This window comes from Lolium perenne, chromosome 3 (assembly GCF_019359855.2).
Source record: "Lolium perenne isolate Kyuss_39 chromosome 3, Kyuss_2.0, whole genome shotgun sequence".
Classification (NCBI taxonomy): domain Eukaryota; kingdom Viridiplantae; phylum Streptophyta; class Magnoliopsida; order Poales; family Poaceae; genus Lolium; species Lolium perenne.
The window spans coordinates 336,329,181-336,386,927 of record NC_067246.2 but is presented as its reverse complement, the minus strand read 5'-3'; the positions used below and the strand labels follow the sequence as shown (position 1 = coordinate 336,386,927).

The 57,747-nt window shown below is 45.4% G+C and overlaps 2 protein-coding genes across 4 annotated transcripts; one reads left to right on the top strand and one right to left on the bottom strand.

Annotated features, from left to right (window-relative positions):
- Window positions 1–29,142: 29,142 nt before the first annotated feature.
- LOC127345926 (uncharacterized) lies at window positions 29,143–32,829 on the top strand. 3 transcript variants are annotated; one of them, XM_051372463.2, is made up of 14 exons: window positions 29,143–29,306; window positions 29,395–29,435; window positions 29,509–29,648; window positions 29,766–29,845; window positions 29,943–30,014; window positions 30,101–30,129; window positions 30,724–30,774; window positions 30,954–31,004; window positions 31,150–31,209; window positions 31,281–31,363; window positions 31,721–31,868; window positions 31,957–32,007; window positions 32,175–32,279; window positions 32,376–32,829. In XM_051372463.2, exons 1-14 carry the CDS (start codon window positions 29,303–29,305, stop codon window positions 32,520–32,522), a joined length of 1,062 nt encoding a protein of 353 aa, XP_051228423.1. In that variant the 5' UTR covers window positions 29,143–29,302; the 3' UTR covers window positions 32,523–32,829. The 3 variants fall into 3 exon arrangements, with proteins under 3 accessions (XP_051228423.1, XP_051228426.1, XP_051228425.1); XM_051372466.2 differs by having other exon boundaries at window positions 29,145–29,306; window positions 29,517–29,648; XM_051372465.2 differs by having other exon boundaries at window positions 29,145–29,306; window positions 29,429–29,648.
- Window positions 32,830–33,342: 513 nt separating this feature from the next.
- LOC127338935 (pterocarpan synthase 1) lies at window positions 33,343–34,724 on the bottom strand. Its single transcript, XM_051364873.1, has 3 exons — window positions 34,320–34,724; window positions 34,008–34,188; window positions 33,343–33,683 (listed from the first exon to the last, which is right to left on the bottom strand). The coding sequence occupies exons 1-3, from the start codon at window positions 34,661–34,663 to the stop codon at window positions 33,645–33,647; spliced, it is 564 nt and encodes a 187-aa protein (XP_051220833.1). The 5' UTR covers window positions 34,664–34,724; the 3' UTR covers window positions 33,343–33,644.
- Between the last annotated feature and the right edge of the window lie 23,023 nt (window positions 34,725–57,747).

The following is a 57,747-nucleotide window of genomic DNA, read 5'->3' as shown; positions in this document are numbered from 1 at the left end:
TTATGGGAGAGACACCTCTAGTGAACTATGGACCCCGGTCCTATTCTTTACATCGCATACAATCTACTGCAATACTTGTTTTACTGTTTTCTGCAAACAATCATCTTCCACACAATACGGTTAATCCTTTGTTACAGCAAGCCGGTGAGATTGACAACCTCACTGTTTCGTTGGGGCAAAGTACTTTGGTTGTGTTGTGCAGGTTCCACGTTGGCGCCGGAATCTCTGGTGTTGTGCCGCACTACATCCCGCCGCCATCAACCTTCAACGTGCTTCTTGACTCCTACTGGTTCGATTAAACCTTGGTTTCTTACTGAGGGAAACTTGCCGCTGTGCGCATCACACCTTCCTCTTGGGGTTCCCAACGGACGTGTCAACTACACGCATCAAGCAAATTTCTGGCGCCGTTGCCGGGTAGATCAAGACACGCTGCAAGGGGAGTCTCCACTTCCCAATCTCTTTACTTTGTTTTTGTCTTGCTTAGTTTTATTTACTACTTTGTTTGCTGCATTATATCAAAACACAAAAAAATTAGTTGCTAGCTTTACTTTATTTACTGTCTAGCACTCTATATCAAAAACACAAAAAAATTAGTTACTTCAATTTACTTTACTTGATTCATCATGTTTCCTTTTAATTTTACCACGAAAGACATACCGGTAGGACGTGGGTCTATAGTTGGGAGAAATAATATAGAAGAATTTTTCAATCATGTTAGTACCGTTGAAGATTTTGAAGATAGACACTTGGAAGAACTTGCTCCTACTTATGAAATTGCTGCTGCTGCTTTAGTTCGCATGTTGGAAACTAAATTTGTTAATCTCAATCCTATAATCCAACACATGTTTCTTACACTCGGTGATATGGAAGAAGGGGAAAAGAAAGATTTTGTTTTAGAAACCCTTCTTAGAGAATTTGGTGGTATAGCAAGAGAGGCTAGAAAGGTCTTTGCTAAATATGATATGCTTAGTTCTTATACCAATTTTGTTAGTCTCCTTGAAAAGATGGATATGGATATAATAAAGTACACTAATAATATTAATGATGGTGGGGAGATCAAAGCACCAATACCATGTAAGCTCCTAGCGATGAATGATGCACTAGAAAATAATTATGCTTGGCTTGTTCCTGAAAATTTGTTTGATGAGAGTAGCAAGCCCAAGACTAATGAAAAGGGGGACGCTAAAACTTATGTATCTAATATACTATGCCTGGTTGAGAAAACTCCGCATCCCGCTGTAGATGCATCACCTCTTGATAATACTTGATATACACTTTCTGCGCCTAGCTGAAAGGCGTTAAAGAAAAGCGCTTATGGGAGACAACCCATGTTTTTACTACAGTACTTGGTTTTTATTTTGTGTCTTGGAAGTTTTTTACTACTGTAGCAACCTCTCCTTATCTTAGTTTAGTGTTTTATTGTGCCAAGTAAAGTCTTTGATAGTAAAGTTCATACTAGATTTGGATTACTGCGCAGTTTCAGATTTGTTTGCTGTCACGAATCTGGGCAAAATTCTCTGTAGGTAAATCAGAAAATTAAGCCAATTTACGTGCGTGATCCTCAGATATGTACGCAACTTTCATTCAATTTGGGCATTTTCATTTGAGCAAGTCTGGTGCCCCAATAAAATTCGTCAATACGAACTGTTCTGTTTTGACAGATTCTGCCTTTTATTTCGCATTGCCTCTTTTGCTATGTTGGATGAATTTCTTTGATCCATTAATGTCCAGTAGCTTTATGCAATGTCCAGAAGTGTTAAGAATGATTGTGTCACCTCTGAACATGTTAATTTTTATTGTCCACTAACCCTCTAATGAGTTGTTTCGAGTTTGGTGTGGAGGAAGTTTTCAAGGATCAAGAGAGGAGTATGATGCAATATGATCAAGGAGAGTGAAAGCTCTAAGCTTGGGGATGCCCCGGTGGTTCACTCCTGCATATTCTAAGAAGACTCAAGCGTCTAAGCTTGGGGATGCCCAAGGCATCCCCTTCTTCATCGACAACATTATCAGGTTCCTCCCATGAAACTATATTTTTATTCCATCACATCTTATGTGCTTTGCTTGGAGCGTCGGTTTGTTTTTGTTTTTTGTTTTGTTTGAATAAAATGGATCCTAGCATTCACTGTATGGGAGAGAGACACGCTCCGCTGTTGCATATGGACAAGTATGTCCTTAGGCTTTACTCATAGTATTCATGGCGAAGTTTCTTCTTCGTTAAATTGTTATATGGTTGGAATTGGAAAATGCTACATGTAGTAATTCTAAAATGTCTTGAATAATTTGATACTTGGCAATTGTTGTGCTCATGTTTAAGCTCTTGCATCATATACTTTGCACCCATTAATGAAGAAATACATAGAGCATGCTAAAATTTGGTTTGCATATTTGGTCTCTCTAAAGTCTAGATAATTTCTAGTATTGACTTTTGAACAACAAGGAAGACGGTGTAGATTCTTATAATGTTTACAATGTGTCTTTTATGTGAGTTTTGCTGCACCGGTTCATCCTTGTGTTTGTTTCAAATAAACCTTGCTAGCCTAAACCTTGTATCGAGAGGGATTACTTCTCATGCATCCAAAATCCTTGAGCCAACCACTATGCCATTTGTGTCCACCATACCTACCTACTACATGGTATTTCTCCGCCATTCCAAAGTAAATTGCTTGAGTGCTACCTTTAAATTCCATCATTCGCCTTTGCAATATATAGCTCATGGGACAAATAGCTTAAAAACTATTGTGGTATTGAATATGTACTTATGCACTTTATCTCTTATTAAGTTGCTTGTTGTGCGATAACCATGTTTCTGGGGACGCCATCAACTATTCTTTGTTGAATATCATGTGAGTTGCTATGCATGTCCGTCTTGTCTGAAGTAAGAGAGATCTACCACCTTAATGGTTGGAGCATACATATTGTTAGAGAAGAACATTGGGCCGCTAACTAAAGCCATGATTCATGGTGGAAGTTTCAGTTTTGGACATATATCCTCAATCTCATATGAGAATAATAATTGTTGCCACATGCTTATGCATTAAAGAGGAGTCCATTATCTGTTGTCCATGTTGTCCCGGTATGGATGTCTAAGTTGAGAATAATCAAAAGCGAGAAATCCAAAATGCGAGCTTTCTCCTTAGACCTTTGTACAAAGTGCATGGAGGTACCCCATTGTGACACTTGGTTAAAACATGTGTATTGCGATGATCCGGTAGTCCAAGCTAATTAGGACAAGGTGCGGGCACTATTAGTATATTATGCATGAGGCTTGCAACTTGTAAGATATAATTTACATAACTCATATGCTTTATTACTACCGTTGATAAAATTGTTTCATGTTTTCAAAATAAAAGCTCTAGCACAAATATAGCAATCGATGCTTTCCTTTTTGAAGGACCATTCTTTTTTACTTTTATGTTGAGTCAGTTCACCTATTTCTCTCCACCTCAAGAAGCAAACACTTGTGTGAACTGTGCATTGATTCCTACATACTTGCATATTGCACTTATTATATTACTCTATGTTGACAATTATCCACGAGATATACATGTTATAAGTTGAAAGCAACCGCTGAAACTTAATCTTCCTTTGTGTTGCTTCAATACCTTTACTTTGATTTATTGCTTTATGAGTTAACTCTTATGCAAGACTTATTGATGCTTGTCTTGAAGTACTATTCATGAAAATTCTTTGCTTTATGATTCACTTGTTTACTCATGTCATTTCCATTGTTTTGATCGCTGCATTCATTACATATGTTTACAAATAGTATGATCAAGGTTATGATGGCATGTCACTCCAGAAATTATCTTTGTTATCGTTTTACCTGCTCGGGACGAGCAGAACTAAGCTTGGGGATGCTGATACGTCTCCGACGTATCGATAATTTCTTGTGTTCCATGCCACATTATTGATGATATCTACATGTTTTATGCACACTTTATGTCATATTCGTGCATTTTCTGGAACTAACCTATTAACAAGATGCCGAAGAGCCGATTCTTTGTTTTCTGCTGTTTTTGGTTTCAGAAATCCCAGTAAAGAAATATTCTCGGAATTGGACGAAATCAACGCCCAGGGTCCTATTTTGCCACGAAGCTTCCAGAAGACCGAAGAGGAGACGAAGTGGGGCCACGAGGCGCCCAAACCCTAGGGCGGCGCGGCCTGGCCCTTGGCCGCGCCGACCTGTGGTGTGGGGCCCTCGTGTGGCCCCCTGACCTGCCCTTCCGCCTACAAATAGCCTTCGTCGCGAAACCCCCAGTACCGAGAGCCACGATACGGAAAACCTTACTGAGACGCCACCGCCGCCAATCCCATCTCGGGGGATTCTGAAGATCTCCTCCGGCACCCTGCCGGAGAGGGGATTCATCTCCCGGAGGACTCTTCACCACCATGGTCGCCTCCGGAGTGATGAGTGAGTAGTTCACCCCTGGACTATGGGTCCATAGCAGTAGCTAGATGGTTGTCTTCTCCTCATTGTGCTTAATTGTCGGGTCTTGTGAGCTGCCGAACATGATCAAGATCATCTATCTGTAATTCTATATGTTGCGTTTGTTGGGATCCGATGAATAGAGAATACTATGTTATGTTGATTATCAATTCATGTCTATGTGTTGTTTATGATCTTGCATGCTCTCCGTTATTAGTAGATGCTCTGGCCAAGTTGATGCTAGTAACTCCAAGAGGGAGTATTTATGCTCGATAGTGGGTTCATGTCTCCGTGAATCTGGAGGAGTGACAAGAACCTCTAAGGTTATGGATGTGCTGTTGCCACTAGGGATAAAACATTGGTGCTATGTTCGAGGATGTAGTCACTGATTACATTACGTGCAATACTTAATGCAATTGTCTGTTGTTAGCAACTTAATACTGGAGGGGGTTCGGATGATAACCTGAAGGTGGACTTTTTAGGCATAGATGTATGTTGGATAGCGGTCTATGTACTTTGTCGTAATGCCCAATTAAATCTCACAGTACTCATCATAATATGTATGTGCATTGTTATGCCCTCTCTATTTGTCAATTGCCTAACTGTAATTTGTTCACCCAACATGCTGTTTATCTTATGGGAGAGACACCTCTAGTGAACTGTGGACCCCGGTCCTATTCTTTACATCGCATACAATCTACTGCAATACTTGTTTTACTGTTTTCTGCAAACAATCATCTTCCACACAATACGGTTAATCCTTTGTTACAGCAAGCCGGTGAGATTGACAACCTCACTGTTTCGTTGGGGCAAAGTACTTTGGTTGTGTTGTGCAGGTTCCACGTTGGCGCCGGAATCTCTGGTGTTGCGCCGCACTACATCCCGCTGCCATCAACCTTCAACGTGCTTCTTGACTCCTACTGGTTCGATTAAACCTTGGTTTCTTACTGAGGGAAACTTGCCGCTGTGCGCATCACACCTTCCTCTTGGGGTTCCCAACGGACGTGTCAACTACACGCATCAGCAGCTTCTTCTCCGGCGCCGATGTTGCTGGCGCCGGTGTCTTGGTTCTCGGGAGGGGAGACAAGGTCCTCCTCCGCGCGGTGATCTGGCGGTGTAGGGGCCGCGCGCCCCGAACTTGTAGTGCCTCCCAGAGGGGAGGCAGAGATGGTGCCAGCACCAGATGGTGCCGGGCTTGAGTGAGGAGGAGGAGTTGAGGTCCTTGCGGATCTGGCAGAGCCCTCAGGCCTAGGGCCGAGCTTGAGCGCGGGGCTGAAAGAGAGAAAAAGAAAGGGTTGGAAAAAGGCAACCGGAAAAGAGCTTGGTAAAAACAAAACCAGCAGAGAAACAGGGCCTTACCCAGAAGAGGTCGGCATCTGCCTGCTCTTGTAGCGCCTCACACCTGCGACCTTCCCCGCAAAGGGTTCAGTCCGGAAGCGCTTGGATGCAGGGGCCTGGCTCGAACCGGCCTCAGAGGCCGGAGCCTTGTTCTTTTTGCCTTGGGCCATGAGTTTCTCCACAAACTCTTGGCCTGCCTCGGCCTGCAGGGGGGGAACGTGCTCGTGGACTTGTGGGTTGATGTTGGCTGAGGGAACATCTACAGAGGAACAATAACAGAAGAATATGAGAGATCAAAAAGAAGAGCTACCTCAAGCAAGGTCAGGTCGTCAGACGAACCGGATGGTTCCGGTGGAGATTTGCCAAGGCGCGAGGCTGGAGTCCGGCCCATCTTCAGGTCCTGCCAATGAATGACGGGGTCCGGGTCGAATTTGTCTAGAGCACGCTTCCGGCAACGGCCTCGCCGGTCTGAGTCGGGGAAGCGGTCTTTGGCCTGAAGAACAAAAGAGAAAAAAGGGTTAGTCACAGTATAAAAGTTACCTGTAAACCGACCCGAGTTGCGTAATTTCTTACTTCTTGGGTCGGAGGGTTAGTGGAACTGAGGGGCCGGAGGCCCCATTCCCAATCTTCCGGCATGGCAGTCTGGCAGATCTGCCTAGCCTTGAGGACAATGTCCTTCTTGCTGAGAGGAAGTCCGGTGATCTTGGTAGGATCACCGGGACCGTACATTTCGCTCATCTTATGCATGCGGCGCTTAAGAGGAAGCACCAGGCGCGAGATGACGGCGCGGATAATATCATCGGAGCAGATGTCGGTGTCCTTCATCAGCTGCTTCATGAAGCGTATAACCCGGTTGGTCTCTATATGAGAGTCCTTCGGATTGTAGCTCCAGTTGGCCCTCGTGGGCGGCGCCGGATTAAAAGGCGGCAGATCGATGAGATCTGCGGCGCCGTTGTTCTTCACGTAGAAGAAGGTCCCTTGCCATAGCCGGCATGACTCGAGACCGGAAAACTTGAAAAAAGGGCTCCCTTGGCGGGAGCCGATGATGCAAGACCCGCATTGTACGGGGGGTTTGGGTTTAGGGATCTCCTTGCCCTGAACGGAATTGATCCGAAGAGCAAAGAAACGGGCAAACGTCTCGCGAGTGGGACGAATGCCGATATAAGCCTCCATAAAGGTGGCATAGCAAGAGAGGTAGAAAACGGCGCTACCGGGAAGATGGTGAGGTTGGAGTTGGTAAAAATCGAGGAAACTCCGGAAGAAAGCAGAAGCCGGAAGGCCGAAGCCGCGATCGAAATGAGCGAGAAAGACAATGCGTTCACCGGGTTCAAGCACCGGTTCAATCTCGTCGCTAGGGAGCCGGCAGGATACTCCTTCCGGAATCCTCCTAGACCGGTAAAGCCAGTCGATTTCGTACTGGCTAACGTTGGAGCCCATCCAGGCCCCGCGTGTGATACCGGCGGGATCTATGCCGGAAGCTTGGCTAGAGCTACCGGCTTCTTGGTCGCTACCGGAATCAATGTCCATCTGGACAAGATCGGCGGTTAATCCGTCGGAGGATTGGCTATGCCGGCTATCAGATGAAGAGGCAGAAGAAGAGGCAGAGGAAGATTCCTCACTAGACATGAAATTTGACGCGGAGAAACAAGAATCCCACGATTTACCCCCGCGCGAAGATCTACGAGAGAGAGAAAAAGCAAAAGAAAAGAAGAATAAATACACTACCAACTCAAGATATAGAAAGCAAGCAAAAGAGGGGTAAACGCAGATTGAGCCTAACCTGAGGCGGCGAAGTCGCAGAGGAAGTGGCTCGCCGGTGGATTGGCGAGCTTGCTGTTGGCGAGGAGGTCCGTCGATGGTGAGGTGGAGAAGAGCTTGAGGAAACACCAATGCCGCGACCGCGAGAGGAGCACCACAGAGATTCTTCGCGCGGCGAAGTTCGGCGACGTCCGGCGAAGCAGTAGCAGAGACTCGCTGGGCGGCGGAGCTCGAGCGGCAAGCGAAGTGGCGGAGGCGCAGAGAGCAAAGGACACTGTGCGCGAAGAAGTGGGGAATGCGAGAAGAGGAAGAAGAAGGAGTGTTTTCACCTTATAAAGGAAGAGAGAGATGTGGGCCGAAAACCGCTGGGCCGCGGCGGTTTGGCCCGCGGGCCGCCGCGTGGCGCAGCGATACACGCGCAAAAACAGAAAGCCACAGGGAGGTACACACGGATCCAAAACGGTGGTTGGGATCCGCTGTGGGGCAGTTAATACGCGCGCGGAAGCCGAAGGGAAGTGACCCCTGACACTGACGCGTCAGTCGCAGTGCGCATGTCACTGACAGGCGCGGGGCCCGAGATATTCTCGACTTCGCCGAGGAGGTGTTTAATGACTAAGATGTCGGAGGATAAGATACCGGAAATGCCTTGCAAAGAGAGAAAACGTGAGTCCGGGCAAAGATGCCGGATCTAAGCTAAGCGCCGGATAGGTTAAACCGGTATCCAGAGACGTGAGAACCTGGCATGGTCTGTTGGATAGAATCCGCCAGACTATACCAGCTTCGGGGACTAATGTTGGGGGGATGACCCCCGGTATGCCAAAGGCATGCCAAACCGGATGGCTTATGCCATCAAGATACCGGTTTAATGTTCATACCGGAGCACAAAGATAAGAGTTTGGCTAAGTAAAGCTAAGCCGGTATCCCCAAGAGGGGTATACCGGAACCGGGTAAAGGAGACTCCAGGATACCGGAAAGAAAAGCATGTCGGCAGGACTGGTCAAAGATTCTCTCCAGAGCTAGAAGACAAAGATGAGCTAAGCAAAGAAGCTTTAAACGAAGGCCTGACGATAAAGAGGAGGATGACGATGAAAGAAGCCGGAGGACGTCAGCCTCCCTGTTTAAAGAAGACCCCGGTGTCATCTATGATTAAAGTAACTTTGTAAAGTAGTTTGTCTAGGCAAAGATGCCATTAGGGTTTCTTCCCCTGTAAGCCACCCTCTCCCCTATATAAGGAGAGGGGGCACACCCGTACTCGGGAGCGAGGGACAGAGAGAGAAATCCTGTGAACACAAACTTGTAACCTGTGGAGATCAATAAAGAAGATGATCTAGAGCGAGTTCTTCCTCGTGTGTTTCTTCTTCAACCTCTAGCCTTGGCTAAGTTCTTGAGGAAACCATCCGGAAGTTCATCCCATCTAATCACAAACCCTCCCCCGAATCCTCTAGCGTCCATACGGCCCCAACTTAAGCCATCCTATGGCATCTGTCTGTTCACCACGACGACAGTTGGCGCCCACCGTGGGGCATGAAGTGGCGCTTGCAGGAGTTCATATTCGGGCGGGCATCCTCGAGTTCGCCGGCGAGCGGACAGTGTCTGCGCTCGTTCAGCGCCTCTACTCCATGGACTTCATCAACGACAATGCGGGCTGCTTCGCCAACGGCGGCATCTTCCCCAAGAACGGCCGCATCATCGAGTTCGGCAGCCACCGCGTCTACTTCGGCACTGTCCCCGTGCGCCAGCGCCTCTCGCCGGTGCTGGTGGCGCCGGACCCGCCAAGGTGGCTCTGTGCTGGCCGCGCCGCCGGCAGCGTCGAGGTAATGATGACCGGCGTGTTTGGTGCAGGCAAGGAGGCTGCGGATGAAGGTGCTGGTCGTGCGGCTTCGACCCGTGCGGCCAAGCCACCGCTGGAGCGCGATGCTGGCGCTGCGGGAGCATCTTCCGCACCACCGGCAACACCACTCCAAGTGGCGATGAACGTGCTGGCAACGCCCATCGCGCAGAACATCGACCCGGCAGCGGCTCAGGCGGAGCTGGAGGCACAATGCCAAAAGCTGCTCGCGAACGGTGCCGACATCGTCCGGGCGCAGCGCGAGCTGAACCTAACCCTACGTGAGTACAACGCTGCCCATGGCTTTGCTTCTGTTAGCGCTCATGCTGCTAGGATACCGGAGAACCGGCTTAAAGCTCGCAATCTAGATCAGGATTTGCGCAAGGAAGTTCTTGCCGGCAAAAGTACCTCTGCATCTGTTAGCATTGTGGAGAAACCTAAGTATAGTAGCCCGGATAAAACTATAAAAGCTGCTAAAGCTGCAGTAGAGCTATGTGAATCGCTTTCCGGAGATGCTTTGGCAAAACAGCAAGAGCGTGTTAGAGAGCTGCTGGAAACTATCGAGCAGCAAAATGCTGAGCAGCTGGCTAAGCTGAACAAGGCCGCGGCCTCAAAATCCGCGCGTTCAACAAAGAATGCCGGAAGCAAGTCCCATGGGCAGGCTTCGTCCCCTCATCCAGACAGAAGAAGAGAAAAAGAGATGAACGCACAGCAAATGACTGTGTACGATCCGGTTCTTGCCGGAAAACAACAAGCCGGGCAACACGATGCCGGTAGAAAAAGCCAAGGGGCAGATCGAGGCTACGCCAAAGGAGGCTATGCCGGAAACAATCATGCCGGTAGATATGAAACCGGGCAAAACTATCAAGCTGCAAGGGCAGCGTATGATGAGGAGGAAATGCCTCCACCAAGGTACCGGCAGGCAAGGGCCGCGGTACCGGAACGCTACGATGAAGGTGACTCGACAAGATTCACCGCTTACCGAAATCCTTTAGGAGAGCGCGTGGGAGAAAGACACCTGTCAGAACGGGATGCGAGGCACCGTCTGGATAGAGTGTACCTGTCTGAAATGATAGAAGCAGAGGGTCCTCCGGGTCCAAAGTGTTTTGGCCCAAGGATCATGAAAGAGCAACCACCGGTTCGCAACTTCCAGTTGCCCCGTGACACCAAAACTTATGATGGCACCACTAAGCCAGAAGATTGGCTCGCGGATTATGTGACCGCGGTATACGTCGCTGGAGGCGGAGGATGCGTAGCCGGAGGAGGAAACCGGCGTTGGGCCGTGAGAATTGTGCCAACGTTTTTAGTGGGACCGGCAAGAATCTGGTTGAACAACTTGCCGGCAGGAAGCATAAATGGCTGATTGGACTTTGAGGAAGCCTTTGTGAGTAACTTCAGTAGCACCTACCGAAGGCCCAACAGGCCTCAACAGCTCGCTTTGTGTGTGCAGCGCCCACAGGAAACAGACCGGGATTACCTGACCCGGTGGAACTCCATTAGAAACTCTTGTGAAGGAGTGATAGAGGCACAAGCCATTGCTTGGTTTAGCCAGGGATGCCGGCGAGGTTCGCCTCTGTGGCAAAAGCTGCAGTGAAACATGCCAACAACTTTGGCGGAGATGATACGTGTGGCGGATAACTATGCGTTGGGAGACCCAATGCAACCGGCGGTGCAAGCTGAGCCGGAACAGTCAAACCCGCCTCAGCAGCGCCAGGAACAATACCGGGACAACCGGAACAACAAAAGAAGGGAAGATTTCCCGGAACGAAGGTATGCTCCGCAGCAAGTTGCTGCTGTGCAAGAAAACTCTGATGCCAGCGGCAGCCAGAGGCAGAAAACCGGATCGCAGCCATGGGCGGGGCCTAAGAGGCAATGGGTCGAAAAGAAACCCTGGGGCCAGAAAAAGAATTGGCAAGAACCCGTAAAATACACCATGGAAGCCGCCATGGATCAACCTTGCCGGTGGCACACGCCGAATCCGGCTCACCCGTCAAACCACCTGACGAAGGATTGTTCTTGGACCAAGTACTTGATGCAAAAGGGAGCAGTAAAGGACGCGCAAGCACAAGGGTGCTCCACAATGTTGCCGCCGTCACAAGATATGCTGCGCCAGCAACAACTACCACCACCACCACCACTCACTGGAGCGAATGCTTTACCGGTACAGCCTCAGCCAAACAGGCAGCAGTACCAGCAAGTCAATCAGGTGGGAGAGGACCACGGCCAGCCACCTCCACCAGCACCTTTGGGCCGGAATGTTTACGAGGACCCACATTTGTGCTGTGTCGTGTTCGTCACTGAGCCAACAGACAGGCAAAGTGTGCATCGCCGTTCCATGGAAGTGAACGCGGTGATGCCGGCAGTACCAACGTACATGCTGTGGTCAGATCAGGAAATCACCTGGTCGTTCAAGGATCACCCCAAAATCATGCCGAATCCGGGAGGTTACGCTCTCGTGGTTGACCCAATCATGAAAGGGCCAACGACTCGCGTCAAATTCAGTAAAGTGTTGATAGACAATGGGAGCAGCATAAACATAATGTACCGGCACACCATGCATACGCTGGGCATAACAAAATACATGCTTCAGCCAACTCGTACAACGTTCCACGGAATCGTTCCGGGTCTGTCTTGCGCACCGGTAGGAAAAGTTCGAGTGGACGTATCGTTTGGAGGACGTGACAATTGCCGGGTTGAAAACATTGAGTTCGAGGTGGTGGACCTAGACAGTCTGTACCATGCGTTGCTGGGAAGACCGGCATTGGCAGCATTCATGGCTACAACTCATACGGCTTACCTCAAGATGAAGATGCCGGCACCTTGTGGACCCTTAACTGTGGTGGGAAACTATAAAGTCTCACTGGAAACAGCATCTGCCGGATCAAACCTAGCGGAATCGCTGGTGATCGCAGAGGAAAAAAGAAGGATGCAAACTGCGGTTGCGCTGGCTCAGTCCTCACAGTTGAGTTTAGCGGCAATGAGTGGAAGCTTGGGATCACCGGCATTCAAGCCGACGAATGAAACAAAGGACATGGTGCTGGATCCGGCTTACCCAGAGCGCACCGTTCGTATCGGTGCTGGCCTCGATCAAGCATAGGAAAGCGCGCTTGATACGTCCCCGACGTATCCATAATTTCTGTCGTTCCATGCTTGTTTTATGACAATACTTACATGTTTTGCTTGCACTTTATGATGTTTTTATGCGTTTTCCGGAACTAACCTATTAACAAGATGCCACAGTGCCAGTTCCTGTTTTCTGCTGTTTTTGGTTCCAGAAAGGCTGTTCGGGCAATATTCTCGGAATTGGACGAAATCAACGCCAAACCTCCTATGTTTCCCGGAAGGCTCCAGAACACCGAAGAAGAGTCGGAGAGGGGCCAGGGGGCCACCACACCACAAGGCGGCGCGGGCCAGACCCTGGCCGCGCCGGCCTAGGGTGTGGCGCCCCCAGGTGCCCCCCTGCGCCGCCTCTTCGCCTATAAAATCCCTTTCGACCTAAAAACGCAGTACCAATTGACGAAACTCCAGAAAGACTCCAGGGGCGCCGCCGCCATCGCGAAACTCCAATTCGGGGGACAGAAGTCTCTGTTCCGGCACCCTGCCGGGACGGGGAAGTGCCCCCGGAAGCCATCTCCATCAACGCCACCGCCTCCATCATACTCCGTGAGTAGTTCCCCCATGGACTACGGGTTCTAGCAGTAGCTATGTCGGTATACTCTCCCCCATGTACTTCAATACAATGGTCTCATGAGCTGCCTTACATGATTGAGATTCATCTGATGTAATCGGTGTTGTGTTTGTTGGGATCCGATGGATGATACATTATGATTAGTCTATCTATAAAGTTTGTGAAGTTATTGTTGCTGCAATCTTGTTATGCTTAATGCTTGTCACTAGGGCCCGAGTGGCATGATCTTAGATTTAAGCTCTATATTATTGCTTAGATTGTATCTACAAGTTGTATGCACATGTCACTGTCCGGAACCAAAGGCCCCGAAGTGACAGAAATCGGGACAACCGGAGGGGATGGTAGTGATGTGAGGATCACATGTTTTCATGGAGTGTTAATGCTTTGCTCCGGTACTTTATTAAAAGGAGTACCTTAATATCTAGTAGTTTCCCTTGAGGCCCGGCTGCCACCGGCTGGTAGGACAAAAGATGTTGTGCAAGTTTCTCATTGCGAGCACGTACAACTATAATTGGAAAACATGCCTACATAATTAATAATCTGGATGTTCTTTCTTAATGCCTTTGATTCCTATCAATTGCCCAACTGTAATTTGTTCACCCAACACTTGTCACTTATTGGAGAGTTACCACTAGTGTAGATCGCCGGGAACCCCGGTCCATCTCTCATCATTATATACCTGTTCTACATGTCATTGGAAGTAGTATCAACTATCTTCTGGTGCCATTGCTCTCATATTGCTATTACCGCTCGTATTCTTTGTTACTCACATTATCGCTCTCATATTACTGCTACTTTCACATCACCCCTGTTGCTAGTGCTTTTCCAGGTGCAGCTGAATTGACAACTCAGTTGTTAAGGCTTATAAGTATTCTTTACCTCCCCTTGTGTCGAATCAATAAATTTGGGTTATACTACCCTCGAAGACTATCGCGATCCCCTATACTTGTGGGTCATCAAGACTGTTTTCTGGCGCCGTTGCCGGGGAGGCATAGCTCTACTCATAAGTTCACCTGGGGAGTACACTCTACCTCTCTCTCTGTTTTATTTTATTTTGTTTTGCTTAGTTTACTATTGTCTAGTTTATTTGTGCTTAGTTTATTTCTGTCTAGTATTAGTTTGCTTAGTTTACTTTTGCTTAGTTTATTTTTGTCTTGTTTTATTTGTCTCATATACCCAAAAATCCATAAAAATTTGAAAAACCAAAAAATTAAAAACTGCTGTTATGGGAGAACCTACAACCTACTTGGAGCTCATAGAATGTTATAATAATTATAGAAAATCAAGAACTGGTAAAATAATGAGTGCTATGATAGAAAAATTAAATACAATTGCTAGAATCTTGCTTAGACGCCATGATATAAACTGTTGCTCTCAACAGGATACTAAACATCTTAAATTTCAATGTGGCTTTAGTGAGGAATTTTTTATTAAGAACTATAACCGGAATTGCTATATTCATTATGGGTTCGAAGAGGTAGAACAATTTGTCTTATTTATGGGAGCCTCTGAAATAGAATCCTTCATTGTTGAGAATTATGAAACTTGTGCTATTTGTAAGGACCTTAAAGATTATGTCTCTACTATCCTTAATTCTTGCATAGAATGCTACAGTAGGAATCCTTATATCCTTGATTATAAAGAGAGACACATTAATGCACAAGAATGCACTCACAATTTGCAGGAACCGGTGGAAGAAGAAATTGATGAACCTGAAAGCTCATTGGATGAAAAAGAGGAGGAAATTGATGAACCTGAAAGCTCATTGGATGAAAAAGAAGAGGAGAGCGACGAACAAAAGGAGGAAGAATGGATTAGCTACCCATGCCAACCTTCTAATGAGAGTAACTCTTTATCTCTTACACTATTTGATTGTCCTCCATGCTTACCGGAAGAGGTTGAATGTTATGTTCCTGTGGATTCTCTTAAAATACTACCTATGAGTAAAACTTGTGAAAATAATTATGCTACTATTATATACGATAATCCATGCTACTTTGATAAATCTTATGATAATGCTTTGTTTGTGCCTGATGTCGAAATGCATGGTACTAAAGAATTTTGCTTAGCAAATGTTTATGATAAAGCTCTAGATGATGGTCCTATGTTACTTGATAATATTAATTGTACTACTAATGAAAATGGGATTGGAGAGTTCTTGACTTATTCTATGAGTCCCATATGTCTTGAGATTGATCAACTACCTTGTTATATTATTAATAAAAGTAAGTTTGAAAGTTTTAATTCCACTATTCTTGAACTTGATAAAAATTATGTGTTTGGAAATTATGAAAAGTATGCTGCATGTGATAGTTATATTGTTGAGTTTGTTCATGAAGCTACTGAAAATTATTATGAGAGAGGAAAATATGGTTGTAGAGATTTGCATGGTACTAAAACACCTCTCTATATGCTTAAAATTTTGAAGTTACACTTGTTCTATCTTCCTATGCTTGTTACTTTGCTTTTCATGAACTTGTTTATTTACAAGATTCCTTTGCATAGGAAGCATGTTAGACTTAAATGTGTTTTGGATTTGCCTCTTGATGCTCTCTTTTGCTTCAAATACTATTTCTTGCGAGTGCATCATTAAAACTGCTGAGCCCATCTTAATGGCTATAAAGAAAGCAACTTCTTGGGAGATAACCCATGTGTTATTTTGCTACAGTACTTTATTTTATATTTGTGTCTTGGAAGTTGTTTACTACTGTAGCAACCTCTCCTTATCTTAGTTTTGTGTTTTGTTGTGCCAAGTGAAGCCTCTAATCGAAGGTTGATACTAGATTTGGATTTCTGCGCAAAAACAGATTTCTATCTGTCACGAATCTGGGCTGTTTTCTCTGTAGGTAACTCATAAAAATATGCCAATTTACGTGCGTGTTCCTCAGATATGTACGCAACTTTCATTAGTTTTGAGTTTTCTGATTTGAGCAACGGAAGTATTTATTTAAAATTCGTCTTTACTGGCTGTTCTGTTTTGGCAGATTCTGTCTTTTTTTTTTTGCATTGTCTCTTGTGGACTTTAAGCGAGCTTTTCTAGACATAGAGAGCTGTAGCTAATGTTTTATTGAGTTCTTGCAATGTGCCACTACAGGACCAAGGTGGATTCAAATTTTTTGAGTACTAACCCCTCTAATGAAGTTTATGAGAAGTTTGTTGTGAAGGAAGTTTTCAAGGGTCAAGAGAGGAGGATGATATGTGATCAAGAAGAGTGAAAAGTCTAAGCTTGGGGATGCCCCCGTGGTTCATCCCTGCAAATTTAAAGAATACTCAAGCGTCTAAGCTTGGGGATGACTTGGGCATCCCCTTCTTCATCAACTTATCAGGTTCCTCCCCTGAAACTATATTTTTATTCGATCACATCATATGTGCTTTACTTGGAGCGTCTGTGTGTTTATTTTTCGTTTTGTTTATGTTTGAATAAGATCGGATCCTAGCAATCCTTGTTTGGGGGAGATACACGCTCCGCTTTTTCATATGAACACTTGTTCTTCGTTTTACTTTTAACGTTCAATGATAAAAGTTGGAAGCTACAATACTTATCTTTATTTGGTTGGAAGCAGAAAATGCCTCATATGTCTTGGATAATTTGATACTTTGCAATTGTTTTGAGCTCTCAAGTAGATCATAAGTTTTTGCATGTAGTTTAAACCTATTAGTGGAGAACTACCGTAAAGCTTGTTAAAATTGGTTTGCATAATTGATCTCTCTTAAGGTCTAGATATTTTCTGGTAAAGTGTTTAAGCAACAAGGAAGACAGTGTAGAGTTTTATAATGCTTGCAATATGTTCTTATGTAAGTTTTGCTGTACCGGTTCATACTTGTGTTTGCTTCAAACAACCTTGCTAGCCTAAGCCTTGTACTGAGAGGAAATACTTCTCATGCATCCAAAACCTTGAGCCAAAAACTATGCCATTTGTGTCCACCATACCTACCTACTATGTGGTATTTCCTGCCATTCCAAAGTAAATTGCTTGAGTGCTACCTTTAAACAATTCAAAATGCTTCTCAATTTGTGTTAATGTTTCATAGCTCATGAGGAAGTATGTGGTGTTTAGCTTTCAACCTTGTCATTTACTTTTGACGGACTCTCATATGGACTAGTGGCACACCCGCTTATCCAATAATTTTGCAAAAGAGCTGGCAACGGGATTCCCAGTCCCAAATTAATTAACTTAAATAGACACTCCTCCATGGTATGTGATTGTTGGAAGGCACCCGAAGATTTGGTTAGCCATGGCTTGTGTAAGCAAAGGTTGGGTGGAGTGTCATCATCATAATAAAACTAAAATAAAAAGGCACTCCTTCATGGTATGAGATTGTTGGCAGGCACCCGAGGATTTGGTTAGCCATGGTTGTGAAAGAAAGGTTGGAAGGAGTGCCGCATAAACATAAAAATAATTCATGGGAGCCGCTCTTGGAAGTCCGGTTGGCAAGGGAGTTAGAGTGCCCACTACCATTCGTTGACAACAACAAGCACCTCTCAAAACTTAACTTTTTATGCTCTCTTTATGTTTTTCAAAACCAAAGCTCTAGCACAAATATAGCAATCGATGCTTTCCTCTTTGAAGGACCATTCTTTTACTTTATGTTGAGTCAGTTTACCTACTTCCTTCCATCTTAGAAGCAAACACTTGTGTCAACTGTGCATTGATTCTTACATACTTGCATATTTGCATTCATCATATTACTTTATGTTGACAATATCCATGAGATATGCATGTTGAAAGTTGAAAGCAACCGCTGAAACTTATATCTTCCTTTGTGTTGCTTCGATGCCTTTACTTTGAATCTATTGCTTTATGAGTTAACTCTTGTGCAATCTTTTGATGCTTGTCTTGAAAGTACTATTCATGAAAAGTTTTGCTATATGTTATCTATTTGTTAGCAACTATAGATCATTGCCTTGAGTCACTTCATTCATTTCATATGCTTTGTAATAGTATGATCAAGGTTATGTAAGTAGCATGTCACTACAGAAATTATTCTTTTTATCATTTACCTGCTCGGGACGAGCATGAACTAAGCTTGGGGATGCTGATACGTCCCCGACATATCCATAATTTCTGTCGTTCCATGCTTGTTTTATGACAATACTTACATGTTTTGCTTGCACTTTATGATGTTTTTATGCGTTTTCCGGAACTAACCTATTAACAAGATGCCACAGGTGCCGGTTCTGTTTCGCTGTTTTTGGTTCCAGAAAGGCTGTTCGGGCAATATTCTCGGAATTGGACGAAATCAACGCCAAACCTCCTATTTTTCCCGGAAGGCTCTAGAACACCGAAGAAGAGTCGGAGAGGGGCCAGGGGGCCACCACACCACAAGGCGGCGCGGGCCAGACCCTGGCCGCGCCGGCCTAGGGTGTGGCGCCCCCAGGTGCCCCCCTGCGCCGCCTCTTCACCTATAAAATCCCTTTCGACCTAAAAACGCAGTACCAATTGACGAAACTCCAGAAAGACTCCAGGGGCGCCGCCGCCATCGCGAAACTCCAATTCGGGGGACAGAAGTCTCTGTTCCGGCACCCTGCCGGGACGGGGAAGTGCCCCCGGAAGCCATCTCCATCAACGCCACCGCCTCCATCATGCTCCGTGAGTAGTTCCCCCATGGACTACGGGTTCTAGCAGTAGCTATGTCGGTATACTCTCCCCCATGTACTTCAATACAATGGTCTCATGAGCTGCCTTACATGATTGAGATTCATCTGATGTAATCGGTGTTGTGTTTGTTGGGATCCGATGGATGATACATTATGATTAGTCTATCTATAAAGTTTGTGAAGTTATTGTTGCTGCAATCTTGTTATGCTTAATGCTTGTCACTAGGGCCCGAGTGGCATGATCTTAGATTTAAGCTCTATATTATTGCTTAGATTGTATCTACAAGTTGTATGCACATGTCACTGTCCGGAACCAAAGGCCCCGAAGTGACAGAAATCGGGACAACCGGAGGGGATGGTAGTGATGTGAGGATCACATGTTTTCATGGAGTGTTAATGCTTTGCTCCGGTACTTTATTAAAAGGAGTACCTTAATATCCAGTAGTTTCCCTTGAGGCCCGGCTGCCACCGGCTGGTAGGACAAAAGATGTTGTGCAAGTTTCTCATTGCGAGCACGTACAACTATAATTGGAAAACATGCCTACATAATTAATAATCTGGATGTTCTTTCTTAATGCCTTTGATTCCTATCAATTGCCCAACTGTAATTTGTTCACCCAACACTTGTCACTTATTGGAGAGTTACCACTAGTGTAGATCGCTGGGAACCCCGGTCCATCTCTCATCATTATATACCTGTTCTACATGTCATTGGAAGTAGTATCAACTATCTTCTGGTGCCATTGCTCTCATATTGCTATTACCGCTGCTGTGTTACTGTTACTACTGCTCTCATATTACTGCTACTTTCACATCACCCCTGTTGCTAGTGCTTTTCCAGGTGCAGCTGAATTGACAACTCAGTTGTTAAGGCTTATAAGTATTCTTTACCTCCCCTTGTGTCGAATCAATAAATTTGGGTTATACTACCCTCGAAGACTATCGCGATCCCCTATACTTGTGGGTCATCAGCGCTCATCAGCTTCCTCTGTGAGAATCGGAATATCTTCGCCTGGTCTACTGATGACTTGGTGGGTGTTCCGAGGGAGCTGGCTGAGCACTCTCTAAACGTCCGGAAGGATGCCAAGCCGGTGCGACAACCTTTGCGCCGGTTCGCTGAAGATTGGAGGAAGATTATTGGAGAAGAAGTGACAAAACTGCTGGTTGCCGGATTCATTGTGGAAGTCACGCACACTGAGTGGCTGGCCAATCCGGTAATGGTCGAAAAGAAAAAAGATGAGAACCTGGAGGCAAAAGCTCCAAAGGTGTGGCGCATGTGCATCGACTACACCAACCTCAACAAGGCTTGCCCAAGAGATCCTTTCCCTCTGCCACGGATCGATCAAGTGATTGATTCCACTGCTGGGTGTGAGTTGTTGTCTTTTCTGGATGCGTATTCCGGTTTCCACCAAATCCCCTTGAAAAAGGAAGATCAAATAAAAACTGCGTTCATTACCCCGCACGGGGCTTATTGGTATGTTACTATGCCTTTTGGTTTGCGCAACGCTGGTGCAACGTACCAGCGCTGTATGCAAAAATGCTTGTTTGATCAAATCGGAAAGAATGTGCAAGTCTATGTGGACGACATTGTGATAAAAACTAAGGTAAAAAACACCTTAATCGATGACATCCGGCAAACATTCGATAACCTAAGACGGTTCCAGATGAAACTTAATCCGGCAAAATGCACCTTCGGTGTCCCTGCCGGTAAGCTGCTCGGTTTTCTCGTGTCAAGCCGGGACATTGAAGTGAATCCGGTAAAAATCAGGGCAATAGAAAGAATGACTGTTCCACGGGAACTAAAAGATGTGCAAAAATTTACCGGAAGCTTGGCATCGCTAAGCCAGTTCATAAGCAGGCTAGGAGAAAAGGCTTTGCCGCTCTACGCTCTGATGAAAAAATCGGATACTTTCGTCTGGACCCCTCAGGCAGACGCGACGTTTAAAGAGCTAAAATCAATGCTAGCCACTGCTCCAATACTGGCTTCGCCACTGGAAAGAGAGCCCATGTTGTTATACATAGCAGCAACTAACCGGGTTGTGAGTGTTGTTGTGGTAGTAGAAAGAGAAGAGGAAGGAAAAACCGTCCAGAGGCCGGTATACTACCTGAGCGAGGTGCTCTCCTTCTCAAAGCAAAATTACCCACACTTCCAGAAAATGACTTATGGCGTGTTCATGGCTGCCACGAAGCTCAAGCACTACTTTGAGGAGCACCCCATGAAGGTGGTGAGTGAGGCACCCATCTCCGATATCATGTGCAACAAAGATGCTAGCGGCAGGATTGCCAAATGGGTGATTCAGATATCACCATGTGTACCGGTGTATGAAAGAAGAGATGCCATAAAATTGCAAGCTTTAGCTGATTTCTTGGTTGATTGGGCGGAAATGCAATACAAGCCGCCGGAACACAAGATAGAATACTGGAAGATGCACTTTGAGGGATCCAAACTCAAAGAGGGTCTAGGTGCAGGTGTGGTGCTCACCTCACCAAAGGGAGATCATCTCCGGTATGTTTTACAAGTGCATTTCAGGGCATCAAACAATGTCGCTGAATACGAGGCTTTGATCCATGGGCTTAAGGTCGCAAAAGAAATCGGTGCACACCGGATCATTTGCTACGGAGATTCAGATCTTGTGGTACAACAATGTTCCGGAGATTGGGACGCAAAAGATGCCAACATGGCCTCGTACCGGTTTCAAGTGCAAAAGATTGCCGGATTCTTCGAAGGATGCGAGTTTCACCATGTGCCGCGTGCAGAAAATGAAGCCGCGGATGCTTTGTCCAAGCTGGGCTCGTCTAGGCAAGAAATTCCTCCCGGAATAGCCTTGGCACATTTAAGAGTACCATCGATCAAACCGAGTCCGGAGTCGGAGTCAATTTTTGTACCAGAATCACATGTTGTACCAATGGATATCGACGAAGGAAACCCGGGGACTGTTCCGGTAAGCTCGGGGACTGTTCCTGTAAGTTCGGGAACTGCTGTGTCCATACCTGAGGAAACAATGCTGGTGGATAGCATGGACATAGATGTACCGGTGTTCCTAGTTCGGGAAGCACCCTCATGGGTTAAACCTATTAAGGAATTCCTGATCAACGGCACCTTGCCGGTTGACGAAAATGAGTCCAGAAGGATCCAGAGGAGATCCAAAGCTTACACCATCATCAATGGCGAGGTGTACAAGAGAAGTGTTACCGGTGTCCTCCAAAGGTGTGTGGAACCGGAAGAAGGAAAAGAAATGCTCGAGGAAATTCACCGAGGAGAATGTGGGCATCACGCTTCGTCGAGGGCGCTAGTGGCAAAAGTGTTCCGGCATGGGTTCTATTGGCCAATGGCTTTGGAAAATGCGGAGGATCTGGTAAGAAAATGCAATGGGTGCCAGAGGTACGGCAAGCAAAACCATACCCCAGCATCCGGTTTGAAGACTATACCGCTAACTTGGCCGTTCGCCGTTTGGTGCCTAGACATGGTTGGCCCATTCAAAACCGCAAGGGGAAACATGACCCACATCTTGGTTATGGTGGATAAATTCACCAAGTGGCTAGAGGTGAAACCCATTGCAAAATGTGATGGGCGCACAGCGGTAAAGTTCTTGAAAGATGTAATTTTGCGGTATGGCTACCCACATAGCATTTTCACTGACAATGGCACAAACTTTGCTCAAGGTGAGTTCAAAAGATTTTGTGAGGACAACAATATCCGGTTGGATTTGTGCTCAGTGGCACACCCACAAGGCAATGGCCAAGTTGAAAGAACAAACGCTTTGGTACTTTCCGGTATCAAACTGAGACTCATCGATGCGGTGGAAAAATCGCCGGGGTGTTGGCTCGATGAGCTACCATCCGTACTGTGGAGTATAAGAACAACTCCAAACCGGTCTACCGGATACACTCCATTCTTTATGGTTTATGGGGCAGAAGCGGTCATACCAACTGACATTCTCCATGATTCACCAAGGGTGCAACTCTATACCGAAGAAGAGGTAAAGGAGGCCCGAGAAAACGATGTGGATTTGCTAGAAGAAGCAAGAGAATTAGCTTTGGCAAGAACAACCATTTACCAGCAAAACCTCAGACGCTATCACAGCCGGAAGGTTAACCCGAGGGTGTTCCGGGAAGGAGACCTCGTGCTACGCCTAGTGCAGCGCACTGAAGGCCGACACAAGCTTTCCCCACCATGGGAAGGACCTTTCATTGTGAGCAAGGCTCTCCACAATGATGCCTATTACCTGATTGATGCACAGGAATGGAAGAAAGGAAAGGCGGACAGGTCCGGAGAAGAGACCAAGCGTCCGTGGAATGTAGCTCTGTTGCGTCCATTCTACTCTTGAAGTTGTGGTGTAAGAAGTTCCTTTTTGTACCTTATTTGCTATGAATAAAAGATGTCGGAACCTCGAATGAGTCTCGGGGACTATCCTTGCTAAAGTTGTATGTAACATGTTTATTTTTTCAGTTTACCGGTTGCTTATTGAACGTTTTTTCTTTCCGGTTTAGTAGTGTGCTAAACCCTACCGGAGTCTTCGACTCTGCTGCTGTCCGTAACTCGGCTTCATGGCAAGCAAGATAAACCAGTAGGGGATAAGCACATGAACTGCGAAGAGGGAGAGCGGGAAAGAACAATCCGGAAAAATCTAACTAACCCCGGTTATACCAGTTTTTTGGAAAAATTTCGAGTTATTTCTAAGTTCAAGAAAGTGCTTGCTTGGTAAAAGAACTTTGTGCTCATACGCCAAAAACGCCAAGAGAAGGTAGGCAGAGCCAAAGCAAAAGAGCCAAGTATGCATCAAATTGGACGCGGAAACAATTTCGGAATCATTGCAGTGCAAGAAAAGCAAATCAACAAGCAAATGTGCTAAGGCAAACATAATTTAATTAACTACCGGTGTAGCGTACCGGCATAAACTGTTGTACCACAACCAAAATAGAGGTTAAGTATTATCTTACATCATAAACCCCGGCATACCGGGGTAGAATTTAACGGGCAGTATTTCCAAGTTGGATAGGGCAAGCATATCACAGGCATCAGATAACAGGCAACATTCAGGCAACAGGGGCTTCGGGAGGAGCGTCGTTGGCATCAGGACCCTCTGGAGGCGCGTCACCGGCTCCGGCCTCATCAGCGTCTTCACCCTCCTCCTCGTCGCTCAGATAGTCCTTGACGTCTGCAGGAGGGGGGATGAAGGTGCGCATTTCAGCGTACTCCGCGATGTGATACACTCGATCCTTCCGCTTAGCGGTGAGGACCGGGTCCACGTCGGTTTCAGCCCCTTCGCGCACACCGGTGAAGGCGTCCAGGTCCAGCTCCGGGTACCAGGAGCAGGCAACGCGAAGCGCTGAGTCTGCTCCGGCACGGGCAGCAGAGCACTGCCACTCCCGGATCCTTCGGCCGGCACCCTTCAGGCGGTCGCTGATGAGGGAGAAGCTGTCTGGCACTTCTTCTCCAGGCCAGAGAGTCCTGTAGAGCTGGGCGGCCACCTGCGGAATGTCAGGGAGGTTCCGGTCCACGCAGCGCATATGGGAGACCCGCGCATTCAGCGCAACCAGCTGGTCATAGGGATCCCAGGGCGCACCCAGGTTCTTGTATGCCTGTAGCACCCGGCGCTCTCCAACCTTCTTTGCAACATGCGCCTGGGAGTCCGGGAAGAGCCCTGCAACACAAAGAAAAGAAGCTAAGCACATGCTACCGGGACAGATAAGCTTATAAGCAGGAACCGGAAAGGAAAAAAGAGAAACTCACGGAGGGCAAGCGCGTCAGTCTGCGTAACCAGAAGGTCGTACTCCTTCTGTTCCGCCTCCAGCCGCGCGGCCTTGTCCTCGGCTGCCTTCCGCGCCTTGGCGGCCTCCTCCAGCTCAGCCTGCAACACCACGTTGGCATTGCCAGCATCCTCCAGCGCCTCATGCAGCTTGGCCTCCGCAGCGGATTCAGCAGCCTTCAGCGCCTTGGCATGGTCAAGACCAAGCTGGATAAGCTGGTCCTTGAGTTCCTTGTAGCTGGCTTGCTGGGCGTTCAGGTCCTCCTGATGCTGCCATATAAGTTGGTCCTTCGCCTCTGGAACCCGGAAAGAGAGTGTTAGCAAAGTTGTACTGATACAATGGAGAGAAAGCAAATTAACTGGAAAACAGGAAGCGATACCTTGGGCGGCGGCAAGCTGCGTCTTGAGGGCCTCAATAGAAGCTTCCGGGATGGCTGTTGAAACAGAAAATCATAAATGTTAAGAATTGAGAGAAAGAAAGCTTTCCGGTAAAAAGATGCCGGAGGCGCAAATATTTACCTTGGCACTTGCTGTGTGCCTCAGCAAGGTCCCGGTGCTCCCAAAGAAGCTCCTCAAAGAGGATCTTCCGAGCGCCAGCCGTGGTCTGTTCAAGGAAATGGTGTTAGTTGAAAGCAAAGATCTTAACCCGAAACTCGGGGACTGGCTATGCCGGTTTTGCGTGTTTCTAATTAAGTTTCGCGCTAAGAACTACGCTCTCAACACGAAACTCGGGGACTGGGAGAATAGACAAGATTCAGCAAAAAAGAGAAACCGGCATAAAGTTGAAGGTTCAAGGAAAGATAGAAAAGAGCCAGAAAAACAGGAATCAAGATAAATCAAAAAATGGAACAGGCTTTGTGGGACTTACCATCATGTTGTTCGTGGCATCAAACCACGCGCTGTCCATCTCCTTGACGGCCCGACGCAGCCGCATGAAGTGCTCTTCTGAGCACCGTGCACCAACAGGGTCAGGCGCCGGTAGCCGGTCCTTGCCCAAGCCGCGGGTCGCCTTGGACATGTCCGCGGCGTTCCACTTCTCCGCGTAGGGCAGCAAATGCCCCAGCTCCCGGCCTTCGCGCTGGAATTTGGTGATCCGGCCAAGCAGGCCGGTGGCCTTCTCGTCGGCAGCGCTAGCGGCGCGGGCGACGTGTAGCGCCAAGGGCTGCTGGCCGATGGAGGGGGCGCTAGAGGCCGTTGCCTTGACAAGCGTCAAGGTCTTGGGCGGCGGCGCTGTTGGAGTGGCACCGGCTGGCTCGGTGCGAAGAGCTTCCGGCGGTGGCGTTGGCGTGGTCCTGGGAGAAGGGGGAGCGCCAGGCGCGTCACCCGGGTTGGAGCTTGCCGGCGCGGAAGGTTTCGGCGCGGCTCTGGAGGGGGAAGACATCTTGGTCTTCTTCTTCTTCTTCTTTTCTAGGACGGGAGGAACCAGAGGTTCCGCCCGCCCGGCAGCTTCTTCTCCGGTGCCGATGTTGCTGGCGCCGGTGTCTTGGTTCTCGGGAGGGGAGACAAGGTCCTCCTCCGCGCGGTGATCTGGCGGTGTAGGGGCCGCGCGCCCCGAACTTGTAGTGCCTCCCAGAGGGGAGGCAGAGATGGTGCCGGCACCAGATGGTGCCGGCACCAGATGGTGCCGGGCTGGAGTGAGGAGGAGGAGTTGAGGTCCTTGCGGATCCGGCAGAGCCCTCAGGCCTGGGGCCGAGCTTGAGCGAGGGACAGAGAGAGAAATCCTGTGAACACAAACTTGTAACCTGTGGAGATCAATAAAGAAGATGATCTAGAGCGAGTTCTTCCTTGTGTCTTTCTTCTTCAACCTCTAGCCTTGGCTAAGTTCTTGAGGAAACCATCCGGAAGTTCATCCCATCTAATCACAAACCCTCCCCCGAATCCTCTAGCGTCCATACGGCCCCAACTTAAGCCATCCTATGGCATCTGTCTGTTCACCACGACGACAGTCACTGTCCCAGATTTAATGGAGGCATGAACCCACTATCGAGCATAAATACTCCCTCTTGGAGTCACAAGTATCAACTTGGCCAGAGCCTCTACTAGCAACGGAGAGCATGCAAGAACATAAATAACATATATGATAGATTGATAATCAACTTGACATAGTATTCAATATTCATCGGATCCCAACAAACACAACATGTAGCATTACAGATAGATGATCTTGATCATGATAGGCAGCTCACAAGATCTAACATGATAGCACAATGAGGAGAAGACAACCATCTAGCTACTGCTATGGACCCATAGTCCAGGGGTGGACTACTCACACATCGATCCGGAGGCGATCATGGCGATGAAGAGACCTCCGGGAGATGATTCCCCTCTCCGGCAGGGTGCCGGAGGCGATCTCCTGAATCCCCCGAGATGGGATTGGTGGCGGCGGCGTCTCTGGAAGGTTTTCCGTATCGTGGCTCTCGTGACCGGGGGTTTCGCGACGACGAAGACTTTAAGTAGGCGGAAGGGCAGGTCGGGGCGTCACGAGGGCCCACACGATGGCCGGCGCGGCCAGGGCTTGGGCCGCGCCGCCCTGTTGTGTGGCCACCTCGTGGCCCCACTTCGTTTCCTCTTCGGACTTCTGGAAGCTTCGTGGAAAAATAGGCCCCTGGGCGTTGATTTCGTCCAATTCCGAGAATATTTCCTTACTAGGATTTCTGAAACCAAAAACAGCAGAAACAAAGAATCGGCTCTTCGGCATCTCGTCAATAGGTTAGTGCCGGAAAATGCATAATAATGACATATAATGTGTATAAAACATGTGAGTATCATCATAAAAGTAGCATGGAACATAAGAAATTATAGATACGTTTGGGACGTATCACGCCACACTTCACAGTGTGGCGCCGATGCCACCGGCGCCACACATCCACTTAAGTGTGGCGCCCGCGCCCGCCCCCAGCCCGACCCAGCCTTCTTCTTTCTTTCCTCTCTGCTTCTCCTCCTCCAACTGCCGCCGCCGGCCGCCTCTCCTCCGCCGGCCGACCCAGCCTTCTTCTTTCTTTCCTCTCTGTTCTCCTTGTACGGAATGCTGGCCATGTGGAGATTGTCCCCCACGACTTGGCCGCTTTCAACAACTATCTCCAATGGTTTCATGAAAGCACGCGTATCGAGTTAGTGAAACCCGCGTATGAAGACGACATCTTGTATGACCCCATCGAGTTCGATGAGGTTGCGCAAAGCCAGCACGACTCCTTTGCTCGCAGAGGAAGATCGACTTCTATTGCTTCCGAGCTGAACTTCGTGGTAATGTATTCTCTCGTTAGCTAGTACATCATCTACATTGGCATGTGATCGCTCAAAATTTGTATAATATGTTTGTCGCAGCGGTCTGAGATCCAAAAAACAGCTCAGGAGTGCGAGATTGTTTGGGATCAGAGCCATACAGATGAAAAGCCTATCGGACCGATGTGGCATTTCATTAAGGTATGGTCACCAACATTCAATGTGAGCTACTGTGTTAGGGTGCCTTTGTAATCATGACTTCCACGACGCGGAACACTGCACGAAAGATGCGGCGGTTAGCCAACTTGCTAAGTTGCCGCGACACCGAAATTGCGGCTACATCCTCTTCTGAAGAAGCGGAGGTTTGGACTATTTTGTTACCACTCAAACATTTGCTTACTAGTTTCAACTTTTTCTAATCTCATGTGTTCATGTTTCTGAAGATTCCTGACGATGACACCATCCTGAGTCAAGGCATTGCGAGTCAACGCAAGAAGCAAGCCACACGGTCTGCGTACCAGTTGAAGCCAAGGGGCAAGGCTCCAGCCCGATACACTCCCGATGACTATGTCAACCGAGGAAAGAAGGTTGTGATTGAGGAGGATGAGACGCCGCCGCGGAGATCAACTTTGAGGAAGATGAGGAACGATGAGCCGTTATCTTCAGAGGAGGAGGAGCAGGAGGAGCAGGAGCAGGAGGAGCAGCAGCAACAGCCACGACAGCGGACGAAAAGGTTGGCCGTCCGGAAGCAGCCCGTGAGGAGGGGACGTCGCGGAGGATAGATGCATTTGCTAGTGTTGTGAACTCTATTTCATAAGTATCGTGTTGTGAACTCTATGTCATTTCGAACCATGTCTCTATTGCTACTACTTGTTTGAATCTATGTGCTACGATGTGATCTATGATCTGTGCTATCTGTATGTTCTATGTGTATGAAATTGCTATTGAAATTGCTATTGTTGTGTTGAAAATTGCTATTGAATTTTCATGTTTTTAACACAAGTCAACGTGTGGCGTCCATGCCACTGGCGCCACACTGCACTGTGTGGCGCCGATGGCGTCGGCGCCACATATGTTGATTTATATGTCGAAAAGTTCCAGGGGCTCCGGACGCTTGGTCCTTAGCCGTTTTGGCGATGCTCTATATGTGGCGCCCGTGGCATCGGCGCCACACTGTGAAGTGTGGCGCCCGTAGCGTCGGCGCCACACATAGAGGCTCGTCAAACGGCTAAGTCCAAGACGCTTTGTTTTACAATATGGTTTGGGCAATTACAAAAACATGTGTGGTGATGGGAGCGGCGCCACACATGCTGCCACGTCGGATCGTCGCGCCAGTGCAGCGTCGAGGGCGCCACGTCGGCTAGGTCAGTGGCGCCGCAGGCACGGGCGCCACACTGCCATGTGTGGCGTCCATGGGAGGAGCGCCACACAAAAAAGTTAAATGGATAAAATAGTTTCGCCAGAGGTTCAGTCTGTGCTATAGTTGCAACAAGGGGTTATTTTTGTGTAAATCGCCACACCGCTCACGTGCTTCCCCCGATCGATTGGAAAGGTAGCTGACTGAACCACCAGGTCAGTCTCCAACTCTCCACTGCCACTCTGAATTCTGAACCTCTCTCCTCCGGCGGCCGGCCGGCGGACCCTCCCGGCGAGTCCCCGCCGCGCCCCCTCCTCCCCCTCTCGCTCCGTCTGGATGGGTAAGCACCTATCTCCGCTCCCACGAATCAAATCCCCAACGATCTCAAGTTCTCAACTCGAAATTGTCCCCCCTCTGAATCCACTCAGGATCGTGCCTGCGCGCGGCTGATTTCCGGTGCAGAACACAGGTAATAGGTGTTGTTACCTTGAGCTGATCTCCCCTAGCTTGCTCGGCTCACGGTGCGGTGCTCTACCGGGTAGCTCTCCAGGCTGTTTAGACCGGCGGCCTGCGGCGGCGGGGCGAGGCTTTCGAGCACCGGATCCGGCATGGAGAGAGGGAGGCTCCTCGCGCCGTTCCCTCCGAGGGAGCAGGCCACGGCCAGGGTGTGCATGGTCTCCAGGTACCCGGCCGCGGCACTATTCGCTTCAGAGTTCTGAGCTGTATTCGCTTCAGGTGATCGTTTCATGGCTGTTAATTGTTAGTACAGCACTAATAAGAGTAAGAAAATTCACCGCAGCTTTGCGACGGAGTTGCTTGAGATAAGATCCAGAGAGCCATCGCCGCCGCTTCACGTGCTAGTCATCCCCGGCAATCCAGGTAGGTACAAGTCATATCCCTTTTTCGTGTGCTGCAATGCTCATGGGTGCAGGACCAGGGCTTTATATTTGCTCTGATGTTTACGTACGCGTGGCAGGTATTGTTGGGTTCTACAAGGACTTTGTTGAAGCCCTCTACGAAAACCTTGGTGGGCAGGCATCTGTTACGGGTAAGCTCGCTTGATCCGTGCGTATTTTTGTTGATGTATTGTCGATGCGACTTGCTTCTTGCTGATGAACCTTGTGCATTGTACAGCAATTGGGCATATTTCACATGGCCAGAAGGTAATGATACATCTTTCTTCAGACTTATTCATAGCATCATGTTGATTTGGTGATGGATCGACATGGGGCAGTCACATGTATTGTTTATATGTATGGAAGACAGTAAAATGATGATGCATTATCTGGGATTAGTCATAGCTCCGGAGCATTGGATGTTCTTAGTTGTTTTCTTCACTGATGATTTAAACCTAATACACAAATGGAGCTCTCAAAAATATGCAGCATGTTAGGGAATTCCTGTCTAGGTTCTTAGGGTTGTTGCTATCTTGGTTGAGGTTGCAAATTTCTATTAAGAATTGATCTCCCACATCCCACTTACTTCTGCATTCTCACTACTTGTTATGATAAAAGTTGGTTCTACCGAATGCGGTAGTTAAAGAAAGAAACTATTATGTTTTTGGTGTATCAGTTGTCAAAGTTTCCATCCTAAGTTTTCTTTGTCACTACCATGTTCAGAAATAAGTCTACCAAATAAGCCTTGTGAATGTACACTGTCTTTATGATCCATTGGCGTTTATATACTATGATAAAGCTTGGTTTCTATTGCTTAGTCAAAATTTCTACTGCATTTGATCTCTGCACTATCCATGGCAGGATTGTGAGCGTGGAAGATTGTTTTCGTTGCAGGAACAAATTGATCACAAGGTTCGTTTGGCATGTTTGATTTCTTATTTCAGTTCAAAGTTCTCTTCGTAATTTTGTTCCTGTTGCAATAGCTTTATTTCTGCCATGCCTTCAAAAGGAAAAGCACTTAGAAATTAAAAAGTGCCATATAGCAGTCTTCCTACTGTGGTTATAACAGTTTCATATGTCCATCTTTGCAGGTTGATTTTCTTGAGAAAGAGGTTCTGCATACCGAGCAATCAATTATTCTGGTATGTTTTTTTCTTCCCTACTACAAGCTCTTTGGTTAAATTTGTTCTGTTCTATGCTAGGTTCATATGTGGGTACACAATTTTATGTACATGATTTTCTTTTATAGAAGGTGCAGCTTAACTCCAGTTATTCATTTAAATGAAGGTGGGTCATTCTATTGGTGCATACATAGGTCTGGAGATATTCAAGAGACTCCAGAAAAAGGTAGAGGAGTATTTGTCCTCCTTTCATGAAGTACATATTTGTTGATTCATTATTTTTACTCTTCTGGACAGGTAAACTTTTTTGTAGGGCTATACCCATTTTTGTCATTAAACAAGAGCTCTCTGAAGCAATCAACAATTGGATATATTGCAAGGTACAAAAAACATCAACCAGTACAATACCTTGTTGCTATGCTGCCCAAACTTCTATCTAAATCAAATAAGGTGATGTGCTTGCATGACAACATGAGCATTGATAGTCAAGTCGAGTGATAAGGAAATCTAAACCGGCTTCTCTATTTGGAGAGCAATCCACATAAGTGGTTAGATAGTAGGCATACAACAAATAATCGAATAATAGATATCTGCATCTATTTCTTTTTGTGACTTATATCTCATACGGGGTTAACCAATACCTAACTTTTGAGTTCAGTGTTGAAGCAATTACCTTGTCCATTACCAAATGAACATTTCCTTTTTCTAAAATTTGTGTTTTCAAATGGACATGTCAGGTCATCTCTCCTTAGTAAAGGGGTTAGTTTGCTTGCGTCTTTTATTGGCTCACTCCAACCTTCAGTTACAAAGAGCATTGTGAGACGGTTCCTTGGATCTTCTTGGTCTGCAGCGGCAGTCGATGCTGGTTGCAGCCATCTCTTGCAGGTCAGTTTTGAACTTAGAGACCCATAATTATTCGCTATCTGAAAAAGTATTGAGGACTTTGCTCATTTTTTTTTTACAAAACACGCAGTACCACACGATGCACAATGTGCTTTTCATGGCAAAGACGGAATTCCTAAAGGTAATTCGCAACATTGTCAATGCTAAATTCAACCGGATTAACAGTCACAAGAGTCAAGAGTATTATTACAACAGTTCCATCACTTACAGTACTAACTACTAATCTATAGATTCTTCTTGTTTTACTTGTTTACCAGTCAGTTATTGACTATGTTACTGTTTTTTCAGCTTCATGAAGAACCAGACTGGAATTTCATTAGAGCAAAACAAGACCAAATTGCTTTTCTGTTTGGTGTGGATGATCACTGGGGTCCTTTAGCTCACATGGAAGAGGTGAACAGTTCTCATTTGTTAACCCAATGACATTATTCCGTTAATATGTAGATATCTTAGCTCACAGTAGTTTTTTCTTCGAATATTCAATCGTAGATCTCAAAGCATGCTCCTGAGGTTGCCTTGTCGGTCGAGAAAGAAGGTCACACACATGGCTACTGCTGCACGGAGGCCGGATCCTTCTGGGTTGCTGACTATGTTGCGGACTTGATTAAAAACCAAATGACCATCAGAGATACCTGATTACACGAACTCATCTTATTTGGACGAAGTAATATAGGACTGCGGTGCTGGACCCCGACTACTATTTTCTACATGCCTATGCTAATCCATTCGAAGGATCACAAATCTCAAAATTCAGATACCGAATACTATATTTCTATCTTGGGGCAGGTTGCAATGTTGATTTGGCTCCGTTTCAAAATGTCTATTAGTTGGAAATGAAGGTATATATAGCCATCAACTAGTTTAAAGTGTATTAATGTACATTTCTCCCAGGAGTAAATGAACTTCTTGCAGATGTTAAGATGTATAAATTTGTTGGAACTAATCTTGTTGTCAGTGCTAGGTCTAGGTAATTAGATCAAGTTTAATTTGTTTTGTTTTGAGTTGGACGTGTAATAGAGTCACTGGCTGGAAGCTGCGGCAGTCCGCACACACAAAGCTGCGATATGGATTAGTTAACTGAAAGGATAAACTCGTACATGTGTTCCAAGCTGAAAACTAGATCCATTTCTGGCCTATATATTCTAGGCAAAGCCTTTGTGTCTTCTTCCTTGGTCTATGTGTGTGCGGGTGGGTGTTTCTATCTCGTGTGTTCTTGAGTGCATTCGTGGTCTTGTGAAGTAGGAGGAGAAGAGGAGCTGCAAGGTGCAGCTCCAACAAAATTAACAATAACTTGCAATAAAAACAGAGCGCCCTTGAAGAAAGCATTTCAAGCGAACGGCCAAGATAATGGAAGTGGAACTTCAGTCAAGTTGTTCTTATCCGTACTCATAAGATATAATCCTACATACATAACTTTTGATCATTGTTTGAGTTGCTTATCGTGCAGTGCCGCACAATCAATCCTACATACATAACTGAATGGGTGATACAAACAACCCAGAGAGTGGGTTTTATTGACTATCCAACACTCAGAATCATATCTGAAGAGTAAAACAAAGATTTGCTACAAATGGGGGAATTGCTTCTTATTTCCAATTTAGATAATTGGATTTGCACCAAGGGAAACCAGAAATTCCATATACCATCGAAATCCTGGATAGAAAAGCTCAAAAGTGAATTAGGCCAATCTGTGAATGGAGAAGGTCATCACACAATGTCCTGTCACACTGCAAGTGTTCCCTAGAGTCCAGACACACCTTAAACAATTATACTGGATGAAGGTATGGATTGTTGGCCCTGCATGTCGGAAATAATGAAACATTGAGCATAGTATTAGTTTACTGTGCACATTAATAAACCCGACATTAAGGTAATATATCAAAATAAATTGTCATATTTCTGCGAAACAAGATTACATGTAATCCAGATATCAAATGTTAACATGTTCCACATAAGTAGGTATTTCTCAATTCTGCGTGAGTTATCATCAATTTTACACATTTGGATGAATTTTCTGACCTTGCTATCTCAGCTGTATATATCTTCTTATAACTTGGTATAGACGCTTATAATATGAAAATGGGTATATACATAAGTTCTACATTTAAATTATATACTTACAGATCTTGTGACATAGAGTGCATGGATGTCAAGTTCTTTGTAGCTTTCACGACGAGTGTTAACGACTGTTTTGTACTTGATGACGCCGCGTGCCATGGCGAACTCTCCTGTCCCACCCATAATGGCCATCTCGCCTTCCAAAAGATACTGCCCCATCACTGCAAGTGTTGACCCTTTGAACCTGTTTTAGGATTGAAGAGTAATATTATGTAGTATCACCATGAAATTAGGCAAATAAAATTTAACATGTAAATTATATATCAAAATACTTGTAGTCCTGGCTCCTGAAGTAGAGAATTCGCGTGAACAAACCTGGGATCTTGGAACACCATACTGAAATAATGGAACCAGCCGGGACCATCTAAGTCTGCTTGCACTTGCATTCCTTTTGCACGAGCTACAATTGTCGCATCGGGTTCAGGCGCATCGGTAACTGTCCAGTCGATAACAGCGGTCGTACCAAACCATGATCGGTGGCCAGAATTAACTGTAACCACCTGGTTGTGATCTGGTCCATCAATTACTTGGTGTAAGTACAAACGCAAGTTTATCTCACGCTCACAGGGAACAATGGGGCACATGAAGGAAGGGTCAGCCATGGCAACAATCAAATGCGAGAGGAAGAGAAGGGACAGGGCGCGGCTAGGCCAGGCCATGGCTAGGATTATTGGCTCTCAAAGGAAGCACTTTTTCCTTTTGTGTTGTGTGAGAGATGCAGATGTGATGGTCTGTATTTAAAGTGTTCAAGAGCATATGCATTCCTGATCCTTAGTGCACTGGTGCTGCTTAGTTCAAACAGAGGTTCCATTGGTGTGAGAGTATGATTGTTTACAGCAATCATTTTTTCTTGCTCTGGCGATTTCCCCTATGAAAGTACGCCAATCATAGGACATTTACACATCTCTCTCTTTTCATTGGTTGGTGCCTTATTTTTTACAATATTCCGTGTCCGTACTAACCATCCTGGAAGTCTTTCATCGTTTCCCTTTTGTTTTACCTAAATGGCCTTACAGGCTTGGATGGTATCCGTCTTTCCAAGTGATACAATTCAACCGAGACTACAAGTGTGGAGCAAAACAAATTTGGTTGACGTACATGTAAGAAATCCATACAGACAAGGAAGACAGCATGGTGCCATTTGTCAATTTGTTTTTCTAAAATTTTATGTACTGCTCAAAAATCAATTCAAAGGTTCACTGAAAGCACAATTATATGTATGCCAATTCACCGTACAGGGTAGGTTAGACACGATCACATGACGACCTTACTGTCACTAGAACTATTTTATATTTACCTTTTATCTTCATGCATTTTTAAGAACTTCTCCAATTTTGTGGATACCATATTTTCATGGGTTTATAACCTGTATTTGCTATGTATTTTTTGTGTTCTACAATTGATTATGATATTTTAAGTTTAGTGGGAAGCTGTAGAATCAATCGTAAGACCTATGTGAACATTTTTTTTACATAGCAGAGTGAATAAATAGTGTAACATCCGTGAAAAATGAAAGTGGTTGGTGAATATGTTTTTAGGCACAACAAATTATAGGGATCCAAACGCAATTTAATGAAAATACAACCACAAAGAATAAAATACAAAATAATTGTCGAAGGTAAAACAATTGTTTACTCTTGCAATGCACTTACGAAGATGGTTGAAAGTATATCCCAAGTCAGTACAATTAAAAGGACCATAAATCTAGAACAAAAGATATAATAATGGAGTTACTACAGGCACGCATACAATGCACGAAAAGCTAGTAAAAAATCTGGTGAGCGGAACTTTTGGAAAAGAATTAGTTGAAATAAGGCATAGCAAATGTAATTCAAGAAGTGCAAAAGTAATTATAGAAAATATTAACATGTGATCTAGTTTAAAGAGCTCAACAATATTTCAGTTTTATTAGTTAGAATTAAGTGGAGAACTGAGACTAATTAGGGGATGGATATGCAACCCATCCACTTATGTTCAACTTTTAAAAAACCTATGAAGAGGTATGGAACAATCTCAGCCTTTAACGAGTTTAAGTTTGAGGAGAGAACTTGTACTGGAGCATGCCTCAATTCTTTTATTATAGCAAACTCGCTGTATGGGTCTCGAGCGGTCCCACCGGAAAACCACAAGTATGTGGGAACACTATTTATTTTTCAAAATAGAGGCAAAACCTTTGCCTCATCCATTAATTAAGAAGAGAGTGCCTAGTTCTGCGGAGAAAACCAGACGAAAACCTACAACCGACACAGGGACATGAACGAACACTCCAAAGATGACACACCAACACCGCGCCAACAAAGTCATACCATGACATTGGGGGCATCCATCAACGAACTGTGGATTTAGAGAAAGAGTAAAAATTATAAGAATTGCAAATCTAAAATAAATAACTAAAGAATCACAATTTTGATTTAGTAAAACCATCTACCGCCAACAAATAACTTCTTTCTTTTCTCTTTTGTTGTGTAGTTGTTCTATTGTAATTAATTAAATAGGTTCAATTCTTGTTCTCATATATATTGAAATGAATCAGGATTGATAAGGAGTTAATTAATGATGTTTGAGCTTATACTTTTTTTGAGTGTCTATTTACTTTCGTTTGGTATCTATGGATTGATCACAAGCTGAAACATGATTAGAGCTCTAATATGTCTTGAACTTATACTTAATTTAATTAATCTAAATCTCGTAACATTTTCTAATCTATTTGATAGTCACCAATTAAAAGGAGACATTTTTGCAATTTTTGTGATAGCCCTTGCGGCTGCTGAGGCCGCTATTGGTGTAGGTAGCAGCCAAGGTGGCGACGACAGCTCTGGGCGCCGTTGCCAACAGACCAAACTTAGCAACCCATCACAAATAGGGATCACATGTCTGCCGGATTCAGGCGAGAGGGAGACTGCAACGTCAACAACACCACTCTTCTTAATGTCAAGTGCTTGACTCGGCGGAGAAGCCACAATGAAGATCTCGCGCGAGTCAGATATCACTTCGTCGACGGAAGGAGGCTTAACTACACCACCACACGACTCCAGGAGCTCCGCATGACCATGACCGCCGAGCTCACCCTAGCGCGAGGAGAAAACCAACCATAAATGCATGCTCAGCTCGTGCCCATATAAATAGTTAAGCTCTCTCGTCTGGTGCCAAACCCTTTTCCATCATCAACACATTCAAGGTCGTATCAAGCAAAGCACAAAACTTTTTTTGCATGCGGAGGGCGATCCTCTCCACAGCTCCCTACGTATTGTGTCGGTTCAAAAACGATACTGAAACGAAGTAAGGAGTAGCTATGAGACATTAACACATTCAATCATCAAAAACGATATTGAACCAGCTCTATATGGCCTTTTGGTGTCCAATTATCCTCCAATACATCCGAGATTTCAAGGATAGCGACTACCAAAAGATGGCCGGTTGGACAAGCCAGGAAGAGAACGTGCCCGGATTTGGACAGGGACACGGAGAGGAACACACACCTGGATTTAGCACGAGCAGACCGGCCGTCTTCGAGTTGGATACGGTATACGGGCGCATATATGTATGGAGTGGGGATTGGGAGAGTCGTCGCACGAGAGGGAGAGAACCGACTGGGCATCTACCAATTGAACAATAGTCTTCGTCTCCACGATGGCGGCAGCGCTTCGGCTCGCGGCAAAGAAGCTCTTCGGCCGCGCCCTCGAGCGGCCGTTTATTACGGCCGTCAAGGAGGTAGCACCGAGGATTAGCCATGGCGGGACCTCCTCCGAACCACCAGCAACTCTTCTCACCAAGGTACGCGCGCACGCTTTTCCGGCCAAAGTTCTTCCAGCACCGATCATGGCCGCCGCTTACCTAAATCCTTTTGCGTACAGGTCGGAGATGTACGTAAAGCAGCAATCGGGTATGCGCTATCAGGCCTGGCAGTCGGGTCGCTGGCCTTGTCGCCGCTGTACCTTTCCATCATTAAGCGAGGTGCCCAGAGGCGCGCTGCTGAGCGAGAACACAGAGACTGGTTACGCACGCGCAGCTGAGCGGCAACATTAGAAACTGTCATGGTTGCCATTTAGGCCTGAACAACGGCTGTACTATGATGATGGTTGCTAGTAGGATTATTTGAGTTTCACTTGTGCTGTTTTGGCCTTTTGGCTTTGCCTTCTGGATATTTTTTTTTCTTCGAAAATGGATATTTTATTACTTATATAATAGACCCGATCTCTGCATAACTAAGATGCACACAAGAGCATAAATATCCGTTACAGAACTACACTGATGTTTGAAATAAAATATAGTACATGGAGAATAAAAGACTAGCTAGGTAGGTGCATCCAGCCGAAGGTCACGCTGCCACCCATGTTGGGAGAACATATCTCTCGCCGTATCCTCCAACCGTGAAGATACCTCCATAAAGAGGTCTCGATGCTCCACCCGCTGCAGTGGCACCCAAGAGCGGAGCGTAGCTGTGCACCGGTATATAACCTGCAAAAAGAAGGAACAAATATTATTGAAAATCTTGTCATTTCTACATAGCCACAGCGATCAAATTATTGCAATCGCTCCCATCTAATAAGACGCTTAAACCTAACATCCACACCACTGAGCTAGTTGCCAAATATATTGACAACACTACGGGGTGGGTATAAGGTAGATCCTATTTAGACGGCTGACCATATAGACCTAGCAAACTTACATTGAAAGAATAAGTGTTTAATAGTCTCATCATGGTGACAGAAAACACATTTTTTACTTCCATGCGAGTTGCGTTTGACAAGATTATCTTTAGTAAGAATGATCCCACGATGAAGATATCATGGAAAGACCTTTGTTTTAAGCGGTATCCGCATCTTCCAAATTTTTAAATTATTATCGACCGGACTATGAGGCTGGATAAGAGCATTGCACATCACTACTAGGAAAAGCTTTATTGCCGGCGCACCAAAAAAGCCTACTGCCGGTGCACCAGCGCCCGCCGGCGGGAACATGCCGGTGGTAATGGGTTACCCCCGGCGCACCAGCCCTGGTGCTCCGGCTGTATGTTTTTTCAATTTTTTTTAAAAAAGGCCGAGCGAGATCTAGATCTAGCTCGGGTTCGTCTAGCTCTGGTTCGTCCTCGAAAACCATGAATGTGGGCCTGTTGTTGCGTCGAGGTAGGAGTAGGAGGAGGTGTAGGAGGCCAGAGGTGGAGGTGGAGGTGGAGGTGGAGGTGGAGGTGGAGGTGGAGGTGGAGTATGAGGAGGAGGAGGATGTAACCGGAGGGAGGATGTCACTGGTTTAGGAGGAGGAGGTGGAGGAGGAGGCCCGAGGTGGAGTATGAGGAGGAGGATGTCACCGGAGGGAGGATGTCACCGGAGTAGGAGGAGGAGGGGGAGGAGCTCACCGGAGGAGGAGGCCCAAGGCTGAGGAGGAGGAGGCCGGAGGTTGAGATCACCGGGGAAGGCCCGAGGTTGAGGTTGCCGGAGGAGGTCGCCGGAGGAGGAGGAGGTCACCGGAGGAGGAGTAGGAGGAGACCGTCAGGGAGGAAAAAAGGAGAAGGAGAAGAGGAGGAGGAGAAGTGGAAGAGGAAGAGGAGGAGGCTAGTCTACGCCTATATTGTAGAGGTTACCGCCGGCGCACCTAGTATGGTGGTGCGCTGGGGGTACTTTTTTTATTTTTTTTCATCCAAATCTAAAACCTCAAAAAACTCTGTTTTCCTTTTCGAATTTTGGGAATAAAAAAATCACTAAACAACCGTAGGTTGTTGAATTCGGATAGGAAATTTCGCGTAGATAGATTTTGATATAAAAAAGTGTTTCATCGGAGGTCGTATGCAACCAGAAATCCCGTTTTACCGAAAGATGACGCCATTTTGCATAATATATCGAAATTCATATTTTAAAATTTTCACTAAAACTAGATGACATATTACATGGGCATTTCAAAGGATTTTATTTTTTGAATTTTCTTTTATTTTTTTTGAAAACTGAAAATTGCATCTAACCTTACGGCCGGCGCACCACCATGTAGGTGTGCCGGTGGTAAGTGCGCCAACAGTAAGGGGAGCTGCGGTTTTCAGTTCGGCCCGGACCTGGTTCAGCCTTATCCTGGCGCACTAATTTTTCCCTGCACCGACGGTATTGGATCGTCACCGACGCGGCCGAAACATGGCGCGCCGATAGTATTTAGCACCGGTGGGCATCTTTTTTGGTGCGTCGGCAATAATAATTGCAGCTATATGCCTTTTCCTAGTAGTGTGGAGGCTACTGAGAATGAACCATTCCCGGTAAGATTCCAGCTGAACACATCCGTTACCTGCGTCAATTGAACTAACTCAAGATGCGGTAACAATTCATGCCAAGAGGTTCGTCTAGGACCGATGAGACTTCTTCTAAATGCCACATTTGGTGGGAAAATTTCCATCACCTTAGATATAGTCTCACTTTTGTGACGCACAATATTATACAATGTTGGATATTGTTGTTGGAGCGTGGTATTACCTAACCATTTATCCTCCCAGAAACGAATTTTCGATCTATCCTTAATAAAGAAAGAACCATATGGAAAGAAATACTTCTTTGTATCCATAAGACCTGCTTAAAAATGAGAATCTCCCGATTTCAACCTGAGATATAGCTTTTGAGCCGATATATTTTCTCTTAAGGAGTGTTTGCCATATACCCTCTTCGGTAAGTATATTGGATAACCATTTACCGAGAAGTGCCCTATTCTTGATCTGGGGGTCTTGTATGCCATGTCCTCCATGATCCTTAGATCGACAAAGAACACTCCACTTCGCCAGTCGATATTTACGCTTCTCACTATCCCCTTGCTAGAAGAATCTTGATCAGAAATAATCCAATCTTTTTAAGACTCCTCAAGGAAGTTGGAAGAAAGATATCATATATAGTAACATATTACTTGGTACGACATTTATGAGAACTAATCTTCCTCCCAAGGATAGTAATTTACCTTTCCAACTACTTAATCTAATCTGCAGTCTTTCCTCGACAATTTTCCATTCAGTATTGGTGAGTCTTCGATAATGAATCGGGATACCCAAGTACCTAATTGGAAATTGACCTTGACCGCAGCCGAATAGGTCAGCATAATCTGCAACATGGTCTTGGACCTCACCAAAACAAAACAACTCACTTTTATGGAAGTTAATTTTTAGACCCGATAGATGCTCAAATGCTGAAAGAATTAACTTTAGATTTCAAGCCTTTTCGACATCATGATCCATAAAAAGAATTGTATCATCGGCATATTGAAGAATGGACAAACCTCCATCAACAAGATGAGGAATGACCCCTTCAATCTCACCCTCTGACTTTACGCGTTCAATTAAAACAGCAAGCATATCAGCCGCTATATTAAATAGCTCTGTTGATAATGGATCTCCATGTCTTAGTCCCTTCTTGGTTTGAAAGTATTTGCCCACATCATCATTGACTTTAATGAAAACACTCCCTCCCAAGATGAAACTTTTGATCATCGCACACCACTCATTAAAGAAACCTTTGATTCTGAGAGTTTGTTTCAAAAATGACCACTTAACCTTATCATAGGCTTTTTCAAAATCAATCTTTAAAATTACCCCATTCAACTTCTTTCTATGCATCTCAACAACCCCATCCAGGATATTTCGTCCTTCCCAAAAAGCAGTTTGTGAAGGTCTTATCACGTGATCATCCACCATGTTGAGTCGAATCGTGGCAACCTTAGTGAAAATTTTAAGGGATTTCTATTTTCGTGCCCCTGGTTCCTTAGTTGTGCTCAGTTTTCCCCAGCTCCTTAGTTTTTCCTCAGTTTTCTCCAAGTCCTTGTTTGAAACCCGCAGAAGCAGCTCAGACGGCAGGATTACCGTTTAGTTGACCGTTCCGTGCTGACGTGTGGGGCCGCGTCGTGTGGGCCCGCGTCGCGTGGGGCTGGTAGAAAGGGACCGCGTGGGACAAGACGAGATAGCGTTTGGTTGCACGTGAGCAGGAGCTGGGTTTTGTCTCTTTCGGCACAAATTGTCATTTTCCCTTTTAAGAGTACCTTTTCCGCCTCCTTCTCTCTGCCTTTTTTCACCTAATTAGTATCAAATCTAGAGAAGCTTGCATTTCTGTCTTTCTACAATTATTATTTGTGTCTTTTGGCCCTCGTTGTTTGCCCAATATAGCAGCAAATCTAGTAGGGAGCCCAATCTAGTACTCCAGCTGGTCCATATGTATGTAGTTAAATCTAGAAGCAAATCTACAGGGAATGTACGATAAATTCACACGGTCATATAGTAGAATAGGGATAGATAATAGGGATCCCTCCCTAGATAATAAGCTGCATACAGCATCCAAACATAGTAACAGGTTCGAGGTCCTTCACAGCACCATCATACTAACAACATAACTGAAGGAGATATGCCCAAGAGGCAATAATAAAAGTGGTTATTATATATATCTTTATGTTTATGATAAATGTTTATATGTCATGCTATAATTGTATTAACTGAAACATTAGTACATGTGTGATATGTAAACAACAAAGAGTCCCTAGTATGCCTCTTAGCTAGCTTGTTGATTAATGGATGATTAGTTTCATAATCATGAACATTGGATGTTATTAATAACAAGGTTATATCATTATATGAATGATGTAATGGACACACCCAATTAAGCGTAGCATAAGATCACGTCATTAAGTTATTTGCTATAAGCTTTCGATACATAGTTACCTAGTCCTTATGACCATGAGATCATGTAAATCACTTATACCGGAAAGGTACTTTGATTACACCAAACGCCACTGCGTAAATGGGTGGTTATAAAGGTGGGATTAAGTATCCGGAAAGTATGAGTTGAGGCATATGGATCAACAGTGGGATTTGTCCATCCCGATGACGGATAGATATACTTTGGGCCCTCTCGGTGGAATGTCGTCTAATGTCTTGCAAGCATATGAATAAGTTCATAAGAGACCACATACCACGGTACGAGTAAATAGTACTTGTCAGGAGACGAGGTTGAACAAGGTATAGAGTGATACCGATAATCAAACCTCGGACAAGTAAAATATCGCGTGACAAAGGGAATTGGTATCGTATGTGAATGGTTCATTCGATCACTAAAGTCATCGTTGAATATGTGGGAGCCATTATGGATCTCCAGATCCCGCTATTGGTTATTGGTCGGAGTGAGTACTCAACCATGTCCGCATAGTTCGCGAACTGTAGGGTGACACACTTAAAGTTGGATGTTGAATTGGTAGAACTTGAATATGGAATGGAGTTTGAATATTTGTTCGGAGTCCCGGATGAGATCCCGGACATCACGAGGAGTTCCGGAATGGTCCGGAGAATAAGATTCATATATAGGAAGTCATTTTATGAGATTTAAAATGATCCAGAAGGTTCTATGGAAGGTTCTAGAAGGTTCTAGAAAAGTCCAGAAGAAACCACTATGGAAGGCGGAGTCCCAAAGGGACTCCACCTCCATGGCCGGCCAACCCTAGAGGGGGAGGAGTCCCAAGTGGACTCCCCCTATGGGGCCGGCCACCCCCCCACATGGAAGGTTTTGGGTTCGGGTCTTATTCGGAGACTTGTAGTCCAACACTTGGGGGCTTCCACCTATATAATGAGGGACAAGGGGAGGGGGCCGGCCAACCCAAGAACCACCAAGGTGGCCGCACCCCTTAGTGGCCGGCGCCCCCCTCTCCCCAAACCCTAGCCGCCCCGCTCCTCCACTTCCCGCGCGCTTAGCGAAGCTCCGCCGGATTTCTCCACCACCACCGACACCACGCCGTCGTGCTGTCGGATTCAAGAGGAGCTACTACTTCCGCTGCCCGCTGGAACGGGGAGGTGGACGTCGTCTTCATCAACAACCGAACGCGTGACCGAGTACGGAGGTGCTGCCTGTTCGTGGCGCCGTGATCAAGATCTTCTACGCGCTTTTGGAAGCGGCAAGTGAACGTCTACCGCAGCAACAAGAGCCTCATCTTGTAGGCTTTGGAATCTCTTCAAGGGTGAGACTCGATAATCCCCTCGTTGCTAGCGTCTTCTAGATTGCATCTTGGCTTGGATTGCGTGTTCGCGGTAGGAAATTTTTTGTTTTCTACGCAACGTTATCCTACAGTGGTATCAGAGCCGTGTCTATGCATAGATGGTTGCACGAGTAGAACACAATGGTTTTGTGGGCGTTGATGCTCTTGTTATCTTTAGTTTGAGTACTTTGCATCTTTGTGGCATAGTGGGATGAAGCGGCTCGGACTAACTTTACATGACCGCGTTCATGAGACTTGTTCCTCGTTTGACATGCAACTTGTATTGCATAAGAGGCTTTGCGGGTGTCTGTCTCTCCTACTATAGCGGAGATTCAATTTACTCTTCTATTGACAACATTAGTATCAACGTTGTGGTTCATGTTCGTAGGTAGATTAGATCTCTATCGAAAACCCTAAACCACGTAAAATATGCAAACCAAATTAGAGACGTCTAACTTGTTTTTGCAGGGTTTGGTGATGTGATATGGCCATAATGTGATGATGAATATGTATGAGATGATCATTATTGTATTGTGGCAACCGGCAGGAGCCTTATGGTTGTCTTTAAATTTCATGTTGAGTAGTATTTCAAAGTAGTTGTAATAGTTGCTACATGGAGGTCAATCATGAAGACGGCGCCATTGACCTTGACGCTACGCCGACGATGATGGAGATCATGCTCGAAGATGATGGAGATCATGTCCGTGCTTTGGAGATGAAGATCAAAGGCGCAAAGACAAAAGGGCCATATCATATCACATATGAACTGCATGTGATGTTAATCCTTTTATGCATCTTATTTTGCTTAGATCGCGACGGTAGCATTATAAGATGATCCCTCACTAAAATCTCAAGATAATAAAGTGTTCATCCTTAGTAGCACCGTTGCCAAGACTTGTCGTTTCGAAGCATCTCGTGATGATCGGGTGTGATAGAATCAACAAGTGCATACAACGGGTGCAAGACAGTTTTGCACATGCGGATACTAAGGTGGCCTTGACGAGCCTAGCATGTACAGACATGGTCTCGGAACACGTGATACCGAAAGGTAGAGCATGAATCATATGGTTGATATGATGAACAATTTAAGTGTTCGCCATTGAAATCACACCTTGTCTCGTGATGATCGGACTTAGGTGCGGTGGATTTGGTTCGTGTGATCACTAAGACAATTCGAGGGATATTGTTTTGAGTGGGAGTTCACCTAGATTTTTAATTATGTTGAATTAAAATTTGAACTCAATTTGTCATAAACTTAGTCTAAACTTTTGCAAATATATGTTGTAGAGATGGCGTCCCCAATCAATTTTAACCAGTTCCTAGAGAAAGAAAAACTTAAGAGCAACGGTAGCAACTTCACCGACTGGTTCCGTCATGTGAGGATCTTCCTCTCTGGCGGAAATCTGCAATATGTGCTTGATGCACCGCTAGGTGACCCTCGTGCGGAAACTGAAACCGATGAAGTAAAAGCTGTTTACGAGACTCGGAAATCTCGGTACTTTCAAGTTCAGTGTGCCATCCTGTGCAGTCTGGAATCCGATCTTCAAAAACATTTTGAGCACCACGATCCTCATGAGTTGATGAAAGAGCTGAAAGCTATTTTTGAGACTCATGCGGCCGTGGAGTGCTATGAAGCATCGAAACATTTCTTCAGCTGTATGATGGAAGAAGGCAGCTCCGTTAGTGAGCACATGCTCGCCATGACCGGGCATGCGAAGAAACTCAGTGACTTGGGAATAGTGATTCCTAACAGACTGGGGATTAATCGTGTCCTTCAATCACTGTCACCAAGTTACAAGAACTTTGTGATGAACTACAATATGCAGAACATGAACAAGGAGTTACCTGAACTCTTTGGCATGCTAAAAGCTGCTGAGATTGAGATCAAGAAAGAGCACCAAGTGTTGATGGTCAACAAGACCACCAGTTTCAAGAAACAAGGCAAGTCTAAGGGAAAATTCAAGAAGGGTGGCAAGAAAGCTGCCACGCCTCCTATGAAACCTAAGAACGGCCCTAAGCCTGATGCTGAGTGCTATTACTGCAAGGAGAAGGGACACTGGAAGCGTAATTGCTCCAAGTATCTGGCTGATCTGAAGAGCGGCCTTGTCAAGAAGAAAAAAGAAGGTATATCTGATATACATGTTATAGATGTTTATCTCACTGGTTCTCGTTCTAGTACCTGGGTATTTGATACTGGTTCGGTTGCTCATATTTGTAACTCGAAACAGGAACTAAAGAATAAACGAAGACTACTGAAAGATGAAGTGACGATGCGCGTTGGAAACGGATCCAAAGTCGATGTGATCGCTGTCGGCACACTTCCTCTACATCTACCTTCGGGATTAGTTTTAAGCCTAAATAATTGTTATTTTGTACCCACGTTGAGCATGGACATTATATCTGGATCTTGTTTAATGCAAGACGGTTATTCATTCAAGTCTGAGAATAATGGTTGTTCTATTTTTATGAATAATATTTTTTATGGTCGAGCACCTGAAAAGAATGGCTTATTTCTGTTAGATCTCGATAGTAGTGATACGCATATACATAACATTGATGCTAAGCGAATTAAATTGAATGATAATTCTACTTATATGTGGCAATCGTCTTGGTCATATTGGAGTGAAACGCATGAAGAAACTCCATACCGATGGATTACTTGAATCACTTGACTTTGAGTCACTTGATAGATGCGAAGCATGTCTAATGGGAAAAATGACTAAGACTCCATTTTCTGGTATGATGGAGCGAGCTACTGACTTATTGGAAATCATACATACCGATGTGTGTGGACCAATGAGTGTAGCATCGCGCGGTGGTTATCGTTATGTTCTAACCTTCACAGATGATCTGAGTAGATATGGGTATATCTATTTCATGAAACATAAATCCGAAACTTTCGAGAAGTTTAAGGAATTTCAAAGTGAAGTAGAAAATCAACGTAACAAGAAGATTAAATTTCTACGATCTGATCGTGGAGGTGAATATCTGAGTTATGAGTTTGGCATGCATTTAAAGAAATGCGGAATACTTTCACAATTGACACCGCCGGGAACACCACAACGAAACGGTGTGTCCGAACGTCGTAATCGAACTCTCTTAGATATGGTTCGTTCTATGATGCCTCTTACTGATTTGCCGTTATCATTTTGGAGTTATGCATTAGAGACAGCCGCATTCACTTTAAATAGAGCACCATCAAAATCCGTAGAAACGACACCGTATGAATTATGGTTTAATAAGAAACCTAAGCTGTCGTTCCTTAAAGTTTGGGGTTGCGAAGCCTATGTAAAGAAGTTACAACCGGACAAGCTAGAACCCAAAGCGGAGAAATGCATCTTCATAGGATACCCTAAGGAAACTATAGGGTACACTTTCTATCACAAATCCGAAGGCAAAATCTTTGTTGCTAAGAACGGAACCTTTCTTGAGAAATAATTTCTCACTAAAGAAGTGACTGGAAGAAAAGTAGAACTCGATGAGATTGATGAATCTATACTCATTGATCAGAGTTGCGCAGTACCAGAAACTGTTCCTGTACCGCCTGCATCGACAACAGAAGAAGCTAATGATAATGATCATGAAACTTCGAACGAGGAAACTACTGAACCTCGCAGATCGACAAGGGAACGTGCCACTCCTGATTGGTATGATCCTTGTCTAAATGTCATGATTGTGGATAACAATGATGAGGACCCTGCGACGTATAAAGAAGCGATGATGAGCCCAGATTCCAACAAATGGCAAGAAGCCATGAAATCCGAAATGGGATCCATGTATGATAACAAAGTATGGACTTTGGTAGACTTACCTGATAGCCGAAAGGCTGTCGAAAATAAATGGATCTTCAAGAGAAAAACAGATGCTGATGGTAATATTACTGTCTATAAAGCTCGACTTGTCGCAAAGGGTTTCCGAAAAATTCAAGGAGTTGACTACGATGAGACTTTCTCACCTGTAGCGAAGCTAAAATCTGTGAGGATTTTGTTAGCAATAGCTGCATTTTTCGATTATGAGATTTGGCAGATGGATGTCAAAACGGCGTTCCTTAATGGAGACATTGAGGAAGAGTTGTATATGATACAACCCAAAGGTTTTGTCGATCCTAAAAATGCTGACAAAGTATGCAAACTTCAGCGTTCAATCTATGGACTGATGCAAGCATCAAGAAGTTGGAACCGACGCTTTGATAAGGTGATCAAAGACTTCGGGTTTATACAGTGTCATGGAGAGGCCTGTATTTACAAGAAAGTGAGTGGGAGCTCTGTAGCATTCCTGATATTATATGTAGATGACATATTATTGATTGGGAATGATATAGAACTATTAAGCAAAGGTAAAAGGTTATTTGAATAATAGTTTTTCAATGAAAGACCTTGGTGAAGCATCGTATATATTAGGCATCAAGATTTATAGAGATAGATCAAGACGCCTAATAGGGCTATCACAGAGTACATACCTGGACAAGATTTTAAAGAAGTTTAGAATGGACGAAAGCAAGAAAGGGTTCTTACCTATGTTACCAGGCAAGGTCTTGAGTAAGACTCAAGGACCGGCTACGGCAGAAGAAAGAGAAAGGATGAGTAATATCCCCTATGCCTCGGCAGTAGGATCTATCATGTATGCCATGCTATGTACTAGACCAGATATAGCGCATGCTGTTAGTTTGACTAGCAGATATCAAAGTGATCCAGGAATGGAACATTGGACAGCGGTCAAGAATATCCTGAAGTACTTGAAAAGAACTAAGGATATGTTTCTTTGTTATGGAGGTGACCAAGAGCTCGTTGTAAATGGTTACACCGATGCAAGTTGGAACACTGATCCTGATGACACTAAGTCACAGTCTGGGTATGTGTTTATATTGAATGGTGCTGCAGTAAGCTGGGCAAGCTCGAAGCAGTGCACGGTGGCGAAGTCTTCAACTGAATCAGAGTACATAGCGGCTTCAGAGGCTTCATCAGAAGCGGTATGGATGAAGAGGTTCATTGTAGAGCTCGGTGTGGTTCCTAGTGCATTGGACCCATTAATCATTTACTGTGATAACATGGGTGCCATCGCCAATGCACAAGAGCCAAGGTCACACAAGAGGCTGAAGCATATCAAGCTGCGTTACCACTCGATTCGCGAGTACATCGAAGATGGAGAAGTAAAGATTTGCAAAGTACACACTGATCTGAATGTAGCAGATCCGTTGACTAAAGCTCTCCCTAGGGCAAAGCATGACCAACACCAGAATGCCATGGGTGTTAGATATATTACAATGTAATCTAGATTATTGACTCTAGTGCAAGTGGGAGACTGAAGGAGATATGCCCAAGAGGCAATAATAAAAGTGGTTATTATATATATCTTTATGTTTATGATAAATGTTTATATGTCATGCTATAATTGTATTAACCGAAACATTAGTACATGTGTGATATATAAACAACAAAGAGTCCCTAGTATGCCTCTTAGCTAGCTTGTTGATTAATGGATGATTAGTTTCATAATCATGAACATTGGATGCTATTAATAACAAGGTTATATCATTATATGAATGATGTAATGGACACACCCAATTAAGCGTAGCATAAGATCACGTCATTAAGTTATTTGCTATAAGCTTTCGATACATAGTTACCTAGTCCTTATGACCATGAGATCATGTAAATCACTTATACCGGAAAGGTACTTTGATTACACGAAACGCCACTACGTAAATGGGTGGTTATAAAGGTGGGATTAAGTATCCGAAAAGTATGAGTTGAGGCATATGGATCAACAGTGGGATTTGTCCATCCCGATGACGGATAGATATACTCTGGGCCCTCTCGGTGGAATGTCGTCTAATGTCTTGCAAGCATATGAATAAGTTCATAAGAGACCACATACCACGGTACGAGTAAAGAGTACTTGTCAGGAGACGAGGTTGAACAAGGTATAGAGTGATACCGATGATCAAACCTCGGACAAGTAAAATATCGCGTGACAAAGGGAATTGGTATCGTATGTGAATGGTTCACTCGATCACTAAAGTCATCGTTGAATATGTGGGAGCCATTATGGATCTCCAGATCCCGCTATTGGTTATTGGTCGGAGTGAGTACTCAACCATGTCCGCATAGTTCGCGAACCGTAGGGTGACACACTTAAAGTTGGATGTTGAATTGGTAGAACTTGAATATGGAATGGAGTTCGAATATTTGTTCGGAGTCCCGGATGAGATCCCGGACATCACGAGGAGTTCCGGAATGGTCCGGAGAATAAGATTCATATATAGGAAGTCATTTTATGAGATTTAAAATGATCCGGAAGATTCTATGGAAGGTTCTAGAAGGTTCTAGAAAAGTCCGGAAGAAACCACTATGGAAGGCGGAGTCCCAAAGGGACTCCACCTCCATGGCCGGCCAACCCTAGAGGGGGAGGAGTCCCAAGTGGACTCCCCCTATGGGGCCGGCCACCCCCCCACATGGAAGGGGGGAATCCCACCCCAAGTGGGATTCCCACCTTGGGTAGGTTTCCCTATCACATGGAAGGTTTTGGGTTCGGGTCTTATTCGGAGACTTGTAGTCCAACACTTGGGGGCTTCCACCTATATAATGAGGGACAAGGGGAGGGGGCCGGCCAACCCAAGAACCACCAAGGTGGCCGCACCCCTTAGTGGCCGGCGCCCCCCTCTCCCCAAACCCTAGCCGCCCCGCTCCTCCACTTCCCGCACGCTTAGCGAAGCTCCGCCGGATTTCTCCACCACCACCGACACCACGCCGTCGTGCTGTCGGATTCAAGAGGAGCTACTACTTCCGCTGCCCGCTGGAACGGGGAGGTGGACGTCGTCTTCATCAACAACCGAACGTGTGACCGAGTACGGAGGTGCTGCCCGTTCGTGGTGCCGTGATCAAGATCTTCTACGCGCTTTTGCAAGCGGCAAGTGAACATCTACCGCAGCAACAAGAGCCTCATCTTGTAGGCTTTGGAATCTCTTCAAGGGTGAGACTCGATAATCCCCTCGTTGCTACCGTCTTCTAGATTGCATCTTGGCTTGGATTGCGTGTTCGCGGTAGGAAATTTTTTGTTTTCTATGCAACGTTATCCTACAATAACAACAAAGGATCCCTAGCTAACAACAAAGGAATCCCAACAACAAAATGGCGGAGGCAGCAGCAGCACACGTCCAGGACACCGCCTACCCCATCTGCCTCTGGCTCCACTTGTTGCTCCCCTTGGGAGCCTTGGGCTTGAGCGGAGGCATGCACCCGGCGGAGATCTCCACCCGCTGGATGCTGCGGAGGTGCATGCCGAGCGCCATGTGCTTGGCGCGGAAGGAGTGGGGGTTCACCGACGCGCCGACCTTGGGGTTGGTGTTGCCGATGTTCTCGGCATGCATGAGGAGGCAGTTGGAGTCAGTGCCGCCGAGCCTCCTAGTGCAGAAGGGGCACCTGTAGACACCCTTGGCGAAGTAGGAGACGTACTGGCCGACCTGCAGCCTCCGCAGCACCTGGCGAGTCTTGATGTCATGGTGCTCGTCGTCGCTGCCGACGTCGCTGCCAGACAGCTAATCTATATCAAACGGGAACTATTAGTGAATGAGTTGCAACGATGACTAACGTGCATGATAACAAAGTTAGGAAAAACAGAGGCAGCCTCAGTTAGAGTGGACACGATTATATGTCTACATGGATGTAGTCAGCGAACCAAAGCTCATGCACAACAGATTTGTACACAGAAATGGTTCGCTGAACCCTCCCTGTAAAAATATGTGCCCACCGATTCATCATAGGCAAAGAAACAGATTCCAGATCTGAACTTGAATATATTCCAGATTATTTGCAAAATTAAACGATTGATATCTTTTGATTCGTGCATAAAATAACTGATTGAGATCCTATGATTACTTGCATAAATTAACTGATTGAGATCCCATTATTTCTTGCATAAATTAACCGAACGACCGAACCCCAAATCTTAAACGAAATCAAGGAGGGATCAAAGCAAAATGGAATAAAATCGGCGCAAATATTAGCCCAATACTCATCCATCCACAGATCCATCTACACCAGCAAAAATAAGGTTCAAAAAGGAATGGGGAACAAAACAAGGAAGCAAACCGTAGTTATCTTGTTCCATGCGTCCTCCATGGAGGTGTCGTAGGGGTTCGGGGGCTAGACGTACGTCACATACTCGTAGGGGTCATATCCCGGCGGGATCTGACCGCGATGGGTGGTAGCAGCCTCCGATGCACCGGCGGAGGAGGCGGCGACGTCCGTTGAGGGGACGGCGGCGACGTCCGTTGAGGGGACGGCGGCGACGTCCGTTGAGGGGACGGCGTCGAAGAGGGAGGCGTCGCGCTTGGAACCGACGGCGCCGTGGACGATGGGATTGGCATTCTTCTTGTCCATCTCGCCGGCAGAGGAGAGGGAGAGGGTTTTTTGCTTTGGAGAAGATGATGAGACGTGAGAGAGGCGGCGTTGCGTGGGCGAGTGAGAGTGACAGAGATAGTGGGAGGAGGCGTCTATAAAGGCGAGGGGTGGTTAATGCGACCCGCGTCCTACGCGTCCACCGCTGCACGTCTGCACGTCTTGGACTTCTGCAATGCGACACGCGTCCACGATTGCACGTCTTCGACTTCTGCACCGTGACCCGCGTCTACGCGTCAACAATTGCACGTCTTCCATTTCTGCACCACAACACGCGTCCTCGAGTCTAACCCTGGAAATTTAGATATACTCAGGTATAACCTCGAGTATTATACTAGCATTTTTGTGTGCTCAGTTTTCCCCTTGAGTGCTAATACTGGCTAGTGCAATATGTTCAGTTTTGCCCTCAAGTGGCTGGTCAACAGACAGTCAACAAATGGGATTAACTAGTTAAATGAGTCATTTAATGTGCAAAAAATTCCGAAAAATAGTGGCACATACTCATGGAGTCTTTCCCACCAAATTGCCAGTTCTCAAAACATAGATAAGTCATTGATAAATCAAGTTTTATGACAAATTGCCACTTCTCAAAGGCCTTCTCAAATCACCTAGTAGCTATGAAGGTGCATGGTTTTCCACAATAAGCCCTTCCCAAAACAGCTTTCCCCAAAACATACTTTGTCTAAATGAGACCACAATTCTCACACTCATGTATATTTGTATTGCAAATAGTTTGAGATAGGCCAAGATGGGTTTCATTGTACAAAACACGCATTTTCCATTTTTGAAATCTCATATTTGAATCCCTTAGTCTGTTTATTACATAGGTGCCCTTGGTTTCTTGATACTACTCAGTTTTGCCCTCTCCCTCCACAAATTCTCTCACACGTGCAACATTGCCCTGATTGGTCTAGCCCATGTCACGCGGATCGTGCCCGCCGACCGTTGATCGTATGATATAACGGGCAGGATAACCCCTCTCTCTCTCTGTCGGCGGTTACCTTCCACTCTCTAAGTATGCTAAAGGGCGGTTTTATGTATTCATTTTCACGCGCTAAAAATTATAAACTCTTTTAGGCATTACTTTTCACGCGAAAAATGATAAACCATCACCGATTTGTTGTAGCCATTAATTTTCACGCAAAAAATGATAAACCATCACCGATTTGTTGTAGCCATTAATTTTCACGAAAAAATGATAAACCATCACCGATTTGTTGTATCCATTACTTTTCACGCAAAAAAATGATAAACCATCACCGATTTGTTGTAGCCATTAATTTTCACGAAAAAATGATAAACCATCACCGATTTGTTGTATCCATTACTTTTCACGTAAAAAATGATAAACCATCACCGATTTCTTGTAGCCATTACTATTCATGGTAAAAATGATAAACGAACCAATCTATCTATCTCTGTATTTGAAGTTTGGAAGGGTTCACCATCTACTTATGTTAACTTTCGAGGTTTTGACCTGAAAACAAATGGGTATTATAAAGGGAAATAAAAGTTCAAAAAATGTAAAAACGAAACAATCTACCTATCTTTGTATAGAAGATCGTCTGTATGATTTTTGAGGTCATTTAGAGAAGGTAGAAAAAAATCCCTTTTGAGAAGGTCGAAAAAACCTAACTTGTGACAAAAGCTGGTTTCAGTGAGACGTAACCAAATTTGGCATACATTATGCCATATCTATAACAACAAGAAATATCTAAAAGGGAAAGTTTCACAAAATATGAAATTTAGGGCGAAAATGATGCCATACATGATGCTGTTTTTCGAGGTTTTGACCTGAAAATCAATTGGGTATTATAAAGGGAAATAAAAAGTTCGAAAAATATAAAAACGAAACAATCTATCTATCTATGTATAGAAGATCAGCTGTATGAAATTTGAGGTCATTTAGAGAAGGTAGAATAAATCACCTTGTTAGAAAAGCTAGTTTCAGTGAGACGAAACGGCATGCGTTTAAGCAAAGTGATTTTTTCGAACATCTCCAAATGACCCCAAATTTGCCATACATGATGCCATACGTGTAACAACAAGGAACCATATCTAAAAAGTGTCAAAAAAGTTTGCCCAACTGTATAGCTCTATCGAAAAGAACCTCACCATGGCGCTACTATAATTTTGGGCTTAGTTACAAACTTTCGTTACCTAACCTTCAACACGAAACTAGTTTCAAATCACTTTTGGCGTACAAGAAACAAATCCCACCTTGATTAGAGCACCACAGCCTCCAAACGATGTCGATGCCGAAATCGGCATGGTCAGAACGGCTATGCTCGCCGCCACTGCTAGGTCACCGTCGGGATGCACCCTCAATCCCGTCCCCTCATTCGATCACTGACACATCAGAGATACCGCCGTGGCCAATGCCGAACGTACATGCTGATGCCAATACCGAACATGCATGCACGCCGTTGTGGGCACAGCCACGCCGCCCCGCTATGCTGGACGCCACAGACCACCGTGAGGTCTTTCCCTTCGCCACCACACTCTTCTAGCACCCATCTATACACGCCAGAAAGGAGAGACACTAGTTTTCTCTACATTGCTCGCGTTCGTGTCGGACACGGTCAGTCAAAGTTTTGAGGTAGTCATCGATGTCGTCGACCATTTCTTCTCTTCTTTGCATGGTTAAACGCGTCTAGTTCATATCTATCTAATCCGTCTGGTCTCGCCTCATGCAGTTCTTTGCGGACGTCGATCTCATCTCGGCACCCCGCAGGCCACCTCCTTCGTGCCAACGCTGTAGAGCTCCGTTTAAAAATCTATTCCTACCCGTGTATTGCCCCTTGTATCAGCGCCATGGCCCACTTGTCATTCGATATACCGAAGCCCCACTCGTGCGTGTTTTGGTCAGGGATACAGCGATGCTTACGGTCAAATAAAGATGGATGGTCTGACGTGTCTTTGCGGGCTCTACGTGGCCCCACTAGTCAGAAGATAACGGTCAACCGTCGGGCAACCGGCCGTTACAGCACCTGTGATGGTTTCAGACAAGGTCTTGGGGTAAACTGAGGAAAAACTAAGGAGCTAGGGAAAACTGAGCATAACTAAGGAACCGAGGGCACGAAAATAGAAATCCCAAATTTTAAAGCTCAAGTTAAGAAGACAGATAGGACGATATTGTTGGATCATTTCTGATTCATTAACCTTCGGCAATAAAATAATTTCACCAAAGTTTAACCTAAAAAGATCCAACTGTCCAGCATGCAGATCCGTAAAAAGAGCCAACAGGCCAAACTTGATGATATCCCAGAAAGATTGATAAAATTCAGCTGGAAAGCCATCAGGACCCGGGGCTTTATTATGCTCCATCTGGAAAACAACTTTTCTTACTTCCTCCTCAGTGTAATGTGAAGTGAGAAAATTATTTTCCGCTTGCGAGACTTGAGGAATATCCTCCGTTCTTGTCTCATCTAACGAAAAATTACTGTCTTCTGGAGCACCAAAAAGCCCTTTATAATAACTCGTAATACATGACTTCAGCTATTCATGACCCTAAATCATACCCTCATCCTGCACAAAGGTACGAATAAGCTTCTTCCTATGTCTCCCATTGGCAACACAGTGGAAGTACCTTGTATTCGAATCTCCTTCCAGAATAAATTGGGCCTTAGATCGTTGGTACCACTTCAGCTCCTCTTCAAGCAGAAGTTTTGCAATTTCCGTATTTGATTAGTTTTTTTGCTCAATCTCTTGTGCGGAAAGCGGTCGAACTTCAGCTTTGGCTTCGAGGTCATCTATGATAGATGAAATCCATTGTTTTTTAAGAATCCCATAGGTGTTTGCGTACATCACGCATCTTGTTATTCCACCTCTGTATCAGAGACATGCCCACAACCGCCCGTTCCCATATCTTTTTAACCATGGTATGAAAACCTTCCCGATTCAACCAGCCGAGTTCAAACTTAAATCGGCGGTTAGACGGAGGCCGAGATACACTAGTGGATAATAAAATGGGAGCATGATCAGAAAACCCAACAATACGTTCCAGCGCGCGCACCGTCACCTAAACGGGATATGTTTCCATCTTTCATGTTATACTCCTAAACGGGACATAGCAGAGTAATTTGTACTGTGTCGATTTTTTATCCTAAAATTTTATGTCAATCCTGTGTTTGCGGGCACTGAATTGGGTGTAAGATTGAATTGGAATGGGAATTCTAAATTCAAGATGGAAAGGTAATGACTTTTAATTTGAATTATGTCGTTTCGGGGTTCTTGGAGTTTGCTATTGGCATCAAAAGGTGGTACCAAATTCTAGTTTCATGTTTGGCCATGTCTCCACTTTGTTTGGTGGCCTAAGATTCATCATTAGGTACCATGTGCCATAACTTTTTGTTGCTTTCAAATTTTGTTGCAGCCGAGAAGAGTCATAACGCAGCTGTTTGGTTGCAACCTTGTTGCTATTTAGAACATACACACACAAGTAGTATATGCTAACCACTTTTAAGTATGGTGAGGTTACCATAACACATAACACAACAACACACACGAAAAAGATCACACTAATAAGCATCTTTTTTTTGAACTCAGGGAGGGGTCTAGAAGACCCCAGATTTTCTTTCGTTAAAGTGGTAGGTACAAAGTTCTACAGAAAGCCCCTTATACAACACTCGCTCTAAGAACATAATATTTGAAGAAAGGGGCTTGCACTTTTCAGAAAACACCCTACAAATAACTTGATCAAAGCAATCGAGGGTCTAGGTGCCTCTACCACTAGACGCCGGCGCCCTCCAGGCGTCGCCGCCGAGGAATAAGAGCAAGTAGCTCGTGGGCTCCCTTCTGGCGAGGATCTTCTGCCAACGGATGTCGTCAAGCCACCGGGGACGAAACCACTTGGTGGCAAGGCGTCGTCGAGCTTCCGCAGCAAAAGAGAAGGAGGCCTCCTTGTTGGAGGTTGCAGTGTTGCCGCTATGCTGGCAAGAGATAGCTGAGGCATAACTGCCTCGATCTTGGATGAGCACAAGCTTGCGAGGATCTCACCAAACTCCACCAATCCTGCAGGAATCCACCAACTGCTTCCAAATCCTTCAGCACCACCAATGGCCGGACAGAGAGAGAAGCATCAACAGTAAACCACCGCCAGGGACCCTCTCCAAATCTTTCATCTCGTCCCTCCCTCCAGCACCTCGATAGCTTGGATGAACAGAGTCACATGGATCTAGGGCTCCAGATTTATGGAAGAAAGAGAAAAGGGGGGGGGGGGCATTGGAGCAGCCGCCGCCGAAGCTAGGTGTTTCCATGGGTCAGGCATAAAGGTTTTGCCATAGGATTCACCAACAACCAATCTCCATCCCTCAGCCCCATTGCCATGGCCTTGAAGGAGAGGAGATCGAGTGGGGGTGGATATGGATCCA

Coding starts and splice junctions, on each gene's coding strand:
- LOC127345926 (XM_051372463.2), top strand. Junction 31,364..31,720: donor ACAATTGGATATATTGCAAG/GTACAAAAAACA, acceptor TGGACATGTCAG/GTCATCTCTCCTTAGTAAAG. Junction 32,280..32,375: donor CTTTAGCTCACATGGAAGAG/GTGAACAGTTCT, acceptor ATTCAATCGTAG/ATCTCAAAGCATGCTCCTGA.
- LOC127338935 (XM_051364873.1), bottom strand. CDS start 34,663: ATGGCCTGGCCTAGCCGCGCCCTGTCCCTTCTCTTCCTCTCGCATTTG. Junction 34,189..34,319: donor ATGGTGTTCCAAGATCCCAG/GTTTGTTCACGC, acceptor ATCCTAAAACAG/GTTCAAAGGGTCAACACTTG. Junction 33,684..34,007: donor CACTCTATGTCACAAGATCT/GTAAGTATATAA, acceptor TCCGACATGCAG/GGCCAACAATCCATACCTTC.